Source organism: Brachycentrus maculatus, unplaced genomic scaffold (assembly GCF_059751285.1).
Source record: "Brachycentrus maculatus isolate JH-2025_06_01 unplaced genomic scaffold, ASM5975128v1 h1tg000504l, whole genome shotgun sequence".
NCBI classification, from domain to species: Eukaryota; Metazoa; Arthropoda; class Insecta; order Trichoptera; family Brachycentridae; genus Brachycentrus; species Brachycentrus maculatus.
The window spans coordinates 187,052-259,140 of record NW_028281250.1 but is presented as its reverse complement, the minus strand read 5'-3'; the positions used below and the strand labels follow the sequence as shown (position 1 = coordinate 259,140).

At 34.2% G+C, this 72,089-nt stretch overlaps 3 protein-coding genes and 1 long non-coding RNA gene across 6 annotated transcripts in view; 1 reads left to right on the top strand and 3 right to left on the bottom strand.

Annotated features, from left to right (window-relative positions):
• LOC148301903 (WD repeat, SAM and U-box domain-containing protein 1-like) overlaps positions 1-11,461 on the top strand; it is a gene marked incomplete at its 5' end in the record, with an annotated part of 23,987 nt that extends 12,526 nt beyond the window's left edge. Inside the window, 7 exons of the mRNA XM_088272534.1 lie at positions 2,183-2,316; positions 2,983-3,119; positions 4,222-4,369; positions 5,478-5,582; positions 8,883-9,003; positions 9,741-9,947; positions 11,361-11,461. Coding sequence (XP_088128660.1) covers positions 2,183-2,316; positions 2,983-3,119; positions 4,222-4,369; positions 5,478-5,582; positions 8,883-9,003; positions 9,741-9,947; positions 11,361-11,461 — 953 coding nt within the window. The remainder of the gene's footprint in view (positions 1-2,182; positions 2,317-2,982; positions 3,120-4,221; positions 4,370-5,477; positions 5,583-8,882; positions 9,004-9,740; positions 9,948-11,360) is intronic.
• A 3,628-nt stretch (positions 11,462-15,089) lies between these two features.
• Positions 15,090-22,380, bottom strand: LOC148301902 (uncharacterized). 2 transcript variants are annotated; one of them, XR_015838731.1, is made up of 5 exons: positions 22,181-22,347; positions 20,785-21,302; positions 19,918-20,098; positions 19,049-19,832; positions 15,090-16,740 (listed from the first exon to the last, which is right to left on the bottom strand). It is a non-coding gene; the product is annotated as an uncharacterized LOC148301902 (long non-coding RNA). The 2 variants fall into 2 exon arrangements; XR_015838730.1 differs by lacking the exon at positions 19,918-20,098 and having other exon boundaries at positions 22,181-22,380.
• A 453-nt stretch (positions 22,381-22,833) lies between these two features.
• LOC148301901 (presequence protease, mitochondrial) lies at positions 22,834-27,821 on the bottom strand. Of its 2 annotated transcripts, none has more exons than XM_088272536.1 (2): positions 27,666-27,821; positions 22,834-26,045 (listed from the first exon to the last, which is right to left on the bottom strand). In XM_088272536.1, exon 2 carries the CDS (start codon positions 26,012-26,014, stop codon positions 22,913-22,915), a length of 3,102 nt encoding a protein of 1,033 aa, XP_088128662.1. In that variant the 5' UTR covers positions 26,015-26,045; positions 27,666-27,821; the 3' UTR covers positions 22,834-22,912. The 2 variants fall into 2 exon arrangements, with proteins under 2 accessions (XP_088128662.1, XP_088128663.1); XM_088272537.1 differs by having other exon boundaries at positions 27,724-27,789.
• A 10,075-nt stretch (positions 27,822-37,896) lies between these two features.
• On the bottom strand, positions 37,897-71,539 carry RYa (RYamide). Its single transcript, XM_088272538.1, has 5 exons — positions 71,488-71,539; positions 47,028-47,215; positions 45,277-45,361; positions 43,864-44,055; positions 37,897-39,613 (listed from the first exon to the last, which is right to left on the bottom strand). Exons 2-5 carry the CDS (start codon positions 47,206-47,208, stop codon positions 39,589-39,591), a joined length of 483 nt encoding a protein of 160 aa, XP_088128664.1. The 5' UTR covers positions 47,209-47,215; positions 71,488-71,539; the 3' UTR covers positions 37,897-39,588.
• Between the last annotated feature and the right edge of the window lie 550 nt (positions 71,540-72,089).

The window sequence follows — 72,089 nt, the reverse complement described above, 5'->3', positions numbered from 1 at the left end:
GATACAGGAGCATCTAGGCTTCCTGACAGACTTTCTCTTGTAAAGCAAAAGTTAACACAACATTGAAAGCTGTCCCATCGCATTCCCAGATCTGATACAGGAGCATCTAGGCTTCCTGACAGACTTTCTCTTGTAAAGCAAAAGTTAACACAACATTGAAAGCTGTCCCATCGCATTCCCAGATCTGATACAGGAGCATCTAGGCTTCCTGACAGACTTTCTCTTGTAAAGCAAAAGTTAACACAACATTGAAAGCTGTCCCATCGCATTCCCAGATCTGATACAGGAGCATCTAGGCTTCCTGACAGACTTTCTCTTGTAAAGCAAAAGTTAACACAACATTGAAAGCTGTCCCATCGCATTCCCAGATCTGATACAGGAGCATCTAGGCTTCCTGACAGACTTTCTCTTGTAAAGCAAAAGTTAACACAACATTGAAAGCTGTCCCATCGCATTCCCAGATCTGATACAGGAGCATCTAGGCTTCCTGACAGACTTTCTCTTGTAAAGCAAAAGTTAACACAACATTGAAAGCTGTCCCATCGCATTCCCAGATCTGATACAGGAGCATCTAGGCTTCCTGACAGACTTTCTCTTGTAAAGCAAAAGTTAACACAACATTGAAAGCTGTCCCATCGCATTCCCAGATCTGATACAGGAGCATCTAGGCTTCCTGACAGACTTTCTCTTGTAAAGCAAAAGTTAACACAACATTGAAAGCTGTCCCATCGCATTCCCAGATCTGATACAGGAGCATCTAGGCTTCCTGACAGACTTTCTCTTGTAAAGCAAAAGTTAACACAACATTGAAAGCTGTCCCATCGCATTCCCAGATCTGATACAGGAGCATCTAGGCTTCCTGACAGACTTTCTCTTGTAAAGCAAAAGTTAACACAACATTGAAAGCTGTCCCATCGCATTCCCAGATCTGATACAGGAGCATCTAGGCTTCCTGACAGACTTTCTCTTGTAAAGCAAAAGTTAACACAACATTGAAAGCTGTCCCATCGCATTCCCAGATCTGATACAGGAGCATCTAGGCTTCCTGACAGACTTTCTCTTGTAAAGCAAAAGTTAACACAACATTGAAAGCTGTCCCATCGCATTCCCAGATCTGATACAGGAGCATCTAGGCTTCCTGACAGACTTTCTCTTGTAAAGCAAAAGTTAACACAACATTGAAAGCTGTCCCATCGCATTCCCAGATCTGATACAGGAGCATCTAGGCTTCCTGACAGACTTTCTCTTGTAAAGCAAAAGTTAACACAACATTGAAAGCTGTCCCATCGCATTCCCAGATCTGATACAGGAGCATCTAGGCTTCCTGACAGACTTTCTCTTGTAAAGCAAAAGTTGATACAACATTGAAAGCTGTCCCACCGCATTCCCAGATCTGATACAGGAGCATCTAGGCTTCCTGACAGACTTTCTCTTGTAAAGCAAAAGTTGACACAACATTGAAAGCTGTCCCACCGCATTCCCAGATCTGATACAGGAGCATCTAGGCTTCCTGACAGACTTTCTCTTGTAAAGCAAAAGTTGACACAACATTGAAAGCTGTCCCACCGCATTCCCAGATCTGATACAGGAGCATCTAGGCTTCCTGACAGACCTTCTCTTGCAATGCAATCTTATTTTATGAACTAAGTTGCGAAAATTATCAGAGGATATGAAACAAAATTGTACCCCGATTTTACTGTGAATTTAAATTCAATAGCTTTCAACGATAAAACCAATTTATGAAGCAAATGTAGTTGGAAAAGGAGCGGAGGAAGACTGAGAAAAACTTGGCATGAACAGGTGTGTCAAATACTTACAAGTGGTCAGATCAGAAGTCGAAATAATTGGCGAGTTTGTATGAGAAGAAGCATTAATGTGACGTCACGCCGTTTCTCCGCAGGGGTAGGCAGATAGAATAGAACGCCACAGCACTCTGTCTGCTCATACATAACACAAACAGCCAGCCAACCCCTAGTGTTCTAGATTCGCCCTTAAAACTTAAGAACTGAGAAGGAACGCCAGGCGAACTCTAGCTAATTAGTCAAAGATCTGAGCTCCCGAAAATGTTGCGAATTTATGATTTATTACACTTTTTTTACAATAATTACTGCCGACTGGTTTCGGAATAACCGTACCATCCTGAAGGCACTTATTAACTTTGTGATTTGTCATTTTTCTCCAGGTGTTCAAGGAATGGATTTCGCTCCGTCGGTTGAAGAAATGCCGGTCCAGGTGTCTGAAGACGCTTCCTGCCATCTGTTGGCCACTTGCGGAAACGACTGTCTTGCTAAGATATGGAAAATCACCATTCCCAAGGTTTTAAATAAGTACCTACTTATTGTGTGTGTCCGTAGTGTAATGATCAGCACGCTTAGCTACTATTCTGGAGGTCCGGGGTTCGATTCCTAAGGGGTGGAGTCAAATAAATTTAAGTGATTTATTCGCTCTAATTTTTTATTCAATATTACCTAGCAAACTACATCGCCTTTTCTTGACGACAGTTGTGACCAAGATTTGCTGCGTCCTACGCCTTATCTCTTCATTCCTCACAAAGTCAAACCACCGCACGCCTAAAATTCTCCGCAAACACCTATTCTCAAAGCTTAGTACACGGCTGCTCTGGGCCCTTGTAAGGTGCCATGTTTCACAGCCGTATAAGAGAACAGGAGCAATGCAGGCATTGTATAGGCGGCATTTGGTCTTCACCGAGTATAAATCCGATCTCCAGACAGCCTTCGTACTGTTAAATGCGGACCCTGCGAGTCCTAATCGCACTCCCAGTTCCTTTTGAAGGCTGCCATTTTCAGTTATGTACACTCCCGAGTACTTGAAACTCTCGACCCTTTCGATGAGCTGCTGACTCAACATCAAGGGTTGTTGGGCATCTAGGCATGAGCTGTTGCACAACACATGGGTTTTTGCTACATTTATTGTACGCAAAATATTAAAGCCATATACAAGTATATTTGTTTTCTTACACAGACTGGAAGCATTGCAAACAGGGCAAGTTGCACAGAATGGAGGATATTTGCGGGTCATGGGAGCAGCGTTACCTGCGTGAGGTTTCCCACCAACCGAGCCGATCTTATCTGCACCACTTCAACGGATAACCAAGCCAGGTAACATCTTCCAATCAACTGATCTTATTTGCACTATTTCTACTGATAACCAAGCCAGGTAACACCTTTCAATCAACCGATATAATTTGCACCACTTCTACTGATAACCAAGCCAGGTAACACCTTTCAATCAACCGATATAATTTGCACCACTTCTACTGATAACCAAGCCAGGTAACACCTTTCAATCAACCGATCTTATTTGCACCACTTCTATCGATAACCAAGCCAGGTAACACCTTCTAATCTATGATCTTATTTGCACTACTTCTACCGATAACCAAGCCAGGTAACACCTTCCAATCAACCGATCTTATTTGCCCCATTTCTACTGATAACCAAGCCAGGTAACACCTTTCAATCAACCGATCTTATTTGCACCACTTCTACCTGTAACCAAGCCAGGTAACACCTTCTAATCGATGATCTTATTTGCATTACTTCTACCGATAACCAAGCCAGGTAACACCTTCCAATCAACCGATCTTATTTGCACCACTTCTACTGATAACCAAGCCAGGTTACACCTTCTAATCGACCGATATTATTGCTGGAGGTCCCCAGTTCGATTCCCAAGAGGGTCAAAATAAATATTAGTGATTTTTCAGTCTAATATTTATTTAATATGACCCTGGACTGGTACCTGAATCAGAAGGCTGATCACCTTTCCTTCATGTATTTAACAATCAAGATAACACTGCTTCTATACGATGCAGTGCCCTATGCACCATTGGGGTGCGGATAAGGGTTAGAAGAAGAAGATATATATATGTAGTTGGAAATAGATAAAAACAGAGCGTTATGTTATGTTATGTATTTCGTAGTGGGAAGATGATGGGTAGTAAGTTGGTCAGTTCAACCCCTCATGTCTCTTCTTCCAACCCCGAGGATTCCAGCGCCCCGGAAGGCCGCTGACGACCATACACCGACTATACTCAGCGGAACTTGGAGACGCCGGACTGACCTGGGAGGAAGCCAAGGAGATGGCGCGTGACAGAGTGAGTGACTTGGAGACGTCTCGTGTTGGCCATATGGTCCACCTAGGGAGGGAACATAGAAAGAAGAAGTTAGCCAGTTGGTTGATTTGCATTTTGTTTGCCAGGATTTGGTCGGTGTACGCGGGGCAGTGCCTGCACGTGCTGGAGCACTCCTCGCTGGTGGCGGCGTGCTCCTTCGGCCCCCGGGGGGCCCTCCTGGCTACCGGCTGCCTCTCCGGCCAACTGTGCCTCTGGAGACTGCCAAGGCATCTGGTGAGACCAACACTTCAAATCTATAACACAGAAGTTTTACGTGATCTTCTCCCAGCAATGATGAGCAAATGCTGATAAGTTCCCGATTGACCCACACTAGATTATCCTTCTTATTCTCAATACAGAATAAAAAGTGAATTATAAAAAAAATGAAAGAAGGCTGAATGTGATCATTCAGACTAATGTGCGGCAAAACGATGTATGATAGATGTTCGAATGGTGAAATAAGGAAATAATTAAAGGATGAGATAAGGAATTCATGTGGAATTTTTTTAGAAATTGTTAAAATAGTGTAAATTTTTCTGTTGTTATTTTATTATAAGATAAGCATCATCCATCAAACTAGGGAAGGTGTTTTGAGACGGTTTGGACAGTGGAATGAATGAGTGAGGAAAAAACAGGAAGACAAATATATGAGGAGAATGTAGTAGAAAATCGGAACAGAAGTCTGAGGAAATTTGGCATTATCACATATTTTGAATATTTGGACGTGGTCAGGTCAGGAGTCGGAATTATAGGCAGATAAATACGAGGAGACGCACGAAAGTGGAAGAGGTCAATAATGTTTACAACGACATGTTGCTATAGCGTTCTATCCTCTTTCCCTACCCATGTGATAAGCAACGTGATGGTTGGTTAGTTAGTTAAAATATTTTATATGTGTTTAAATCATTGTATGAGTTTAATCAACATTTTAAATAAAATAATTTATATTTCAAGCACTAACTTTGTGATTTTCCATTTTAAAACTCAAATGTAACTTTGTTTTAAAATCACTAAAAATATTTTATTATAACTTAATTATAATGTCTACCGGATTCTAAGCTAACCGGTTCTTTTTCAAGACTGATAAATACTAATCAGTATTAATCAGTCTTGATAAAGAAGCGGTTAGCTTGGAAACCGGTAGACATTATAATTAAGTTATAACAAAATATTTATGGTGATTTTAAAACAAAGTTACATTTTGAATAATACCTCAGAGATGGATATAGAGAAATTCTTCAGATGGAAAGATGGAAATCTGGGTATTTACAGACCTGTCGGCTGCTGCTTTCAGTGACCACTTTGTACACTGCATAGCATTCACCATTCTACCCTTTTATAGGTTTTGGAGTCGGACCCGGGACAGCTGGTGATGTCGGCTACCAAGAATCCTCTGGAATGGTCCGGAGAGGAGTTGGTTGAGTGGATGAAAGAACTATATCCCACAGTAAGTTACCTGTTATTATGCAAGTGAAACTTTAGGCGCAGTGGGGCAAACTAGCCTGGATCAGACGAAAAACTGGAACGCTTGTAGTACTCTGGTTGAAAACTCGGATAAGTTATATTACATTGCAATTTTTACTGTAAATCTCAACAGATGTCAGTAATTTAATATATTTCCACCTTTACTCCATAATTATCAAAACGTTTTAAATCCCTTAGACTAAAGCATGTCTAGATACCAACCACTATTAATGTGGAGACTGACCGGAGCATTTCGTCGTAACGTAACATATTATTTTTGACATCTCATAGTGTGTCTCAGTAGTGTGGTTGTCAATAATGGGTAGAATTGGTGAATGTTGCACGTGTGTAAAGTGATCACTTAAACCAGCCGATGACGGTCGTCAGCCCCGTAAATGCCCAGACTTCCATATTCTTCTTCATCTTTGATGAGATGTAAAAAATAATATGAAAATAACTCCTGTAATTGGAGATAATCCAGATTTTGAGAACAAGTATTTGGACACACTTAAAATGTTGTAAGTTATATTGTATTGCAAATTTTACTGTAAATCTCAACAGATGTCAGTAATTTAATATATTTCGACTTTTACTCCATAATTATCAAAATATTTTAAATCCTTTAGACTAAAGCATGTCTAGATACCAACCACTATTGATGTGGATACTGACCGGAGCATTTGGTCGTAACTGTAACGTAACATGTTACGATGCGAGCATTCAGGCAGTCAGTACACCGAGCCGAGCACTCCATCCATAGTTTCGGATGCTTGCTGATGCTCGCCGCGAGCGATGTTACGACGTTATGTTACAACGAAATGCTCCGGTCAGTCTCCACCTTTACAGTTTCAACGTATGGGTTCGATACAAACAATAATATGACTGTAACATCAAAACTTGACGTGATACAAGCTTGTCACCATATAGACTTTGAATAAGAACGATTAACTTAGTCCAAATCAGTCATCCAAATTTCAGTTACAAAATCGTTGTAGCCCTGTTTTATGTATTATTATAATACACTATTTAAATTCATGATATAAAAATTACATAAAAATTGTGATTTTCTACCCCTGTCTTGATGTATCATACATATCGCTCACTCCTTTCAACAACGTCATAAATCAAAAATCGTCAATTTTCAGTTGAGCATGTTTTCGAATTGCCCAGGAAATGCACTATATCCCAGCAAAAGCGGCATATTTTTAACTTAATATTTACCCGCTACAGGGCAGAAAGTGTTGTTTTTGCATTTTGAAGAAAAGGTATTGTTTAATTATTTTTTTAAATATAATAATAATAATACAACCCTTATCCGCACCCCAATGGTGCATAGGGCACTGCGTTATATAAATGCAGTGTTATCTTGATCGTTTACACATGAAGGAAAGGTGATCAGCCCTCCGCTTCAGTCCAGGGTAATATTGAATAAATATGACAGTAAAAAAATCACTTATATTTATACCCCCCTTGGGAATCGAACCCAGAACCTCAAGAACGGTAGCCGAGCGTGCTGACCATTACACTACGGAGGCGGACAAATAAAATATATACTAGATATACTAAATAAACTAAATATACTAAATATTTTTCAAATGGAGAAAAAACCTTCAGGTTTTACCTAAAAAGATCTGTTGCACAGTAAAAACTTCAATAAGTGGCTTGATATTTATTTTTAATACATTTCATTATATTCTTAAACTTTAAAAACGTTGAAAAATCAAGCTTTTTGATTTATGACGTTCTTGAAAGGAGTGAGCGATATGTGTAACATGCAATTTTTCTAGCATCCCACCAGTTCAGACTAAAACAACTCATAAACCAATTGTGTCGCCTACTTTCAAAATCCGCCAGATCCAATTTTATAAGATTTTAAAATAAATACCCTATCAAAATGCTAATTGTAGTTTTTATTGTTTGAAATATTTAAAAAATTGAAAACCCTGCTAAAAAAAATAGTTAAAAACAGTGTTGTATTTCAAATTACATTGTCCGCCTCCGTAGCGTAACGGTCAGCACGCTCGGCTACCGTACTGGAGGTCCCGGGTTCGATTCCCAGGGGGGGTCAAATAAATATAAGTGATTTTTCCCCACTTATATTTATTCCATATTACCTTGGACTGGTACCGGAAGCGGAGGGCTGATCACCTTTCCTTCATGTGTTAACGATCGAGATAACACTGCGTTTATATGATGCAGTGCCCTATGCACCATTGGGGTGCCGATAAGGGTTTGAATGAAAATTTCGAAATCCCGCTGTGTTTATGGAGCTTGCCTTCTGACCCATATCGGCCAATCAGAGAGTCATTATCGGTATGTGTCTTGTGTATTTTTTAAAATACTGAAAATAAATCTTAAAAACGTTTAATTATATTTTGAATATTGAAAGCATTAACTTTGTGGATCATATTGATATATTATTTTGAGAAATAAAAAGACTTTGTTTTTTGATCCACTCACATTTTTATTAACCACCTAGTTTCGGCAACAACCTGTTGCCCTCTTCAGGGTTTTATTTATGACTGATTAATAAATTAAACCCTGAAGAGGGCAACAGGTTGTTGCCGAAACTAGTTGGTTAATAAAAATGTGAGTGGATCAAAAAACAAAGTCTTTTTATTTGTCAAAATAATACAATGTCAAAATTCTTTATTTCGTAATATTTTATCTAAAGATAGGCAAATCTTTTAAACATAAATGTTACCCGGTGAATTTTGCATTTTTTGGAAAATCGACTTACATGGATCTGGCGGATTTTGAAAGTAGGCGGCACAATTCGCTCACTCCTTTCAAGAATGTCATAAATCAAAAAACTCGATTTTTCAGGAGAACGTTTTTAAAGTTCAAAAATATAATACAATGTATTAAAAATAAATATCAAGCCACTTACTGAACTTTTTACTGTGCAACAGATCTTTTAAAGTAAAACATGAAGGTTTTATCTCCATTTAAAAAATATTTAGTTTATTTTAAAAAATAATTAAACAATACCTTTTCTTCAAAATGCAAAAACAACACTTTCTGCCCTGTGGCGGGTAAATATTAAGTTAAAAATATGCCGTTTCTGCTGGGATATAGTAATTTTTCTGGACATTCCGAAAACATGCCCAACTGAAAATTGACGAATTTTGATTTATGACGTTCTTGAAAGGAGTGAGCGAATTGTCAGAATGCCATTAAATTTTGACGCCTTCCGTTTGAAGGTTGGTACTGTTCAGAAGTTCTGTTCAGGGTTCAACTGATAGTAATTTGTAGGTTATGAGTTGACTTGTTTCTTTCACAGGACCAAGAGGAAGAAGACGGACTCCTGAGGTATATAAGTGTTCAAATCCTAGCCACCGGAATAAACGGGAGAGAGCTCATTCCCGCGGCTGAAGACATCCTTCAGCAAATTGTCCAAGCAGGCAAGAACCTTTGATTCCAATGGATACATATTTCTTGTTCTTCTTCGTGGGTTATGCAGTCTTTGTGAAGATTTGTTTGCTTCTTTCATGGTCAGTCTACACACGTCTCTTCAAGTCAGTGTACCTGCTACAGCACATGTCAGACATGTATGTTCCCGATAGTTAGCTAAGACAGCGTCGGCATAGATTGTTTCCCATTCCTATACAGGAGCAACCTGCCGATAGTTATGCCTGTCAGAAGATATGCTGAACAATACCTGTTCCATGTGCCTGAGGGGGTATTCCCATAAGAGATTCAAGTTAATGTATATACACTTTAAATTTTAGTTTGTAATATATATGTTCTTCTTCTTCTTCTTCTTTTTACAAGATGCAAAATGCATGGAAACACGTGTCACAGTGGATTTTAAGAAATAGTGGTATTTACTAAGTAAAACTAATGTTGTAAAACTAATGTGGTAAAATCTACACATTTTTTAATTAATATTAAAAATGTATAGATTTTACCACAAAGTGACTGCCGAATCAATTAAAGAAAAAATATATAAAATCACGGTTAACCCTTGCCTTGTTGTGTAACATTAATTACATATACAAAAAGACAGTTTTGTTTTGTCTAGCCTCAAGCCAGTTTGATGATGTCGGTTACGTCGAAACGCGGTTGCTGGTCAAACACAATTCATGTGGAAAAAACTAAATAGTTGTCATTTTATTTTTCAAAATGGTTGTTATTCCAGACCCTTCTAACGTGTCGGCGACGAGCGTGGCGCAGGAGCTGCGGTGGTTGCGGCTGAGCTGCTCCGTCGGCGCGGAGCGGCCGAGGCACGCGCCCCCGCACCACATGCTGTGCCCCATCACGCACGGCCTGATGCTGCAGCCCGTCAAGTGCGCGGACGGCTTCACCTACGAGAAGAAGGCCATCCACGAGTGGTTCCTCAGCGGAGGTAGGACATGCCGGAGTCGCTGCGCTTGGGAGCCATTTACATTAACATCTTCTTCTTTCTGTGCCACTTGTAACGAAGATCGGCGATCATCATGGCTATCTTGACTTTAAATGCTGCAGCTCGGAACAGAGATTTGGTGCTTCTGCCAAACCATTGTGGTAGGTTTTTCAGCCATGATGTCCTTCGGCGTCCTTGAGTTCTTCGCCCCTCAATCTTTCCTTGTATGATTAGGTGGAGAAGACGATATTTTTAATTTCTCATGACGTGTCCCAAGTACATCAGCTTTCTCCGCTCGACGGTTGGTAGGAGTTCCTTATTGTTATTCATCCGTCGGAGGACCTCTAGGTTGGTGACCCCATCACGCCATGAAACTCGCAGGATCTTGCCATAGAGGCCCATGCCTGTGTAAGTGTCCATCCCTCCATTCCATAGAGATACGTTGACAGATTGACAGTGCTGGCTCGGTAATCGGATTTAAAATAAAAGTAAACTGAATTTTCCGTAGTCCGAACGCCCAGTAAACTAAGTTTTGTAATCCGAACGAATAGTATCTTAACAGTTTGTAATCCGAATGCTCCATAATCTGAAAGTTCCTAATCCGAATTCTCCATAATATGAATGTTCCGTTATCCGAACGCGCTGAGATATGAACGTTAAGTAATCCGAACTTTGCGTAATACGAACGTTACGTAATCCGAACGTTACGTAATCTGAACGTTACGTAATAGGAACTTTACGCAATCCGAACGTTAAGTAATCCGAAAGTTACTTAATTCGAACGTTACGTAATCGTTCTTTGCGCAATGAGAACATAACGCAATCCGAACTTTACGTAATCCGAACCTAACGCAATCAGAACTTTACGTAATCCGAACATAACGCAATCCGAACGTTACGTAATCTGAACGTTACGTAATCCGAACGTTACACAATGCGAATGTTCGGTAATTCGAACGCTCCATAATCTTACGTAATCCGAACGCTCCGTAGTCTTAATGTTCTTAGTCTGAAATCTCCATAATCTTAACGGTCTGTAATCCGAACTCTCCATAATCTGAACGTTCTGTCAGCCGAACTCTCCGTAATCCGACTCTCCATAATCCGACCGTCCGTAATCCGAACTCTCCATCACCTGAACGCTCGGAAATCCGAACTCTCCATAATCTGAATGTTCCATAACCCGAACGCTCCATAACCTGAACGTTAAGGTACTAACCTCCACATTTCATTGTAAGGTAACATTCGCGGCGAGCATCCGACTTCGGACGGAGCACTCGGAACGCTGTACTGACTATACTAATGCGTTACGACCAAATGACTCCCGGAAGTCCCCACCTTTAAGAAACTGAATGAAAGGACTTACAGGTTTTGGAAAAGAGGTACCTATTTTAATGTAATTCTGTATGTTTTCAGGCAAATTCGTTTCACCGATGACCAACCAGCCCTTACTCAATAACGTGGTAACACTCAACAGAGAACTGCGGAGGGAAATCATGAAGTATTTATTTGACTAAGAATTGCATAAATTATTATTTTTGACATTTCATCAAAGATGAAGAAGAATATGGAAGTCTGGGCATTTACGGGGCTGACGACCGTCATAGGCTGGTTTAAGTGATCACTTTACACACGTGTAACATTCACCAATTCTACCCATTATTGACAACCACACTACTCAAATTCTTGGAAGTTCTATATATATGAACCAATTTAGAAACCTTGTTCTTTGATGAAATGTCAAAAATAATATGAAAATAACTTCTGTAATTGGAGATAATCCAGATTTTGTGAACAAGTATTTGGACACACTCAAAATGTTGTAAATAAATTGTCTGGTCAAATAATAAGCTAAATAATAAAAATGAAAATGGTATTTTCTGGCGTTTCTCATGTGTGTGATTATAATCCAGGATTCGGAACTCACATACTAATATAAGAGTTTCTGCTTGATAAAAAAGCTTCTTTACATCTCACCAATAGATGTCTCTAGTGATGTTCTAGTGATTCAAGAACAAGGTTTCTAAATTGTTTCATATATATAGAACTTCCAAGAATTTGAGTAGTGTGGTTGTCAATAATGGGTAGAATTGGTGAATGTTACACGTGTGTAAAGTGATCACTTAAACCAGCCGATGACGGTCGTCAGCCCCGTAAATGCCCAGACTTCCATATTCTTCTTCATCTTTGATGAAATGTCAAAAATAATATGAAAATAACTCCTGTAATTGGAGATAATCCAGATTTTGTGAACAAGTATTTGGACACACTCAAAATGTTGTAAATTGCATAAATTGTCTAAATTATAATTATAAGGCAACATCTTAGAGTATCAATTGAACTATCAAATCTATATCTGGATACTTGTCCGACTGCATAGTCTAGCGGTTGAGGCGTTTGGCTACCATGTCCCGGGTTCGATTCCCAGTGACTTTGAAATAAATTCATTTGATTTTTCACTCTAATATTCATTTAATATTACCCTTGACTGGTTACTGAAGCGCAGGGCTGATCACCTTTCCTTCATACATTTAACAATCAAGATAATACTGCTTATATAGGGTCCGCCATCTAAAGTTTTTTTTTTCAACTAGTGCTTATTTCGTGAATGGTAACACTTAGCTCATGTCTGATTTGACAGATAATTAGTTTTATCCTTCCGCTGAGCGAATATGGTTGTGTATACGCTTGAACAACGCTGGGAAATATTGCGACATTACTTTGAAAATCATGGTAATGTTGCAGAATGTGTGCGAAAATTGCGTACGGTTTTTGGAAGAAGAGAAGCACCGTCAGCTCCGTATGTTCGTTATCTTGTGAAAAAAGTGAAAGAAACTGGCATCCTCATCGATAAACCAAAGCGTGAAAAGCCAAAAACAGTGCGTACACCCGAGAATATCGATGTTGTGGCAGAAAGTGTGCGTGAAGCGCCATCAACATCAATTCACCGTCGTTCTCAACAATTGAACATTTCGGAGACATCATTGAGACGAATTTTGCATAAAGACCTTGGTATGACGCCATACAAAGTCCAATTGGTTCAGGAGTTGAAGCCAACTGACCATCCAATGCGTTTTCGCTTCGCTGAGTGGGCCTGCGATCGACTTACAGAAGATGCCGATTTTGCCAAAAAAATCATCTTTTCGGATGAAGCTCATTTTGATCTTGGCGGGTATGTAAACAAGCAAAATTGTCGTATTTGGGGCACAGAAAACCCGCACGCATACATTGAAAAGCCGGTACACCCAAAACGAGTCACTGTTTGGTGCGGATTTTGGTCCAGAGGCATAATTGGGCCATTTTTCTTTGAAAATGAGCAAGGAGTGGCCGTTACAGTCAATGGCGATCGTTATCGGGCCATGTTGAACGGATTTTTGTTCACAAAAATTGAAGAGGAGGATATTGGCAACATTTGGTTTCAACAGGACGGCGCTACGTGCCACACAGCCGAAGCTACACTCGATGTTTTGCGCCCTGTTTTCAAAAAAAAAAAGTTATTTGGCGGACCCTTTATATATGACGCAGTGCCCTATGCACCATCGGGTGCGAATAAGGGTTACTTAAAAAAAATCATTGATGCAAATTTGATTTCTTTTAGTATGTATATTGAGTTTATATGATGAGAGTAAACACATGTGTGAAAATCACTTGAATTTATTTTGACTCCCCTGGAAATTGAACCCGGGTTCTCTACCATGGTAGTCAAATACACTTACCACAACGCTACAGAAGCGGACGATATATATATACACACACACATATATATATATATATATATATATATATATATATATATATATATATATATATATATATATATATATATATATATATAAATAAAAAAAAATCTTTAGAGATAAAATAAAGAGTTCACACATTCGTGGAAGCCTGGCTGTAACAGGCATCAATAGTAAGGTAGGGGAAAGGCGATTGGAGGTGGTACGGGCACATAGGACGCAGAGAACCTGATCATATCGTGAACCAGGCAATCGCCATGGATCTTCCTGGAAAGGCATCTAGAGGAAGACCAAAGTATTCATGGATGCTGCAGAGAGATAACATGATACGAAGGCATGGCCTAGGTGACGTTGTCCATGACAGAAGGACCTACAGCCTGAGGACGAGGAGAGTTGATCCTAGAAGTTTACAAAGATGATAAGTTAGGATGAATAGAGTATGGATTGTGTTAGTTTAAAATTTTAATCACATTTAAAAAACACCATTTTTTATAAAAGTGTCAAATTTATGCAATAATTTTGATACATCATACACTGAACTTCTCTTTTACAAGGTAGATACAATATCTTACAAGATACCGTATAAAAAAAGTACAGGAAGGGCGTTTGTCCACTACACGGACTTTTACTGTCCGGCATGTCAGTTAGCGTTTTAAAACGACGATTGGCTTGGATTGGCTTGTGCTTTTGTCCATCTTTCTTCGGAGCGGAGCTCTTGATCGGTGCGTGAACACGATACGCGTAAATTCCGGGTAGTGGACAAGCGTCCTAAGTCCTCTTCTTACATGATTTCGACTTACGTGAATTTGTACTCACACAATATTTTTTCAATGTTTTTTTTAACCCCTAATATTTCAAAAAAATATTTTATTTTTATACAAATTGCTCACTCCTTTCAACAACATCATAATCGTCAATTTTCCGTTGTGTATGTTTTCGGAATGCCCAGAAAATGTACTATATCCCAGCAAAAGCGGTATATTTTTAACTTAATATTACCCGCTACAGGGCAGAAAGTGTTTTTGCATTTTGAAGAAAAGGTTTAATTATTTTTTTAAATAAACTAAATATTTTTCAAATGGAGAAAAAACCTTCAGGTTTTACCTAAAAAGATCTGTTGCACAGTAAAAAGTTCAATAAGTGGCTTGATATTTATTTTAAATACATTTTAAAAACGATCTCCTGAAAAATCAAGTTTTTTGATATATGACGTTGTTGAAAGGAGTGAGCGATATGTCAGGCAGCTGGTTAATTTGGGTATAGGCAATACCTTACTCCAAACTTAGTTGAGTTTATCAGCCACACATGTATTTGATTATGTCCTCGTGTATTATAATGATGAATTTCTATATTGTAAATTGGATTGGTGTGGCTGTTTGTTCGAAATGATGTAAAAAAGGAAGTTCTGTTGAATGCAATACAGTTTTAATAATTTATTTATTTGTTGATAATAAATTTTAACACAATTAATTGATGTTTATTTAGTAGAATACCTCTTCTTCTTCTCCATCCTCATTACTGAGAGTTGTGACCCTTGTGGAAGCAATGACTCTTCTCCAGTTGACTTGCCTGCGCTGCACGTAGCGCTCCAACCACCGAGGTGCCTGCTGCTGCCTTAACTCCATCGGTCCATCGTGTGGGGATCTTCCTCTCCCTCTCTTCCCCTCCAGGCTACCCATCACAACCAGTCGTTCCAGGCTATCCTCATTGCCTCACGCAACGTGTCCAAAGGACTAAGAGAATCCGTCATGTACAGACACTGGACAGAGTCAAGCCTTCCAAGAACAACTCCTGACGAATGGACTCGTTGGTGCGTCTAGCTGTCCATGGAATTCGGAGCATGCGCCTCCAACAACACATTCCAAAAGCGTAAATTTTTCTCCTTTCTGCTGCTTTTATGGGTCGTATTTCAGCAGCATGGAGAAAAATGGAGTGGACCAAGCTCCTGACAAGCTTCATCTTGGTGTTGTTATTCACACCCCGGTCTTTCTAGATTTTGTCTAGCTTAGACATGGCACTTTTGGCAATGGCGATACGACGTCTGATCTCTCCTTTGAAGTTCTTTTATTGCTTATTTGAGATCCAAGGAACTGAAACTCATGTACTATCTCAAATCTAAGGTATATGTTGCTAAATTTTAGTAGAAACTAACGCAAAACATCTGGGAGATATCTTTTCATCAGTTACTTTGATTAATTTAAAATCATTGACAACCGTCGTGTGCTGACTAAGAAAAGCTAGTTTATCTAGTAAGATTACATTTTCGCACAGTTCTTGCATTAGATCCTGCATAACTGTGAACAAAAGAGCGGCTTTAAAATCCTCGACAGTCAAGCTACTCCAAATTTCCATTAATTTACGCCTGTCAAACATTTTAAACTTTTCCGGAAATTGTAACCTATTTTGACAATTATCAGATTTCGATAAAACGCATGTTTCTGTGGATATTGACATGGTTTTAACTGCAGCTTTGCTTGATTCATCAAATGTTAATTTCTTTGCGTTATTCAAAGATAAATCCATCACGCAAAAAGTCAAATTCTCAGCATTAGATGTTAAATTCTGTACAACATTAGATGTAAAATTCTCAGAATTAGATGTTGAATAGTGTACAACATTAAATGTAACATTCTCAGGATTAGGTGTTACATTTTGTACAACATTAGATGTAAAATTCTCAACATTAGACGTCAAATTGTATACAACATTAGATGTCAAATTCGATACAACATTAGATGTAAAATTCTCAGCATAAGATGTCGAATTCTCAGCATTAGATGTCGAATTCTGTACAGCATTAGATGTTAAAATCTCAGCATCAGACGTTAAATTCCCTACGACATTAGATGTCAAATTTTTAACATCAGGTATAAAATTCCGCATATCAATAGATGTCGAATTCACTGCATCATTCGGTGTTAAATTCTCAACATTATATGTTAAATTCTCCAAGACATATCCATGTCTTATTGCGTCATCGAGAAATGAAGGGAAATCACATTTTACGGATTCAGTTTTCCGAACTCCTCTTTGTTTGATTTTTACAAGTTTTGAATTTTCTGTCAAAAAAAAGAAATAATTTTTAAATATGTAAATGTACCAATAAATTCCCTAAAGAAATAAATAAAATTAGAAGATATTAATTTTATCGATAATGCTTATCTCAGCTTTGCATTCCTTCCTTATTTCACTATTCGCACATCTATCATACATCGATTATCATTATCGATAAAATTAAGAAAGGTGTGTTGAGATGGTTTGGACATGTAGAACGAATGAGTGAGGAAAGAACGGTAAAACAAATTTATGAGGCGAATGTTAGTGGGAAAAGAAGCAGAGGAAGACCGAGAAAAACATGGCACGATCAGGTATGCCAAATACTTGAAAGTGGTCAGGTTAGGAGTCGTAACAATCGGCGGGTATGTATGAGGAGATGCATGAACGCGGAAGAGGCGAAGAGTGTTTGCAAGGACAGAGTGGTGTGGCGCTCTATTCTCTCTGCCTACCCCTGCGGGAAGCGGCGTGATGGTTAGTTAGTTAGTTAGAAGATATTAAAATACTCAAGAAAAAATTTATGCCCGTTACATGTAAATCTTAAAAAATTTATAAAAAGAAAATAAAAAGACCAATAAATCATTCATTAAATAAAATAATGAACCTTGAGTGCAAGTCCCTCTCCAAGCACAAGAGCTCAGTTTCATTTTTGGAGAGGCAAAGCGAAACTAAAATTATAAGTTTGCCATATTGCTCACCCCTTTCGACAATGTCATATATCAAAATCATCAATTTTCAGCTGTGCACATTTTCGGAATGCCCAGAAAATGTACTATATCCCAGCAAAAGCGGCATATTTTTCACTTAATATTTACCCGCTACAGGGCACAGAGAAGTGTTGCTTTTGCGTTTTTAAGAAAAGGTATTGTTTAAATTTTTTTTAAATATACTAAATATTTTTCGAATGGAGAAAAAAACATTCAGGTTTTACCTAAAAAGATCTGTTGCATGGTAAAAAGTTCAATAAGTGGCTTGATATTTATTTTTAATACAATTGTCTATATTTTTAAACATTAAAAACAATCTCCTAATAAGGATAAGGTTGATAGGATAAAATTATGGAGCGTGCTGGAAAAATATGGAGTAGACAATAAACTTATACAAGCAGTTGCTTCCCTCTACGAGGGCAGCACAGCTAGTATAAGAGTGAATGGGGACATTACATCATGGTTTGCAATATCCAAAGGCGTAAAGCAGGGATGTGTAATGTCACCATGGTTGTTTAATCTCTATATGGACCATTGTATGAAAGAGATTGAAAGTATGGAAGTCGGAGCGAAAATGATGAATATAACTGTTAGTTGCTTGCTGTATACGGATGACGCCGTACTGCTAGCGAGCAGCGCGGAGGACTTGCAACTAATAGTGTCAAGAATGTATGATGTATGTATGGAAAATGATCTGGCAAAGAATGAAGGTAAGTCAAAGGTCATGGTGTTTGAAAGAGAGAAAGATTTGACAGAATGCAAGATTATCGTGCACAATGAATCCCTAGAACAGGTGCAAGAATTTTTATATCTAGGAAGCATGTTCACAAGGGATGGAAAAGTGGATAAGGATATTGAGAGAAGAGTGAATGCAGGGAATAGAATAAATGGTGCTTTTAACAGAGTGATTGGGAATAAGAATATGTCCATGGAAGCCAAGCTAGCGGTTCACAACGGCGTGCTAGTACCGACACTAATGTATGGAAGCGAAACATGGAACTGGCAAAGGAAGGATGAAAGCAGAGTGAATGCTGTTGAAATGCGCTCCCTCAGACGAATGTGTGGAAAATCATTGTATGACAGAATTAAAAACGAAGATATAAGAAAGGAATGTAAGGCTGAACGAGGAATAATTGAAAAGATTAGAAAGAGCTCTTTGCGGTGGTATGGACATGTGGAGCGAATGGATAGCGAGAGAATGACTAAGAAAATATATGTGGCGAATGTGAGAGGGAAAACAGAACATGGACGACCGAAAAAGACTTGGCACGATCAGATCAATCAGAACCTAAAATGTGGCGGTGTCAAAAGTCTGCGTAATCGGAGGGCATGTATGACTAGATGTATGGATGTGAAGGAGGCGAGGAGTGTATGTCAGGACAGAAGAGTGTGGCGTTCCATCCTCTCTGCCTACCCCTGCGGGGAAACGGCGTGATGGTAGTAGTAGTAGTAGTAAAAACAATCTCCTGAAATCAAGTTTTTTGATATATGACGTTGTTGAAAGGAGTGAGCGATATGTATAGAAATTGTATGAAAAAATTTAACTATATGAAATAAATATTGTCAATTTTTTAAAATATATATTGTTATTTGAATGGACATTTACCTTTAATTGCATAGAGTTCTAAAACGCCTCTACTTAAAAGATGAAAAATTCTTTTGTCATAGTATGATGTATCATTCCTCCATCCATTTTGAGTTTTTTGGCAACCGAGTCTTAAAAATGGTCTCTGTAAAAATTTTCTACCCTCGAAATGGCGAAAACATTTCTTTAAAGCATCGCTGAGGGGAAAATTCTCAAATTCAACCGAAGGACTCTCAAATTCTCTTAAAAATACCGTTGAATTTATGTATAATGGCATTTTGGTATTTTCAACTGTTGATTCTGGATGATTTTGCATTTTTGATGCGGTACTAATTTGATTATCACTGATGCATTTAGTTTCTTCGTTATTAGAATTTAAATGTATAGACTCCTGCGGCATATGAATATTAGATTTGAAATTGTTTTTGTGTGAAGCGTTGGTGTGTTTAGAATCATCTATCGTGCCTTTTATCGCCATTTTATGATAACAGCAAGGCATTATCGCAATCCCAGCGCATAATTCCATGTGTAGGAATAGTTTAAGTGCTGTTATCGTAAGATCCGCACACGCATGAAGACCAACGATAACAAAATTTTGAGCATTCGGGAAGAATTCCCGGATGAAATGGTCAATGGCTGCTTCGGAGTTAGTTGTGACATAGTGGTTAACGAATTTGACGAATTTATTTGACTTTTTGAAATATTTTTCTTGTCGCTTTTTAGCGTTTTCAACATTTTTAAGGCTTCCTTCAATTCCAAGTACTTGATAACCAAATTTGTCATGTAAGTGTTGACTGAGGTAACCCTATAAAAAATGAATAAATAAATATATTTATATATATATGAATATATATATTATTATTTTTTTTATTAATTTTTTTCTTTTTAACTTTTTTTAACTGTGTGGCCTTCCAACCTCTCTGACTTCCCCTGCGGAGTAACGGCGTGGTGCAGTAGTAGCAGGTAGGAAGTCGAGAGGTTTTTTTGTATGTTGGGTATAAATTGGGGACTGCATCTATCCTGTTGTGGCTCGTGTGGTCTCATTCATTGAATGGTCAGCACTTGCAGCACCTGAAAGGCATGTTCTTCAAACCCTTATCAGCACCCCAATGGTGCATAGGGCACTGCATAATATAAACGCAGTATTATTTTGATCGTTCACACATCGCTCACTCCTTTCAAGAACGTCATAAATCAAAAATCGACAATTTTGAGTTGTGCATGTTTTCGTAATGCCCAGAAAATGTACTATATCCCAGCCAAAGAGGCATATTTTTAACTTAATATTTACCCGCTACAGGGCAAAAAGTGTTATTTTTGCATTTTGAAGAAATGGTATTATTTAATTATTTTTTTAAACATACTAAATAGTTTTCAAATGGAGAAAAAATATTCAGGTTTTACCTAAAAAGATCTGTTGCACAGTAAAAAGTTAAATAAGTGGCTTGATATTTATTTTTAAAACATTGTATTTTATGTTTGAACTTTAAAAACGTTCTCCTGAAATATCAAGTTTTTTGATTTATGACGTTCTTGAAAGGAGTGAGCGACATGTAGGAAAGGTGATCAGCCCTCCACTTCAGGTACCAGTCCAAGGTAATATTGAATAAATATTAGAGTGAAAAAATCACTTATATTTATTTGACCCCCCTCTCCTGGGAATCGAACCCGGAAGCTCTCGGCAGCTGAGCGTGCTGACCACTATACTACGGAGGCGGACAAAAGGTGTGTAATAATTCAAATACCAAAGTAATTACCAAACCACAGCCGAGGTCAACTACTAAAGAGACATCCTTCAAAATACATAATTCACGAATCTTCCGGGAGAGTTCCGTGATCTCGTGTTGCTTTTTGGGACTCAATCCGGGAATCGGCTTCCAATTCCCGTTCGATTCCCATCCGACGCCATCTTTGCGATCCGTCGGCTGCGCAAAACGGCGGAGTTTGTCGAAAAATCCATCAAAACATCTTTCTGACGTCAAAAAGGTCATATCTATAATTTCTTCATGTGTCCAATTCGTTAGCTGTTCAAGCCAAGAATTTGGGAATTTTTTTAACACATTTTTGGACAGTATTGCCGTATTGGAATGCTTGAATAGGAAATCGTATTTGGATAAAAATTTGATGGTATTGTAAAAGTACGAATCAAAGGTTTCGTACGCTCTTGGAAGGGCCATTTTTGATATTTTTACATAGTTGATCAATTGATCAATGGTGATCAATTCCTCTTCTTACTGAACACGTTGACTGCCACGGCAATTTTCGGAATTCCGGCCTAAAAAGCCAATTCAATTTTATCATATTATATGTATTATTAATAATAAAACCCTTATCCGCAAACCAATGGTGCATAGGGCACTGCGTCATATAAACGCAGTGTTATCTTGATGGTATACACATGAAGGAAAGGTGATCAGCCCTCCGCTTCAGGTACCAGTCCAGGGTAATATTGAATAACTATGACAGTGAAAAAATCACTTATATTTATTTTACCCCCCTTGGGAATCGAACCCGGGACCTCCAGAACGGTAGGCGAGCGTGCTGACCATTACACTACGGAGGCGGACAGAATCTAATTATAGTACATAACTATATTTCCTTATTATTTTTTGACATCTCATCAAAGATGAAGAAGAATATGGAAGTCTGGGCATTTACGGGGCTGACGACCGTCATAGGCTGGTTTAAGTGATCACTTTACACACGTGTAACATTCACCAATTCTACCCATTTTTGACAACCACACTACTCAAATTCTTGGAAGTTCTATATGTATGAACCAATTCAGAAACCTTGTTCTTGAATCACTAGAACTTCACTAGAGACATCTATTGGTGAGATGAAAAGAAGCTTTTTATTGAGCAGAACTATATTTTCTGTTCGTTTATTAATAAATTTTCTACAACATTTTGAGTGTGTCCAAATACTCATTCACAAATCTGGTTTATCTCCAATCATATTGATCTATCAAAAAACTTGATTTTTCAGGAGATCGTTTTTAAAGTTTAAAAATATAATGAAATGTATTAAAAATAAATATCAAGCCACTTATTGAACTTTTTACTGTGCAACAGATCTTTTGAGGTAAAACCTGAAGGTTTTTTCTCCATTTGAAAAATATTTGGTATATTTAAAAAAATAATTAAACAATACCTTTTCTTCAAAATGCAAAAACACCACTTTCTGCCCTGTAGCGGGTAAATATTAAGCTAAAAATATGCCGCTTTTGCTGGGATGTAGTAAATTTTCTGGGCATTCCGAAAACATGCACAATTGAAAATTGATAATTTTGATATATGACGCTGAAAGGAGTGAGCGAGTTGTCAAAACATAACCTCTTTGAATCAAATGTCAAATGAGAAACGTCAAACAGCATTGTTGCCAGTATATATATTTTTTATTTGGTTGATAAAAGTACCTACCCACTCATGAAATTTTTTTTTTAAATAAATTTTACTCTCACGAGCTCTGGTCTAACCTGGTAAAATGGGAAAGAAAGAAAAGAGGAAGCACACATTTCTGAAATGTTTAATTCAACAATGCTTGTGAGCATACAGTATTTAAGTTGCTGTCAAGAAGCATGCTGCTGCCATGGGAAACGTTTAGTACTGCGTGAATTGTTGTTATGTTCAACCGATGGCGCTGCCATTGCGATTAAAAAAGCTCCTAAACAAAACATGTTTTTACCTGCGAAAAATTAGCTTTATCAAAGTTCCAATGCAATAAAATAAAACACCAATTTTTTTTAACATATTTTAAAATACATGAAAATATTTGAACTTAACTAATAAATAAAAATAATACAATTTTGAACACAGATAATTTTAAGTAATATAATATCTACAATATTACGCTAGTTAAAAAAAAATAATAACTCATATTTGTTCACATGTCATCCGACACCGGTGTGACAACCTCCCAGTTCTCACCATCCTTTTCCAAAGGCAATTCGCACGATGAATTCTTCCCCATACCGATCACGCACTTGCCTACGGCCAACCCGACACCTTCGCTTAGATATTTCTCACACACGGTGGCAAGATCTTTTGCGGTGACGTTCAATATCTCGCTTCTATGTTTTTGCAGCATCTCTCTGCTCAGTCCGTGCAAGAACTCATCGACGCCTTTGTAAAATTCGGCCACGGGCGCGTCCAGCTGTTGCAGCACTCCGAGTTTGGCTTCAAACAATGACTGGTCGTTTAAAACGGCGTTTGAACTGCTTTTGAACCATTCCGCTGTGGCATCGAACACGTTCAAGGTGACCCGGCTGTTAGGGTCTCTGTACGAATAAAAACTGAAGATGCCATCGTTACCTAGCTTTGCTCCACCGCCGTAGGCGCCATTTTGTTCCCGTACAACAGGGTGCAAGTACTTCGAACTTAAAAACTTGGCTAGCACGCGCAATTTAGCGAAATCGGGACTTGTAAACGGCACGGTCATGATGGATTTCGCGCAGAAATTCACGGGGATGTTGAGAACGTGATGCAAGCTTTTGGTGGATGAATATCGAAGAGGCATGTGCGTGTACGATCTATCGTTTGAGCTCTTTGTTTGTTCTTTAGGTAAGGTTTTGAACATGTCTTGTACCTTAGATACGATCGAATCTCTGTTTGAATTGGTCAAATTGATAGCGGCGCGTAGCCTATTTCTATCGAGAACCGTCGTGGCTATTTTAGATACCTTTTTCATGATTGCTTCCGGAGTTTCAGTTCTGATCAAGTTCTTCATATGCTCGATGTGCCTCAAACCGCCGAGGTTTTCTTTGAGCGAAGCGCTTGGGGTGATAAGACTATTTGCGCATTGCATGGCGTACGCGTGCCCGCTGTCTGCAATCCCGGTTGTCAAATTAGACAGGTAATTCTCAAGTAGCATTTTGAAGCGTTCGACGTCTTCATACTTCGGTTTATCGAAGAGTTCCGACCACAAATCAAACATACCCTCGACGTTTTGGTCGAGGCAGTGGCTAGAGATAACGATTCCTTCCTCGAATTTAGACGGTTCGTCCGGCTTCTCCGAGACGTGAGCTCCGAGGTACAGACCGCCTGTTTTTAGATGCACCATCTGATCAAACTCCCTGAAAGAATGCTTGTTCGTGTCCAATTTTGTTGCGGTCGCATTGAACAGCGGAATCAGCATTTTGAGATCGTTTGGAAGGTCCGCGGTGTTCAGAACGCCTTTGAAATATGTGACGTTGTTTGTATTTGCCTCGCAAATTTGCAGGGGAACTTTTCCTACCGATATTTGATCAAAATGTACAGGGTCCAGTGTCTTTGGTATATCCTGCAGAGAGAGGCAAGGTAGTATGTCCAAATTCTGCTGCGCTTTTTGAGAATCGGCAAGTTTTAAGCCTTCGTTATAAATATTTTTCTTGTCGTCTTCGGTCAGTTGCGCGATCTTCTCGTTCAACAGATCGGCCTCCATTCTGTGGACATTATCTTCGTATTTTTCATCTGGCACCATTGTGAGAGTGAGTTTGTGACTGTTTCTTTTGAAATAGTGTTCGACTCTATCGGAGAGGTAGCGTGGATTTTTCAAGTTCTGTTTGAATTTTTCTAAGAATGTGCTCACTCGCAAAGCTTCCAAGATGGGTCCTTCGTGATTCCAGAGCGGCACTAGGTTGAACAGGGTGTTGAGGCCGAACCTCGTATGTTGGTGCTTGATAGACAATTCAATGCCGTGTAAAACGGAAGCGATATGATTCTTATCAAATCCTTCCTCTATGATCCTGTTTAGAGTCTCGTCAATTATCTTTTTGACCTTGTCAAACTTGTCGACTTCCAAGTCCTGCAGTCCTATCAAAAACATGGTGTCCTTCATATGAGGATCGTACCCGGTGACTGAGCTGTAACCTCCAGAGATATTGGGTTCGATCAGGCTTTTATAGAACGGAGAATTGGGACCAGTGACCATCAACTCACTTAAAAATTGCAGGACAAAAGTTTCGTATACGTCCGTGATATCGTTCATCAAATAACCGACGGCGATTTGGTTTTGCTTTTCGAACGGAGCACCCATCTTGTCGAAACGGCTCGTGATTTGTTGCTCCATGGGTTTTTTCCACCTAGGCTGAGACGGGACGCGACTGTAGGATGAGTGTATGCCATCGTATTCGCCCAAGTATAATCGGTCGCATATTTCCAGGTTACGTTCGAGGGGGAAGTTGCCGTATGAATATATGCGAGCGTTGCTCGGAGAGTAGTATTTCTGATGGAACTCTTTCAACTCTTCGATTGTCAAGTTCGGAATGAGCAGGGGATCGCCCCCGGAGACATATCCGTAAGTGTGATCGGGTAGAATCGTATTCAGGAACTTCTGGCCGAAGATAGACGCATTTTCCGAAAAAGCGCCCTTCATTTCGTTGAAAACTACGCCTTTGAACGTGAGAGGTGACTTTGAATCATTCAGATCGGAATGTTCGAGCCTCCAGCCTTCTTGAAGGAAATCTTGCCGGTTCAAGTGTGGTTGAAACACGGCGTCCAAGTAGATGCTTTGCAAGTTGCGGTAGTCGACTTCGTTTTGAGAAGAAAACGGGTAAAACGTATAGTCTGGTCCCGTCATAGCGTTCATGAATGTGGCGAGCGAACGATTCAACATTTTGAAGAACGGATCACGCACGGGATATTTTTTAGAGCCGCATAAAACAGTGTGTTCCAGGATGTGCGGCAACCCCGTGGAATTGAATGGAGTCGTTCTAAAATTGATTGAAAACACATTGTTTGAATCGTCTCTTTGCAGATGAAGGTATTCAGTTTTTGACTTTTCGTGTTTCAGTAATATAGCCGTCAGGTTGAAATCTTTGACAAATTGGATATCGGTGCACAGGAATCCGTTGTAGACATTTCCGACGCTGAATTGACCCGCCTGGCCGTTGCTGTTTTTTTCCTTCAAGGCGGGTTGGGCACTCAAGTGTCTAGGATACACCAGCTTCAAATTTTGTCTGGTGATCTTCCGCGCCACGAAAGAACAAGCTCCAAAGCAGCGCAACATTTTTTAATATCTCGTTTTGTGGCTGAGTAATCTGAAAAAAAATATATATTTATTTAAACATATCGTAGTCGTACAGGAGAAAGTGACCAACTAACAAAACGCAAAAAAACCAATATACGATAAAATCACCAATATACTGAAGTACCCTATGCACTATTTTGTGCGAATGAGGGTCAGAAGAATCACCAACTCGTGCCACTCAAATATAGAAAGTTATGTGCCTTTTATGGCGATTTCTAAGAATATCATGGCAAAAGCTGAGATATTATTTTACGAAAATGGCGCTATATAAGTTATCCAAATTTATTATTATTATTAAAAGCACTGCATTGTCCGCCTCCGTAGTGTAATGGTCGGCATGCTCGGCTACCGTTCTGGAGGTACCGGGTTCGATTCCCAGGGGGGTTTAATAAATATAAGTGATTTTTTCACTCTAATATTTATTCAATATTACACTGGACTGGTACCTGAAGTGGAGGGCTGATCTTTCCTTCATGTGTAAACGATCGAGATAACACTGCGTTTCTATGAAGCAGTGCCCTATGCACCATTGAGGTGCGGTAAGGGTTTTATTATTTTATTATTAAAAGCACAAGAAATATTAACAGATCTTTATTTGTCCCCCCAACAGGTCATAGTCCTGTCATCTTCCATGTAAAATAACACATTTAAATGCCTGTTTAGCCTTAGAAGGTTAAACAGGCATTAAGCCAATAGATTGGCTTACACAACGTTAAAAACACAGTGAAAATACGAGAAAATTATAACAATTCGTGTATAAAATCATTTCAAAACACAAAATTTGTTTTTTATATATTCTCATTTGTTATATTTTCACAATTTTTATATTTTCTCATATGTTTATTTTAAATATACTTCTCACCTTATGTTTTTCTCATTTATTTCTTTTAAATATGTTTCTTATGCCTATTTATTATACCTGTTTATTGTTTTTATATTTTGCCATGTATTAGTTTTGGTTATTTAAAAAAATCTTTTTTGTAACTTTATTATTTGTGTTCCAGTCTTGTTACCCTTAATCCCATGTCCCAAGACTAGACTGGCAGTACACAACGGAGTCCTGGTTTCGACCCTAATGTATGGAAGTGAAACATGGGTTGGCAAAAGAAGGATGAAAGTAGACTGAATGCAGTCAAAATGCGATCTCTCAGAAGAATGTGCGACAAAACGATGTAAGATAGATGTTCGAATAGTGAAATAAGGAAGGAATGCAAAGCTGAGATAAGCATTATCGGTAAAATTAAGAAAGGTGTGTTGAGATGGTTTGGACATGTAGAACGAATGAGTGAGGAAAGAACGGTAAAACAAATTTATGAGGCGAATGTAGTTGGAAAAAGGAGCAGAAGAATACCGAGAAAAACTTGGCAAGATCAGGTATGCCAAATACTTGAAAGTGGCCAGGTTAGGAGTCGTAATAATCGTCGGGTATGTATGAGGAAATGCATGAACGTGGAAGAGGCGAAGAATGTTTGCAAAGAGAGATTGGTTTGGCTTTCTATTCTCTCTACCTACCCCTGTGGGGAAGCGGCGTGATGGTTAGTTAGTTAGAAAACACAATGAAAATACGATAAAATTATAAGAATTCATGTATAAAATCATTTAAAAATACAGTATATAGTGCCTTTCTCACCACTCTAAATAACAATTTATAAATATATCTTATTTGTTATTATTTTCCCACTGCTTACTTATTGCTTCATTTCTTTAATTAATTGCACTATCCAAAAATGTTATTCACATAACCTAACTTCGAAATTGAAGTCCGAAACGTCAAAACTATATTTTCACGATCGCTAGTGTTGTCATATGAAGGAATGAAGAATAAATAAACATCAGAATAAGTACCTACGTGACGGACAACTAAAAAAATCTCAAAGGAATTTGAAATAAGCCCGTTAGTTATTTTTTATATGGTAAAAGCATTGATAAATGTATGCTATTGTAATAAAATAAAATACTGTAATAAGTACTGACAAGTAACTACTTATTTCACTTGGCACGATCAAGTATGCCAAATATTTGAAAGGTGTCAGGTTAGGAGTCAAAACAATTGGCGGGTATGTATGAGGAGATGCATGAACGTGGATGAGGCGAAGAATGTTTGCAAGGACAGAGTGGTGTGGCGTTCTATTCTATCTGCCTACCCCTGCGGGGAAGTGGCGTGATGATTAGGTACTTTTTATTTTTAAGTACCTACATATTGTACTAATGTGCAAAGGCAAATAGCCGCAAGTTAAAAACATTAGTTTTGAGATAAACGATTTTAAAGTTAACTTAAAATGATGCTTTTTGCCAACACACATGTAGCAAATTAAAACAATTTTGCGGCCATTTGGATAATGAATATCTCGGTAGAGGAAAGAGATACAACAAAATCTGTAATTGTATATCGCTCACTCCTTTCAAGAACGTCATAAATCAAAAAACTTGATTTTCAGGAGAACGTTTTTAAAGTTTAAAAATATAATGAAATGTATTTAAACTAAATATAAAGCCACTTATTGAACTTTTTACTGTGCAACAGGTCTTTTTAGGTAAAACCCGAAGGTTTTTTCTCCATTTGAAAAATATTTAGTACATTTAAAAAATAATTGAAAAACTTTCTGCCCTATAGCGGGTAAATATTAAGTTTAAAATATGCCTGTTTTGCAAGGATATAGTACATTTTTTGGGCATTCCGAAAATATGCACAGCTGAAAATTGAAGATTTTTGATTTATTACGTTCTTGAAAGGAGTGAGCGATATGATAGAGACCAGTAACAACAATGCTTTGAGCCGTGTTACGCCAAACAGCAATTATCTACGGCTACTTGACTTTACACATTACTGTAAGTCATAGATGCTAAAATCGAAGTGGAAATATAGATATAAAGACGTTTTAAAACCTTTTCACCGGGGTGGTTTTACTCTCAAAGGTCCCAAAGGTGACGGATTAGAGAAGTTCTACTGTATTATTACTATTATTATTATTAACGATCAGTAGAACACTTTACGGCAGACTGGAGTGCTGTCTTAATCTTATTAATGTCGTCTGCAAAGCATTTGGAAATGTCTGGAAAGCACTTAATAGCTAATAATCGTAAGTGCTCTCGTGAATGCAGAAAAATAGTGTTTTATGACGTTAATGCAGGGGTGACTGAATCTTCTTCTTCTTCCCTGTCAATTTAACGATAAATTACCCAAATATTTTAACACCTAAAGCCCGATGCCCTCAAACAAAACGCGCCCAGCGGTGGTGGGTCTGATCTGACCCAGTACAGAAATCGCCTTTTAGGCGTTTTTTGTAGGGTTTTTATATTTTATATATTAATCAAAATAAGCTACATAGCAATAGGATAATGTGTCATAAGTTTTTTATGAGAATTTTCAAGTTTTTGATAGTTTTGAATTTAAATTATCCAAGCGCATCATTTTACACGCGAACTCGACCGAGCGCAGCTGCTAACTACCACCGCGTAGCATGTCGCATCCGCGTGAGGCATGATCGGCATGAAACAGTGGTTGTAAACATGTTTATTTTTACTGAATTCAAATAATTTGTGTTTTTAATTTTTTAACTATATTTTAATTCAACATCATGAAAGATAGAATTTTTAACTTTTATTTGTTATCTTCAAATATAAAACGTGGCGGTTAGCTCCAAAAACCACAAAATGATTCTAGGATTTTGACTTGAGTCAATTCAAGATAAATTTTTGTCCATAATGCAATTAAAATTTATTTTAAATACAGTGAAAATGGTAAAATATTCATTGAAAAATATAAACAGAATTGCCCGAAATGGTGTAAATATTCATTTAATGTTCGCCATTTCTTACATAGATTTGCGGGTCTTAGAAATTATGAATATAATTTTGTACGGTACTAAATAAAATTAATTTTTGGGTATAAATTATTTTTATATACAAGTTCGTTAGACATAATAGGTAACAAAATTAATTTTAATATTGACAAGTAAATTATTATCAAAAAATCAGAAGACAATCGCTACTTTTCTTGTTAAAATCGATGTCTTCATCACTTACTGACATTTCTTACAAAACCACGTTTTCTGTTTCACTTTCAAATTCTGTATCTAAGGTTCTTGAATTCTAAATCACTGTCATCTACACTACTTTCTCACTTTTCTTTCAATTTTAGAACTGTCCAAAAGTCGTCCAATCTCGTTATGAAATATTTAATTTTTTCCTCCCATTCATTGTGGTAAAGTGTCGAAAAGATTTTTTTTTAAAAAAATAGAAATTGTTCAAACATAAAACAGTTTATTGTGAAGTTTTGAAGTTAGTAACTTTGTGTGTGTCGGTGTTGTATATATATACATAAATCTATTATATACTATATATTACCACTATTTGTGGTATTTTCTAAGTAAAACTTACATTAAAAATGGTTAGATTTTACCAAAAAGTAACTGTCGAATCAATTTATGAAAATATTAACAACTTATGTAATAATTACACTTTTTTTAAACGTGATCCTTAGTATTTTTCATACAAGTAAACAAATAAATCAGTTTCACAAATAAAACGAATGTAAAAAAAAAACAATATACAGAATCAATCGCCAAAGATTGACAATGTTTGCTTTTGTTTTGGGGAGTTCGAAGGCACGGCAGACGGCACACTAACACATTGATAGCGAACAACTGACCTATCTCAATATGATTTTTGATCTTTTATTTGTTCTTTTTTTTTAAATAACTCATTCGAATCTGGTCCGATAATTTTTGTTTTTATCTCAATTTGTAGGTAATTGTTTGAAGAACGATTACACTGAAGGAAAACGACGTAAAAAAATTACCTATTAAGTAATTAATAATTTTCCTCGATGGTGGGTCTGATCAGACCCACCATCGCGGAGGAGGTGTTAAGGATGAAATAGTTTTAAACAAAAATTTTCATGAACGTATTACTAGAAATAAGGATAAAATAAGACTGCCATTGTTGAAAAAAACCTAGTCGCAAAATTGTATAATGTATAGGTAAGGGTTTGAAAATGTATGATGTGATGCCTGAATGTATGAAGAATGAAAAGAGTCTGAAAGAATTTAAAAATAAATGTTTTGTTTACTGTAAGAAGATGTAAATGTATTAAAAATAAATATTAAGCTACTTTTTGAATGTATCAAACACTCTACATAATGTACGATAATGTCTTAATAAGACGAAACGCGTCATATATTATCATATATAATAATAATAAAACCCTTATCCGCACCCCAATGGTGCATAGGGCAGTGCATCATATAAACGCAGTGTTATCTTGATCGTTAACACATGAAGGAAAGGTGATCAGCCCTCCGCTTCGGGTACCAGTCCAGGGTGATATTGAATAAATATAACAGTGAAAAAATCACTTATATTTATTTGACCCCCCCTGGGAATCGAACCCGGGACCTCCAGAACGGTAGCCGAGCGTGCTGACCATTACACTACGGAGGCAGACATATAATAATAAATATATTAAAAATATATATCAAGCTACTTATTGAATTTATCAAACACTCTACAACATTACGACGTGCGTTTGATAATGTCGTAATACGACGAAACGCGTCACATATTATCATATATATGTAAATAAAAGTATAATTCAATCCATAACCGTGTTTAATTTTGGATATATTACCCAACAATTGTAATCGATTATCGGAAAAGAAACTGTTACCATCAGTCACATCTCTAACGAGGCGTAAACCTTTGCTCTATTTGAACTTTACCGGGTTGAAATTGATAGTAATCTCTGGATTACTCCGGTTCCTCCAGACGTTGCATTTGCGATGTTTGCGTTTAATAAATAACGCGAAATAATATAAGCTAAACAAAATGGCGGACGGTGTAATCTCGTCAAAACTGGGATCAAGATTAATGGACGTTATGACGCTAGATGGGCGATTAGTGACTCACGTTTAAATCCGTAATATGAAATGTATTTAAAAATGTGGATTTAATACTTTTCCGTTTTCAAATGACGCCGTGAAATGCGAAATACAGTGGAAAATTACAAATAATAAATATATTTTTTTAATCTCACCAATAGATGTCTCTAGTGAAGTTCTAGTGATTCAAGCAATATGTTTCGAAAATCAACCATATATAAAGAAGAACCAAGAATTTCAGTAGTGTGATTGCGAATGTTTTTGCCTAGAATTTTCACTCACGAATTACATGAAATTATAGTAACTTTAAAAATAAAGAGTAAATCCACTCACGAGTAGGCATAGGCTATGAAACTTATAAAGTTAAACTTTATAAGGGGGGTGGGAGGGTGGACCATAGACATCAACAAATAAAGCCGCCATTAATTTGGCAATGTAACCAATATTAAAACAGCTCCATCGTTTCTGTGACGTCATTCATTACCAACTTACAAAAATTACGTTTTTTCGAAGGTGAATTTTTCAAATGAAAATTTTGAACGAAAAAAATAATTATATCGGCTGTTATAAACACTTCACGAGTCTAATACAATCCTTTATAGGTTGAGTATGTTAAATTAGGTATTCCTCCCGTCTGATAATGATCCATTCCTGGTACAACGTTATTCTATTCCAATACATCGGTAGAGAAAAAAAAATCAAAGACACATATAAAATATCGTCTAGGGAAGCCGTGTTATATTTCTCTTACAAAATTGAAATATTCTCTGTATGCATTTTCAATGCATTTGCTTCAAACGCAAAGCAACCATTTCGAATGGAAAGAAAGCTTAGTAATGTCGTCAATTCATCTTTGAATACAATATTATTATGCTGATGAAAACTGCATTGTGTGTTATCCATATATAAAAAAAAATCGTCAATTTTCAGTTGTGCGTGTTTTCTGAATGCCCAGAAAATGTATTATATCCCAGAAAAAGCGGCATATTTTAAACATAATATTTACCCGCTACAGGGCAGAAGGTGTTGTTTTTGTGTTTTGAAGAAGAGGTATTGTTTAATTATTTTTTTAAATATACTAAATATTTTCCAAATGGGGAAAAAAACCTTCAGGTTTTACCTAAAAAGAACTGTTGCACAGTAAAAAGTTCAGTAAGTGGCTTGATATTAATTTTTAATATATTGTAATATATTTTTAAACTTTAAAAACGTTCTCCTGAAAAATCAAGTTTTTTGATTTATGACGTTCTTGAAAGGAGTGAGCGATATGTCAGTTGTGTATGTTTTCGGAATGCCCAGAAAATATACTATATCCCAGCAGAAGCGGCATATTTTTAACTCAATATTTACCCGCTACAGGGCAGAAAGTGTTGTTTTTGCGTTTTGAAGAAAAGGTATTGTTTAATTATTTTTTAAAAATACTAAATATTTTTCAAATGGAAAAAAAACCTTCAGGTTTTACCTAAAAAGATCTGTTGCACAGTAAAAAGTTCAATAAGTGGCTTGATATTTATTTGTGATACAATTTATTACATTTTTAAACTTTGAAAACGATCTCCTGAATTTTTTTTTTGATATTTGAAGTTGTTGAACGGAGTGAGCGATATGTGGAGGTCCTCACCAAAACGTTACATTTCCATTTTAAATGATTTTAAGTAATCAGGAATTCTAGCTTGTAAAATTGTTACGTTTTGGTGCGATTCAATGATTTCATATTGGTTTAACACAGGATTGGTCACGTTTTGTCGCAACTTTAATGAAGATTCCGATAGAATACAGTCAACAGAACAGATTTGCATTTAAATGATTTTTTCTGCAATATTGGAAATATAAGTTTTTGGTGACGACCTCCACATATAGAGCCTGTGAAACATGGCTCATATTCTCCTTCTTCAAACCCTTATCCGCACCCCAATGGTGCACAGGGCACTGCATCATATAAACGCAGTGTTTTCATGATCTGTTTTGAATATTGAAAGCATTAACTTTGTGGATCATCTTGATATATTATTTCGAGAAATAAAAATACTTTGTGTTTTGATCCACTCACATTTTTATTTAACCAACTAGTTTCGGCAACAACCTGTTGCCCTCTTCAGGGTTACATTTATTATTGTAATAAATGTAACCCTGAAGAGGGCAACAGGTTGTTGCCGAAACTAGTTGGTTAAATAAAAATGTGAGTGGATCAGAACACAAAGTATTTTTATATCTCGAAATAATATTTTCATGATCTCTTTGAATTTTTAGAAATTTATATCCGCTGAGCGATATTTAAAAAAAAAAACATCCATATTCCCAAAACGGTTCCCGCTAACGAAGAAATTCCCGACGTTCATCAAATTAACAGCGGGATGCCTTACAAATTAAAAACGGGATAAATTTTACACCCATTTTTTGTAGCAATAACACGTTGACACGTGTAACAAATTCGATGTAAAAACATACAAGGTTACATTACTCTCCTATTCATTCGTTTCATTCGAACCCTTATCCGCACCCCAATGGTGCATAGGGCACTGCTTCATATAAACGCAGTGTTATCTTGATCGTTAACACACGAAGGAAAGGTGATCAGCCCTCCGCTTCAGACACCAGGATAATAAAGAATAAATCTTAGAGGAAAATAAAAAAAATCATTTGTATTTATTTGATCCCCATCCTGGGAATCGAACAAGGGACATACAGAACGGTAGCCGAGCGTGCTGACCATTACACTACGGAGGCGGACACCTATTTTACACGTAACTGGACTGGTGCCTAAAGCGGAGGGCTGATCAACTTTCCTTCATGTGTAAACGATCAAGATAACACTGCGTTTATATGAAGCAGTGCCCTATGCACCAACGGGGTGCAGATAAAGGTTTTATTATTATTTATTATACGCACCACAGAGCAAAAAATGGGTCGATAGAAGAATTTTTATCGTGTTCAACCAACAAATTTCAAGATGGCGGATCAAGGCGATCTAATTTCCCGCGCTTTTAAGAATAAACCGTTGTTTTTCCCGGCAAGGAGAAAACAAGTATCCGCTTCCGCTCAGCTTCCGACAACTAGTACTTACCGGAAGGAGTGGTAGGTATACTACAAGTTACTATTTACCTTTCAGGCACACCTCAATACATTTAATTTAGTGGATAAATATCACGATGTGTGATTTTTAGCTAATAAATTGAAATGAAAAATCACAAGACTATCGGTAGCATTCTTATTGTAATCTGTAGGGAACTAAGGGAGATATGAAGGTTTAAACTTTACATATTTTAATAAAACGAAAAACGTGCGTTCGCATACGTCATCAAATTTCCGTCATCGAACGTTTTATGACGTCATATGGTTTATTGTCTATGGTTTATAGAGCTGTAATAGTAGTAGTGTGGATTGTTTTTTTACCACTGCACTACCATTTGTGTTATACAAATATGAGGGGAGGGGGGAAAATGTGGTAAACATTTTGTGCAATTTTAAGTGTGTAAAAAGTGCTATGGTGGTGACGGGTGGTATTGTTTGCATGCTGTGTAGTGATTGTCCTGACGAAGAGACGGGTACGCCTCGAATCCGGTAGACATAAAAATCTCGGTGAATGGTTTTATACTAATATTACTAGAATGGGTGAACGATCAAGAGTTAATTTTATAAAAATTGTAAAATGTTTTTATTCATAATTTTTCTCTCTTTTTTGTGTGTATATTAGGTTAAAAATTTTAAAAATAATGAAAAATATATTCAAAAAGAACTCCACCGACAAGACACACAAGGTGGCTTGGTGGGTCTCTGTAATTATTTTTTGAAAAAACTAACTAACTAACTAACCATCACGCATCTTCCCCGCAGGGGTAGGCAGAGAGAATAGAGCGCCACACCACTCTGTCCTTGCAAACATTCTTCGCCTCTTCCACGTTCATGCATCTCCTCATACATACCCGCCGATTGTTACGACTCCTAACCTGACCACTTTCAAGTATTTGGCATACCTGATCATACCATGTTTATCTCGGTCTTCCTCTGCTTCTTTTCCCACTAACATTCGCCTCATAAATTTGTTTTACCGTTCTTTCCTCACTCATTCGTTCTACATGTCCAAACTATCTCAATACACCTTTCTTAATTTTATCGATAATGCTTATGTCAGCTTTGCATTCCTTCCTTATTTCACTATTCGCACATCTATCATACGTCGTTTTGTCGCACATTCTTCTGAGAGATCGCATTTCGACTGCATTCAGTCTACTTTAATCCTTCTTGCAAAAGAAGGATGAAAATTGGCAACAACTCCATGTTTCACTTCCATACATTAGAGTTGGAACCAGGACTCCGTTGTGCACTGCCAGTTTAGCTTCCGCTGATAGGTTTTTATTTGCTATAACTGATTTCAGTGCACCATTTTTTGAATATGTTTAAAATTGTGATTTAAATAAATTTATACAATTTATGTTAGTAAAAAAACAAAAAAAAACTAGCATTTTTGTTAAAAAAATATAAAGTAAAAATGACTAACCACAAAGTAAATGCTTTAAATATTTATAATATTGGGAATACAAATTTATGTCGCTCAGACGAATGTGCGGCAAAACGTTGTATGATAGAGTAGATGTTCAAAATGGTGATATCAGGAAATAATGAAGAAGGCCAAGATAAGCATTATTAATCAAATTAAGGAAGGTGTGTTGAGATGGTTTGGGCATGTGGATCGAATGAGTGAAGAAAGGATAGTAAAACTAATGTATGAGGCGAATGTGGTTGGTATTAGAAGCAGGGAAACACCGGAGAAAACGTAGTCGTTGTTGTGCGTAGTCAAGTCTGGAATCGGAATAATCAGCGGATATGTATGAGGAGATGCATGAATATGGAAGAGGCGAAGATTGTTTACAAATACAGATTGGTGTGGCGGTTTATTCTCTCTGCCTACCCCTGCGGAGAGGCGGTGTGATGGTTAGTTAGCTACAACATCCAGATCAACCTAGTTTGATGGATGGATGTAAGGTACTGATGGGATGAAGCTACCAGGAGTACAGAAAGGCGCAGGAGGTATTTGGTACCCATGCTAGTTAGTTACATACAACCTTTCTATATAATTCAATAACACACATACATTCTGATATTCCACTCATCACTTCCATACAAACTCCATGAAGCTACCAGGAGTACAGAAGGATACAGGTGGTATGTATTTGGAAGAAGCCAGTGGAGTTGTCTCGCGGCTGCAATGAGAATGCTCTGGGAAAACTTGGCATGATCAAGTATTGCAAATACTTAGGCGCAGTCAGAATGTGGCGTTCAATTCTCTCTGCCTACTCCTGCGGAGAGGCGGTGTGATGGTTAGTTAGCTACAACATCCAGATCCACCTAGTTCTATGAATGGATGTAAGGTACTGATGCCATGAGGCTACCAGGAGTACAGAACGGCGCAGGAGGTATTTGGTACCCATGCTAGTTAGTTAGTTAATTATTATTTTTACTATAGTACTACGAAGGGATACATACAACCTTTCAATACAATTCAATAACACACATACGTTCTAATATTCCACACATCACTTCCATACAAACTTCATGAAGCTACCAGGAGCACAGAAGGATGCAGGAAGTATTTAGTACCCAGTACCCATACTAGTTAGTAAGTTTATAATTATTTTTTCCTAATAACGAAGATCAAGGGTTGGTGTTGAAATAAAAGACAATTGTGCTGTTCTGACCGCAATACTTTTTATTTATATATATACTATACCTTATTCAAAACATACTTAATAAACCTATATTAATGTAACATTTCCATACTTAAATATCTAAATTATATATTATACACATTTGATATTAATAACATAGGAAAGTACTTTCTTGAATTCTAAAAAAAACATATGAGGTGCTTAGATAACCGAAAATGAAGAAAAACCATTAAAATGTAAGTATTTCAATAATATTTTTAATATATATATATATATATATATATATATATATATATACATATACCAATAATTTAGATCAAGTTGTTATGTTATTGGGAAAAGAAGCAGAGGAAGACCGAGAAAAACATGGCACGATCAGGTATGCAAAATACTTGAAAGTGGTTAGGTTAGGAGTCCTAACAATCGGCGGGTATGTATGAGGAAATGCATGAACGTGGAAGTGGCGAAGAATGTTTGCAAGGACAGAGTGGTGTGGCGCTCTATTCTCTCTGCCTACCCCTGCGGGGAAGCGGCGTGATGGTTAGTTAGTTAGTTAGTTAGATCAATATTTCTTTGATAATTTTCTATTTTTCTTCTTTAGTGTAGAACATATCATAGTCGTACAGGAGAAAGTGACCAACTAACAAAACGTAAAATGTCCCAGGAGGACCATTTAAGTCACCTTTGCTTGGCAACAAAATAAACATCAATGCAGTTAGTCATTTTTACCAAGTCAATATATTATACTTCCAAGTTTAAAATCCTTTGGGATATTTTCAGGGCAATATTAAGCTAGTAAGATATCAAATAGTCAATGATCACGTTTTTGTAAGAAATTGGCCACTTTCTTCTGTATGACTACGATATGCTTGTAAAAGTATTTTTACTGAAGTATTTGAAATAGTGTTATTTTATTTTGAAAATATGATGTTTCTAGCTTTTCTTCAGTGTTTTAATTACTTTTTATAAATAAATTTAAAAATGAAATAACTTTATAACGTTCGTAAAAATTTTCCAGCCCAAAAAATTTACAAACATTATACGTTTTTTTAATTTTTTTAAATCAATAAAAACATAAATATATATTTTACTGCATAAAGAATTAAAATATATACCTAGTAATTGATGATATACATATAATAAGAATAAACATTTAAAAAATTAAACGAGGATTCACAAGAGCACTAAATTGATTAATTATTTTTTTAAATCTCAATTGACTTTTGTTCTCCTTTCCTACCTAACAGTCCTTCTCCATTTCCTTTTTCAAGCAGCATTTATATCCATTTTGAGCTTCTTCACCTACGACATCTGTATCTTATCAAAAATGTACCACCGATCGATAAAAAGTATGTATGTTAGATCACAAGATATATAATGCAGGATTAGGTTAACACAGTAACAGCAGTAATTAGGATCAAGTTAACACAGCATCCGTCCGCCTCCGTAGTGTAATGGTCAGCACGCTCGGCTACCGTTCTGGAGGTCCCGGGTTCGATTCCCAAGGGGGGTAAAATAAATATAAGTGATTTTTTCACTGTTGTATTTATTCAATATTACCATGGACTGGTACCTGAAGCGGAGGGCTGATCACCCTTCCTTCATGTGTAAACGATCAAGATAACACTGCGTTTATATGACAGTGCCCTATGCACCATTGGGGTGCGGATAAGGGTTTTATTATTATTATTTATTATATGTGTATACAGCTTACGAAAAGTCAAACCAGACTAAAAATGGAAATTTGGCTACATTTTGATCGGTCACATCACTTTGTTTCATCCTTTGCATATTTTTAATAATTATATATATGTAATTTAACACAATTTAGTGCTCTGTTTTAAATTTCAGTAAAGTACATAATGTCTACTGCATTCTAATAATACTCTTTTATTTAATTATTAATTACTAACAAAATGTATTGGCAACATACTGCATCAGTTAATTTTTATAATTTTACGGATAATATATGATCGTGGATAGCTGGTTTCGATGTCTGGTAATTTTCTTAAGAGGCTGGAATCGTGCTGTCCCTGAAATCAGAATGAAAAAAGCCAATTAATGCTTTACACTCGTCTTTGTAAACTTCTTCGTCTATGTTGAGATATAATGTATATATGTCAAAAAAACAAATTCGAACAAAAATATATTTCATATTATTTTTTGACATCTCATCAAAGATGAAGAAAAATATGGAAGTCTGGGCATTTACGGGGCTGACGACCGTCATAGGCTGGTTTAAGTGAACACTTTACACACGTGTAACATTCACCAATTCTACCCATTATTGACAACCACACTACTCAAACTCTTGGAAGTTCTATATATAAATATATATATGAACCAATTTTGAAACATTGTTCTTGAATCGCTAGAACTTCACTAGAGACATCTATTGGTGAGATGTCAATAAAAATATGAAAAATACTCTTATAACTGGAAATAATCCAGATTTGTGGACACACTCACACACATTTATGTATGTATATATATATATATAATATATATATATATATATATATATATATATATATATATATATATATATATATATATATATATATATATATATATATATACACATATATATATACATATATTTCTGAGGAAATTTCGTTACAGCGTCAAAATTTTATCACTGTTAAAGAGTTTATATGTCACTTCGCAAAATAAGGATCTAAGGAGCCATAAAAAATACGTTTATATATATATTTAGCTCCCAAAGAAAGACACAGGATCAAATGTAAATTTCCCAATCCGCCCATATCTGATGTCCCCACGCTGTATCCTGCAAGGATCTCTAAAACTGATTTAAATTCCTATAACAATGACAGATGGATCATTCCATGTATCCATACCCGAGAAGGAAACAAATAGAAACACATTTAAATTTAAATGGGTCCTTAAACTTTATTTTAAACGAAGCATGGATTATTTTTTAAATATATTTTTTCCTTTAGATATCTTGGCGTTTCGACGCGACGTTTATTACATACAATTTATATTTGAAGCACAAGCTTTGTGTTTTTCCATTTTTCAGTATAAATCAGTAAATATAATAGTATAAATAAAATAATATAATATTAATAATGAACTGGTTCAAAATTAGTGTTGTTTTCAATAATGGGTAGAATTGGTGAATGTTACACGTGTGTAAAGTGATCACTTAAAGCAGCCTATGTCGGTCGTCAGCCCCGTAAATGCCCAAACTTCTATAATCTTCTAATCTTCTATATGTATATATATAGAAGATTAGAAGATATATATATATATTTATATATATATATATATATATATATATATATATATATATATATATATATATATATATATATATATTTATATATATATATATATATATATAATTATGTATATATATATATATATATATATATATATACATATATATATATATATATATATATATATATATATATATATATATATATATATATATATATATATATATATATATATATATATAATTATATATATATATATATATATATATATATATATATATATATATATATATATATATATATATATATATATATATATATATATATATATATATATATATATTTATATATTTATATATTTACTGTCCGTCTCCATGATGTTATGCTTTGCGTGTTTAGCTACTATGCTGGAGGTCCCGGGTGTGATTCCCAGGGGGGGTCAAATAAATACAAGTGATATTTTATTTACAACATTTTGAGTGTGTCCAAATACTTGTTCACAAATCTGGATTATCTCCAATTATAGGAGTTATTTTTCGTATTATTTTTGACATATTAACATATATAGAAGCTTCTTTCATCTCACCAATAGATATTTCTATTGAAATTCTAGTTATATATTTAGAAATTACATATATAGAAGTTCCAAGAATTTGAGTAGTGTGGTTGTCAATCATGGGTAGAATTGGTGAATGTTATACGTGTGTAAAGTGATCACTTAAAACAGCCAATGACTGTCGTAAGCACTGTAAATGCCCAAACTTCCATATTCTTCTTTATCCATGTTGAGATGTTAAAAAAAGTATTTTATTATGTGAAAAGGATTTCTGTATGTAAATTTAAATAATTGTTGATTTTTTCACAACAATATTTATTCAATATTACCCTGGACTGGTACCTGAAGCGGAGGGCTGATCACCTTTCCTTCATGTGTAAACGACCAAGATAACACAGCGTTTATATGACGCAGTGCCCTATGCACCATTGGGGTGGGGATAACGGTTTTATTATTATTTTTTATAAATTTAAATAATAAATGGGTGAATCTGGAACCGTCGGTTGACGACCCCTTCTACTGCACTCATAAGTAGTTCAATTTCGAAGTGAAAGCCTTAATAACCGTTTTTAATACAACCTTTCAGGGTAATAATTGGACGATGTTGTGAAATAGGGGTGAAAGCCATAATTACATCACTAATTGTACCCGAGTACTTGGGAGTAATGGATAAAAAACATAAAACTAATTACCTGTTATGGTACAGTGTATAAAGTAATTAATAGAACGAAGAAAAAAATAATTTGCAACTGGAAAGAATGTATTTTTTCTGAAACCAGCATCATCAAGCTATGTTTTTTTTAATCCAGCGAAATGATGAGTACTTTATCATACTTTTCCAGTTAGGTAAAGATCCATTTGTATATACGCATGTATATATATATATATATATATATATATATATATATATATATATATATATATATATATTTATATAAACATTTTGTACGCCTACTTAGTGTAAAGGTCAGCACGCTCGGCTGTCGTTCTAGAGGTCCCGGGTTCGATTCCCAGGGGGGGTCGAATAAATATAAGTGATTTTTTCACTGTAGTATTTATTTATTCAATATTACCCTGGACTGGTACCTGAAGTGGAGGGCTGATCACCTTTCCTTCATGTGCAAACGATCAAGATAACACTGCGTTTATATGACACAGTGCCCTATGCACCATTGGGGTGCGGATAAGGGTTTTTATTTTATTTTTTATTATTATTATTATTATATATATATGTATATATATATATATATATATATATATATATATATATATATATATATATATATATATATATATATATATATATATATATATATATATATATATATATATATGTATATAAACATTTTGTACGCCTCCTTAGTGTAAAGGTCAGCACGCTCGGCTGTCGTTCTAGAGGTCCCGGGTTCGATTCCCAGGGGGGGTCGAATAAATATAAGTGATTTTTTCACTATAGTATTTATTCAATATTACCCTGGACTGGTACCTGAAGTGGAGGGCTGATCACCTTTCCTTCATGTGTAAACGATCAAGATAACACTGCGTTTATATGACACAGTGTCCTATGCACCATTGGGGTGGGGATAAGGGTTTTATTATATATAAAAAAATATATATGTATATATATATATATATATATGCTGGTCTTCATATATAAATTTTTAAACGATTGATTACCCTAATATAAGGATTAAATAGTGTGAAAATAAATTTTTAATGAAGATATTACTAGAAATAAGGATAAAATAAGACTGCCATTGTTGAAAAAAACCGAGTCACAAAATTGTTTAATGTATAAGGGTTTGAAAATGTATTCTGAGGGTTATTTCGGATTCTGCTTCGAAAAATTAACTAGGACTAGTTAAAAAATCGCGGGCACCAAAATGTGTGTTGGCCTGTGTAATTGACTTTATTTTATTCATTTATTTTGTTACTGACTTTATGTTATTTATTTATTTATTCACACCAACACCCAGAGGGCTTTTACAAGTAAAAATTCAAGTTACAAAAAATAAAGAATTGTTATAAGTATAAGTTACAAAAAATATAGAGTTGTTTTAAGTATAACTTACAAAAAGTATGGAGTAGTTTTAATTAAAAGTTACAGAAAAAGAGTTATTGTAAGCATTAGTTACAAAAGAATATAGAGTTGTTATAAGTATAAGTTACAAAAAAATATAGAGATGTTATAATTAAATGTTACAAAAAATATAGAGTTGTTATAATTATAAGTTATAAAAAAATATAGAGTTACAAAAACGTTAAAAATAAGTTTTAAGTTACAAAAAAATATAGAGATGTTACAATTAAAAGTTACAAAAAATATAGAGTTGTTATAATTATAAGTTACAAAAAAATATAGAGTTGTTATAATTATAAGTTACAAAAAAATATAGAGTTGTTATAAGTATAAGTTAGATAGTTTATATGTTGCTGTTGTTAACTCAAATAAATAAATAAAAATAAATAAAACTGAAAAACTGACCTGTGGAAGCACCTGTACAGGTTTCCGATGCCCAGGTACGCGCATTTGAGGGCCCCCTTGTCCGCCGGCCCCCCGTCGGGCCTCTCCTCGGCTCTAGGGGGCTGGTCGTCCAGCGGCAGCTCGTTGGGGTTCACCTCCTCGCTGTCAGACAGGAACCCAGCTCGCTTGCCGTATCGGCTGCCCATGAAGAACCTTCATAAGGGATGATCGAGTCAATTTTACCTTAATTGAGGGAAAATTGTGAGTGCCCCTGAGTGGAAGGTTAATCTAACACTCAAATACGACCAAAATGTAATCATTTAAAATAATTTGTCAATTTTACCTTAATTTGGGGGGAATTTGTGAGTGACCTTGAGTGGAAGGTTACTCTCACTCTCAAATACAAACAAAATTTTAAGATTTAACATAATTGGTCAATTTTACCTTAATTTGAGGGGAATTTGTGAGTGACCTTGAGTAGAAGGTTACCCTTACTCTCATATACGACTAAAGTTTGATCATTTAAGATAATGTAAGTAAAAAAAATAGAAATTCCAGCATCTGTATACATATCGTTCACTCATTTCAAGAACGTCAAAAATCGAAAAACTAGATTTTTCAGGAGAACCTTATTAAAGTTTAAAAATATAATAAATGTATCTTTTTAAAAATCAAGCCACTTATTGAACTTTATACTATGCAACAGATCTTTTTAGGTAAAACTCGAAGGTTTTTTCTCCATTTGAAAAATATTTAGTATATTTAAAAAAATAATTAAATAATACCTTTTCTTCACAATGCAAATACAACACATTCTGCCCTGTGGCGGGTAAATATTAAGTTTAAAATATGCCTCTTTTGCTGGGACATGGTACATTTCCTGGGCATTCCGAAAACATGCACAACTGAAAATTGACGATTTTTGATTTATGACGTTCTTGAAAGGAGTGAGCGATATATTCACATATTTAATAGATTTATATTATCCACTGACACTTCGTGATGGAATTGCATTTTTAATTTATTATTAGATTAAAACCAATATTTTTAGCTTTTCCACTTTTTTATTTGACCAGCGACCGGGTTTCGTCGTTACCGACATCATCAGACTGGTGAGAGGCTATACAAATAGTTATGTTATATATAAAAGAAGGCAGGAGTTGATAACCATGATTTGATATAATTTTATGAGAAATTAATTTAATTTGAGTGAATTTCTGAGAAATTAATTTAATTTGAGTGAATCTCATAAAATTATATCAAATCATGGTTATCAACTCCTGCCTTCTTTTATATATAACATAACAATTTGTATAGCCTCTCACCAGTCTGATGATGTCGGTAACGACGAAACCCGGTCGCTGGTCAAATAAAAAAGTGGAAAAGCTAAAAATATTGGTTTTAATCTAATAATAAATTCACATATTTATTTACCTGTCCGTTCTGGGAGCTACCAGGACCTTCGTCTGTTGTCCTGATCGTCCATATCTCGAACCCATGTAGAATGGACGGTTGTTAGCTAAAAGAAAAAATCCGTATTACAAAACTATCTGACCAAATACCTCCTGCATCATTCTGTACTCCTGGTAGCTTTATGTCAATCCATAGATGGCAGTTGTGAACTCAATTCCGGAATGTGTTCAATAGTTTAGAGACTAGAAGGAATGTGTACTTGATGAGGCATTTTTATCCATTGTTGCGCGGTATGATCGATAATCCTGAAATTATCCGGAACATTGTTCTGTATGTTCCCGATAGTTACCTAAGACAGCGTCGACATAGATTGTTTCCCATTCCTATACACAGGACCAACCTGCCGATGGTTATGCCTGTAAGAAGAGCTACCGCTATGCTGAACAATATCACGCTGGATATTGATCTGTTCTATGTGTCTGAAGGGGTATTTCGAAGCGGGATTTTTCTACATCTTTAACAAGAGCCTTCTTGCTTACTAAAAACAAAACAATCTAGTTTCCCATTCCTATATGCAGGACGCTGCTGACGGTTTATGCCTGTAGGAAGAACTAAAAGGGACATCCTTTTTTTGCTAGGATCATGGCTACTTTATAACTAGCTTTTACATAGCATTTTTACTTTGTGTCACTCTAGCAGTCAGTTATGGCAGCTTGTTTTATTATCAATGTGTAGTTGAAAGTCGATCACAAAATGTTGTCAACACGAAAATACACATAAGAAATTGTCACGATGATGAGATACTTCCATATATCGCTCACTCCTTTCAAGAACGTCATAAATCATTTTTCAGGAGTACGTTTTTAAAGTTCAAACATAAAATACAATGTATTAAAAATAAATATCAAGCCACTTATTTTACTTTTTACTGTGCAACAGATCTTTTTAGGTAAAACCTGAATATTTTTTCTCCATTTGAAAAATATTTAGTATATTTAAAAAAATAATTAAATAATACATTTTCTTCAAAATGCAAAAATAACACTTTCTGCCCTGTAGCGGGTAAATATTAAGTTAAAAATATGCCTTTTTTGCTGGGATATAGTACACTTTCTGGGCATTACGAAAACATGCACAACTAAAAATTGACGATTTTTGATTTATGACGTTCTTGAAAGGAGTGAGCGATATGGGATATGATTTCAAGTCCCAAATAAAGAATCCATTTTTTAAAAAAATCGCAATTTTTCAAATACTCGAGGGTGATATTATGTAAACTTAACAAAAAAAATTATCATCGAGATTCTCTAACGATTTTTCTACTCCAAATGCAACACCAAGCAATTCCAGCAAAACTTCAAATATTTGGCAATCAAACATTTCAATAAACTCCCTAAAGAAATAAAAAAATAGATGATATAAAAATACTTAAGAAAAAAATTAAAGCTCTATACATTTAAATCTTGAAAAAATATACAAAAAAATACTATTATATCTTATATTATATAACATTAAACCACGAGTGTAAGTCCCTCTCCAAGCACAAGAGCACAGTCTCTTTTATGGAGAGGCACAGCGAATCGAAATATAAAAGTTCTCCATATGTATAAATGATTCAAATGTATTATGTTTTAAATAAAAATGTAAATATATTAAATGAACAAAAAAATGTGTGAAATGCTCCGCGGGCCGCAAATTGACACCCGGCGGTTGGCCACCGGGTGTCAATTGGCGGTCGCGGGTCACACTTGGTCTATAGGAAGACGTCTTACGGTCGTTTTTCTTATCTTCGTAGAAGGCCTGGGCAGAAACGGCTATGAGCAGACTCGACACGGCTAGGTACAGCACCAATGCCCTCATGACGGAGCTGCCACCTTGCCCAGACACGCTGTGCACAGCGGCAGCTGAGGCTGCTTGGTGACCCCCCTCAGCAGACGACGATGACTTCATCATCTTGGAACTGAGAAAGAAAAAAAAGATCTTATGAAGTCACATCACATAATATTATCGATTAACAACATTTTGAGTGTGTCCAAATACTTGTTCACATAATCTGGATTATCTCCAATTACAGGAGTCATTTTCATATTATTTTTTGACATCTCATCAAAGATAAAGAAGAATATGGAAGTCTGGGCATTCACGGGGCTGGCGACCGTCATAGGCTGGTTTAAGTTTTTTTTTTTTTTTTTTTTTTTTTTATAAATCACAATTTTTAACATATATTGAAAATAAAAATAAAAAGTTATTTTGCAGAGACCCACCAAGCCACCTTGTGTGTCTTGTCGGTGGAGTTCTTTTTGCATACATTTTTTTATTGTTTTTTAACCATTTTAACCTAATATATACACACAAAAAAGGAGAAAAATTAACAATATAATCTTTTTTACAATGTTCATAAAATTAATTCTTGATCATTTACCCATTCCTTTGATCCATTCAAGTGATCACTTTACACACGTGTAACATTCACCTGTGTAAAGTGATCACTTATCACTTTACACAGGTCACATTCTTGGAAGTTCTATTTATATGAACCAATTTAGAAACCTTGTTCTTGAATCACTAGAACTTCACTAGAGACATCTAATATAAGAGTTTCTGCTTGATAAAAAGCTTCTTTACATCTCACCAATAGATGTCTCTAGTGAAGTTCTAGTGATTCAAGAACAAGGTTTCTAATCTGGTTCATATATATAGAACTTCCAAGAATTTGAGTAGTGTGGTTGTCAATAATGGGTAAGATTGGTGAATGTTACACGTGTGATCACGTGTGTATATTTGTAATTTCAAAACAATATGAACTATTTATTTTCAAAAATATAAAACATGTATTGTAAAAAATAAAAAAATAAATTTATTCCTTCTTCACTTACATCATCTGCATCCTAAATAAAAATTAAAAAGTTTTTATTCTTCTTTTATTTTTAAGGTCCTTTGTGTTTTGTCGCAGCGTGTACTTGCACTGAGTTCTCTGTTACAAAGAACGGGTGTCACAAAATAATTAACACTGCCAATACGCGCCTTTGTAAGTGGTCAAAGGATTTCACAAAGAAATTGGTGGACGTATGTGATGCATGTATATATCGCTCACTCCTTTCAGTAACGTCATAAATCAAAAATCGTAAATTTTCAGTTGTGCATGTTTTTAGAATGCTCAGAAAATGTACTTTATCCCAGCAAAAGAGGCATATTTTAAACTTAATATTTGCCCGCTACAGGGCAGAAAATATTGTTTTTGCATTTTGAAGAAAATGTATTATTTAATTATTTTTGAAATATACTAAATATTTTTCAAATGGAAAAAAAACCTCAGGTTTTACCTAAAAAGACCTGTTGCACAGTTAAAAGTTCAATAAGTGGCTTGATATTCATTTTTAATACATTGTGTTATGTTTTTAAACTTTAAAAACGTTCTTCTGAAAAACAAGTTTTTTGATTTATGACGTTCTTGAAAGGAGTGAGCGATATGTGTCGCCTACTTTCAAAATCCACCAGATCCAATTATATGAGATTTTAAATAAATACTCTATCGGAATGCCAATTGCGGGTTTTTTTTTAAAAATATTTATATACTTCAAAACTCTGCTAAAAAATACTTAAAAACAGCGTGATTTATCAGGAACTTGATTTTTCAGGAGAACGTTTTTAAAGTTTAAAAATGTGATGCAATGTATTAAAAATGAATACCAAGCCACTTATTGAACTTTTTACTGTGCCACAGATCTTTTTAGGTAAAACCTGAAGGTTTTTTTCCCATTTGAAAAATATTTCGTTTATTTAAAAAAATAATTAAACAATACCTTTTCTTCAAAATGCAAAAAAAAACACTTTCTGCCCTGTAGCGGGTAAATATAAAGTTAAAAATATGCCTCTTTTGCTGGGATATAGTACATTTTCTGGGCATTCCGAAAACATGCACAACTGAAAATTGACGATTTTTGATTTATGACGTTCTTGAAAGGAGTGAGCGAAATGTTGCCCGGAAAATTTAGAACTTTTTGGAAAATCGACTTATAAATATAAATATTTTAAGGACCTTACTCTAAATTTAGTAGTGTTTATCGGCTCCACATGTATTTTGTCATGTCCTCGTGTATTATGATTCTGAATTTCTTTATTATTTTTGACATCTCATCAAAGATGAAGAAGAATATGGAAGTCTGGGCATTTACGGGGGTGACGATCGTCATAGGCTGGTTTAAGTGATTCACCAATTCTACCCATTATTGACAACCACACTACTCAAATTCTTGGAAGTTCTTTATATATGAACCAATTTAGAAACCTTGTTCTTGAATAACTAGAACTTCACTAGAGACATCTATTGGTGAGATGTAAAGAAGCTTTTTACTAAGCAGAAACTCTTATATTAGTATGTGAGATCCGAATTCTGGATTATAATCACACACATAATATGAAAATAACTCCTGCAATTGGAGATAATCCAGATTTTGTGAACAAGTATTTGGACACACTCAAAACGTTGTAAATGAATTTCTTTGTTAAAAATCGTTATGGGATGCTGTGAGTCGTTTTAAACATTATTTAAAGCATTGTATTTGTAATCTCATAAGTTGAATTAAAACATATTCATCTCAACAAAGACAAAAATGACTCCCACTTATTCCAAAAATACATAAAATTCAAATAGTTATAAAACCCTTCACTAAGCGTCTCGTATATTTGAATATTTTTACATGGCAAATATAGCCTTAGCCATTTCCCCAAGTTTTCGACATTAAAAGTCCTAATAAAGGATTTAAGAACTGCGCAAACACTCGAATAATTATAACCATCCCCCGTGTTTAACATACCCTTAGCCTTACCCAGACACTCTTAGCACGTGTTTCGATACTGAATACACAATAAAATGTCGTAAAATTTATGTATTTTATTTTATTACCGTTGTCTAATTGGAAAAGATATTAAATGGAATATTTTCGGCCCTAAAATAGAACTAATTAACTGACCATCGCGCCTCTTTCCGCAGGGGTAAGCAGAGAGAGAGAGAGAAACGCCACACCATTTTTTTGCAAGCACTTTTTGCCCCTTCCACATTCATGGGTCTCCTCCTATATCGCTCACTCCTTTCAACAACGTCATATATCAAAAATCGTCAATTTTCAAAACTTGATTCATTTACGCATTCATTACACCTCAATTAATTTATATGTTATTTGTTTACCAAAAAATACATGTAACATTTTGAGTGTGTCCAAATACTTGTTCACAAAATCTGGATTATCTCCAATTACAGGAGTTAATAATCCAGGATTTGGACCTCACATACTAATATAAGAGTTTCTGCTTGGTAAAAAGCTTCTTTACATCTCACCAATAGATGTCTCTAGTGAAGTTCTAGTGGTTCAAGAACAATGTTACAAAATTGGTTCATATAAATAAACTTCCAAAAATTTGAGTAGTGTGGTTGTCATTAATGGGAAGAATTGGTGAATGTTACACGTGTGTAAAGTGATTACTTAAACCAGCCTATGAAGGTCATCAGCCCCGTAAATACGCAGACATCCATATTCTTCTTCATCTTCGATGAGATATCAATCAATCAAACCCTTATCCGCACCCCAACGGTGCATAGGGCACTGCATCATATAAACGCAGTGTTATCTTAATCATTAACACATAAAGGAAAGGTGATCAGCCCTCCGCTTCAGGCACCAGTCCAGGGTAATATTGAATAAATATTACAGTGAAAAAATATTTATTTGACCCTCCCTGGGAATCGAACCCGGGACCTCCAGTACTGCTGATGCGATATCAAAAAAATAAATATGAAAAATCCCTTTCTTAATTCTGCCTCAGCATTTTCCATACTGTACGTAGTCTGCACTGAGCGAACGCATCTTTTATTCGAATGCAGCAGTGTGCGAAAACGGAACAAGCAGTCATTATTTTAAATTAGGAACCCCATTTTGACGTTTGCTCTCGACAAAATGGCGGACGATTTTCCAACGTATGCTCTCCGCGTTCAGTTTTTCCCCCCTTTTTAATCAGCGAGAATTAAAAATATACAAACCGCATTGGAAAATGTTCGCTCGCTAGCTGCCATACATTCTACAATGTTATTTTTTAATCTTCGTTAGGAATAATAATGGAGAGAAATACAAAGAAAAACTTTGCCAATATGATTTGTAAAGCTATTAAAAGTACTGTAAAACCTCGATACCTCTGTTAAGCGCACGTCGAAAATAACGGACAAAAAAACCGCTTCATAAATATTTTATGCATTTTTGTAACTTCAGGGAGTTAATTACATATTTTTTTTTAAACCAAAAGTTCAAATTTGCTTTGCAATATATATATATATATATATATATATATATATATATATATATATATATATATATATATATATATATATATATATATATATATATATATATATATATATATATATATATATATATATATATATATATATATATATATATATATATATATATATATATATATATATATATATATATATATATATATATATATATATATATATATATATATATATATATATATATATATATATATATATATATATATATATATATATATATATATATATATATATATATATATATATATATATATATATATATATATATATATATATATATATATATATATTTATATATATGATGTAATTAAAGTGTAACTAATAGTTTGTTTTAAATGTAATATAAGCTAACTAAATAATTAAAATTATTTTTAAATTATAAAAAGTCCTGTAAATGCCCAGACTTCCATATTCTACGTCATCTACGTCGAGATGTCTAAAATATATTATATATATTAAAATCAACATGTCAGAAAAATATTTTTTAAATATCGAAGATTTGGGTAAAAATATCGTTATTTAATATGGCGAATCGACGCCCCATGAAATTATCCAGAAATTGAATTTTCAGCATTTTCAGATCCAGGTGTAGCGCGAGTGCTAGCGAATCCACTGCATATGTCCTTAATGCGACATTAAGTCAGAAAACCCCACATATCCATGAGATACCTTAAGGGTGTAGTCTCAAATGTATAATTTAGTACGCGACAGGCTGCTCGAGGAGTCACATGTCGCTCACTCCTTTCAAGAACGTCATAAATCAAAATACTTGATTTTTCAGGAGAACGATTTTAAAGTTTAAAAATATAACACAATGTATTAAAAATAAATATCAAGCCACTTATTGAACTTTTTACTGTGCAACAGATCTTTTTAGGTTAAACCTGAAGGTTTTTTCTACATTTGAAAAATATTTAATTTATTTATAAAAATAATTAAACAATACATTTTCTTCAAAATGCAAAAACAACATTTTTTGCCCTGTAGAGGGTAAATATTAAGTTAAAAATATGCCTCTTTTGCTGGGATATAGTACATTTTCAGGGCATTCTGAAAACATGCACAACTGAAAATTGACGATTTTTGATTTATGACGTTCTTGAAAGGAGTGAGCGATGTGTGTCCGGCCGGTCCAAAAGGATATTACCGTTTTTTGGAAATGTTGAAATATTTGAATGTTTTAAAACATTAAAATCCGACCGGGCACTTGGACCGTTGCCGCCGGGATTGGATTGCATTTATGACTCTAAGTACTAAATTGGTGTTTTCACCGACAGTTAAAAATTTCGAGGTTTCACTTATTTTGGTATAAATTGCATGTTGCAAATTGCAAGCTTTGTCATGTCGCTCACTCCTTTCAACAACGTCATATATATAAAAAAAACTTGATTTTTCAGGAGAACGTTTTTAGAATATAATACAATGTATTAAAAATAAATATCAAGCCACTTTTTACTGTGCAACAGATCTTTTTAGGTAAAACTTGAAGGTTTTTTTCTCCATTTGAAAAATATTTTGTATTTAAAAAAAAATAATTAAACAGTACCTTAAGGCCTGGAGCCAAGGATATTAGCCGATAAAATTAAGGATTAAATTATATAGGTACATAGCAGTAACAATTATCAAAAACGAACAAAACCAGTAACCTTTAATTGTTCCTACTTTTTTTATTCCTGCTTCGATCCGTTTTGGCGTGGATTTTACCAATTTTACCAATTTTGTGTGTAGTCTTGGGACAAATTTTCAAACGGCACCTTTTCGATGCTGTTTTCAAGGTTTACAGAAAATGAATTCTTCTTCTTCTTCTTCTTTTTGTAGATCCTAGGGATCTGTTTGTGCCTCCGCATGTCGCTCTTGGGACGTCGACTCCCAGCTGTCTTTCCATCTTTTCAGAGGTCTGCCTGGGGGTCTGCGTCCTTCAGGGTTGGCTTGAAGAGCGATACGTGTAAGTCTGTCTTCTGACATTCTGTTAACATGATCATTCCAGTCCCCACCTCACGATATCTTCCGTCTTACACATGCTCCGGATGTATTTCTAACTCGGTCTCGCAATGTGTTTCCGTTTATGGATCGGAGAGTCTTCATCTCGGAGGTTCGAAGTCGAGATTCAATTTAAAATAAATTCGGGCTATAAATTATCCTGCCTTAATGATTTATTATATGCCTAATATCATCGCATTAGATTCATACTGATGTAAGTCCACCAAAATTCATCCCCTTTGATATTTAACGTCTTGACCTCCGTTTGCACTCCGCCGAAAGGGTGGCTTGCCACCGACCGATCTCACAACAGCGTACGTAAATAAGCACAAGGGGTGAATTGAAAAATACACATCAAAGGACCTCTTTGACTCCTCCATTGTTTATTGCACATAAAAGCCGAACGATCGGGGCTTCGCGCCGAGTCGCACGCACTTGACTTTCTAGTGAAAATTGAAAAAGTACTTCGAAAAAAAAGTCCGTCCCTGTAGTGTAAATGTTAACGAACTGGAGTTCCCGGGTTCAATTCCCAAAGGGAGTCAAAAAAAATTAAGTGTTTTTTTCACTCTTATATTTATACAATATTACCCTAGACTGGTACTCGAATCGAAGGGCTGATCATCTTTCCTTTATGTGTTAACGATCAAGATAACACTGCGTTTGTATGATGTAGTGCCCTATGCACCATTGGGTGCCGATAAGGGTTTGAATGAATGCGTACTTTGAATTTTCCTTTATTGTTTACTAAATTACTTGATTAGTTGAGCCAGGAAGAAAAATAAGTTAATAAGTTATAATCTTTTTAGACTGTTGAGGTAAGCTTTCCTCATCCCCAGGCTGTAGGTTCTTCTGTCATGGACAACGTCACCCAGGCCATGCCTTCGTATCATGTTATCTCTCTGCAGCATCCATGTATTATTTGTTCTTCCTCTAGATGTCTATCGAGGAAGATCCATGGCGATAGCCTGGTCACAATATGATCAGGTAGAGTGGGTTCGAACCGAGAAACTCTGACTTAAGAGTCCGCGATGCTAACCACGGGACCACAATCCGACACAAATATCTTCTTACTAAGTGGAGCAAAATGGAGAATTTTTAGCATTAATTCCACATATAGATTTACTGTTCAATAATATTATTTTTGGCAAATGAAGGAAATTGAAATAATTTGAAAATTATACAAAATAAAGCGATGAGAATGGTGCTCAAGAAAAATAGGTTTAATATTATAGAAAAATGAGAGAAGAACTCAACCGGTTATCTATAAAAAAGAGACTAAAATTAAATATGTAGATCTTTTTATATTAATTTTTAACAATAATTTACCCAAATATTTTACGGATAAAATATTGTTAAACATAAATTTTCATGAACATATTACTAGAAATAAGGATAAAATAAGACTACCATTGTTGAAAAAAAACCGAGTCACAAAATTGTTTAATGTATAAGGGTTTGAAATGTATGATGAGATGTCTGAATGTATGAAGAATGAAAAGAGTCTGAAAGAATTTAAAAATAAATGTTTTGTTTAATGTAAAAAGATATAAATAATGTATGGCGTAAATTAATAATAGTTAATATTGATTAATTAATTAATAATCCCTTACCGCACCCCAATGGTGCATAGGGCACTGCTTCATATAAACGCAGTGTTATCTCGATCGATTACACATGAAGGAAAGGTGATCAGCCCTCTACTTCAGGTACCAGTCCAGTGTAATATTGAATTAATATTAGAGTGAAAAAATCACTTTTATTTATTAAACCACCCTGGGAATCGAACCCGGGACCTCCAGAACGGTAGGCGAGCATGCTGACCATTACACTACGGAGGCGGACAAGATTAATATTAATGTTAGTGTAATATAAGCTAGTTAAAGATTTTTTTTTTAAATTTGGACTTCTCAAAATATTATGAAAAATACTTTCTGTTTATTTGAAGGTTGAGACAGTTTTTCTGAAGTAACAGTCGATCTTGTACACCATACATAAATAATCGGCCACTGAAATTTGTATTTAGTGGCGTAACGACTTGTTGACTTTTGATTCGGTCAAAAATAACCTTGAATAATTCGAAATGACTTAAGAAATAACAACATTGGAAAATAAAACATCTGTAGTTTTCGAAACTAGTCGTGAGTAATTAAATAAAATTCACTAAGTGGTACATACAAGTGTTTTTTTTTTAAATGTATAATACCTACAACATTTTGAGTGTGTCCAAATACTTGTTCACAAAATCTGGATTATCTCCAATTACAGGAATTATTTTCATATTATTTTTCGACATCTCATCAAAGATGAAGAAGAATATGGAAGTCTGGGCATTTACGGGGCTAACGACCGTCATAGGCTGGTTTAAGTGATCACTTTACACACGTGTAACATTCACCAATTCTACCCATTATTGACAACCACACTACTCAAATTCTTGGAAGTTCTATATATATGAACCAATTTAGAAACCTTGTTCATGAATCACTAGAACTTCACTAGAGACATCTATAGATGTCTCTACATACACATATATACACATAGAAGTGAAGTTCTAGTGATTCATGAACAAGGTTTCTAAATTGGTTCATATATATAGAACTTCCAAGAATTTGAGTAGTGTGGTTGTCAATAATAGGTAGAATTGGTGAATGTTACACGTGTGTAAAGTGATCACTTAAACCAGCCTATGACGGTCGTTAGCCCCGTAAATGCCCAGACTTCCATATTCTTCTTCATCTTTGATGAGATGTCAAAAAATAACCATTTTTTCTTATTATTTTTTGACATCTCATCAAAGTTGAAGAAGAATATGAAAGTCTGGGCATTTACGGGTCTGACGACCGTCATAGGCTGGTTTAAGTGATCACTTTACACACGTGTAACATTCACCAATTCTACCCATTATTGAAATTTACTAGAGACATCTATTGGTGAGGTGAAAAGAAGCTTTTCATTGAGCAGAAACGATATTTATTTTTAATACATTGTATTGGATTTTTAAACTCTAAAAACGTTCTCCTGAAAATCAAGTTCTTTTTTATAGACAACCAGTTGAGTTCTTCTCTAATTTTTTCTATATTATTATATCTTTTTTCTTGAGTACTATTTTCATTGTTTTATTTTGTAAAATTTCCAATTTATTTGAATTTCCTTCATTTGCCAAAAATAATATTGTTGAACATATCGCTCACTCCTTTCAAGAACGTCATAAATAAAAAATCGTCGATTTTCAGTTGCGTATGTTTTCCGAATGCCCAGAAAATGTACTGTATCCCAGCAAAAGCCTCATATTTTTAACTTAATATTTACCCGCTACAGGGCAGAAAGTGTTATTTTGGCATTTCGAAGAAAAGGTATTGTTTAATTATTTTTTTTAATTTACGTAATATTTTTCAAATGGAGAAAGAACCTTCAGGTTTTACCTAAAAATATCTGTTGCACAGTAAAAGTTCAATAAGCGGCTTTATATTTATTTTTGCTATATTGTATTATATTTTTAAACTTTGAAAATGTTCTCCTGAAAAATAAAGTTTTTTGATTTATGACGTTCTTGAAAGGAGTGAGCTATATGATCACGATAATGATAAAAAATATTTTTAAAAAAATCAAAAATTAAACGTTGAGTGTTACTTGAGTGGGTGGAATTATAGTATGAATAAATAGTACTATAAAAAATAAATAAATAAAATTATTAAATTTGAGATGTGCGTCAGCTTATTTAGATATTCCAAACGCACGACAATACTGGCACATGTCACATTTCAACCCTCATTCGATTTGTCTTATCTTCTCAAATTCAAATATAATATCGGCTATTTTGAAAGCTAGACAGGTAGCACGAGTATAGTGTATTCAGAAATTATCACACTTACAGGAATATCAAAAAGTACCTTAACTTTTTTTTTTTAAACATATTAATTGTTAAAATCAAACACAGAGTATACTAAGTTGTATTTTACTGTTAAAAACACATCAAAATTATAATTAAAATGTAACTTAAAATGTTTTAAAATCACTCAAAATATTTTATTATATCTTAATTATAATGAATAAACTGTACCTGTAAGGTACCTGAAGCGGAGGGGTGATCACCTTTCCTTCATAAGTAAAACGATCATGATAACACTGCGTTTATAAGACACAGTGCCCTATGCACCATTGGGGTGCGGATAAGGGTTTTATTATTATTTATTATTAATTATAATGTCTACCGGTTTCAAAGCTAACCGCTTCTTTATCAATACTGATTAATACTAAAAATATATTCATCAGTCTTGATAAAGAAGCAGTTAGCGTCGAATCCGGTAGACATTATAATTAAGTTATAATAAATTTATATTATCCACTGACACTTCGTGACGGAATTGCATTTTTATATATTATTGGATTAAAACCAATATTTTTAGCTTTTCCACTTTATTTTTATTTGACCAGCGACCGGGTTCCACAGCGACCAGTCTGATGATGTCGGTAACGACGAAACCCGGTCGCTGGTCAAATAAAAATAAAGTGGAAAGGCTAAAAATATTTGTTTTAATCTAATAATATAAGTTATAATAAAATATTTATAGTGATTTTCAAACAAAGTTACATTTTAATTATAAAATGAAAAATCACAAAGTGCTTCAAATATAAATTAAACATAAAAATTAATATTGTGACAATTATTTCGCCTAGTTATGGAATTTTCAAATATTTGAATTTTCAAGTATTTTGTACAACACTTTCTGCCCTGTAGCGGGTAAATATTAAGTTAAAAATATGCCGCTTTTGCTGGGATTTAGTACATTTTCTAAGCATTTCGAAAACATGCACAACTGAAAATGGTCGATTTTTGATAAATGACGTTGTTGAAAAAGTGAGCGGTATGTAAGGACTTGTTTAAAATAATAATAAGGATAATTTTATCAGTAAGGGTTTTCCGAAATAAGGGGCACAGATTGAGGGCTTTTTTGTTGAAGTGGCGCTCAGGAAAAACTGATTGAGAACCACTGATGTACCTATATCATGTGATTATAGGGGGTGGTAGCCAAACGACCTAAATGCAATTATGAAAATAAGTTTAAAATGTTCAATAATGGGAAATTAATTGACAACTTCACCGATATTTGAGGACCAATTAAACAATTTTTAGAGTCGAACTTTGATTTTGTGTACAGAATCAAATGCTCCAAACTCCAATTTAAGTTCGAAAGTTTTCACTCGAAATAAGCTGTAGATTTAAATTAGATCTAAATTTACATTTTTGAAATTCCATCAGAATTAATTCAATTTTATTCTAATTATTTTTTGGCATCTCAACATAGATGAAGAAGAATATTGTAGAATTGGGGTGCGGATAAGGGTTTTTATTTTCATTATTTTAAGAAAAAAATTAAAGCTCTATACATTTAAATGTTGAAAAAATATACAAAAAAAAACTATTTTATTATATAACATTAAACCACGAGTGTAAGTCCCTCTCCAAGCACAAGAGCACAGTCTCTTTTATGGAGAGGCACAGCGAATCGATATATGAAAGTTTTCCATATGTATAAATGATTCAAATGAATTAAAACTAACTAACTAACCATCACGCCGCTTCCCCGCAGGGGTAGGCAGAGAGAATCGAACGCCACACCACTCTGTCTTTGCAAACATTCTTTGCCTCTTCTACATTCATGCATCTCCTCATACATACCCGACGATTATTACGACTCCTGACCCGGCCGCTTTCAAGTATTTGACATACCTGATTGTGCCAAGTTTTCCTCGGTCGTCCTCTGCTTCTTTTTCCAACTATATTCGCCCCATAAATTTGTTTCACCGTTCTTTCTTCACTCATACGCTCCACATGTCCAAACCATCTCAACACACCTTTCTTCATTTTATCGATAATGCTTATCTCAGCCTTACATTCTTTCCTTATTTCATCATTCGAACATCTATCAAACATCGTTTTGCCACACATTCGTCTGAGGGATCGCATTTCGACTGCGTTCAGTCTGCTTTCATCCTTCTTTTGCCAACTCCATGCTTCGCTTCCATACATAAGGGTTGGAACCAGAACTCCATTGTGTACTGCCAGTTTAGCTTCCGCTGATAGATTTTTATTTTCTAAAACTGATTTTAGTGCACCATTCACTCTGTTCCCATGTATTATGTTATGTAAAAATGTAAATATATTAAATGAATAATAAAAAAAATCATCCCGATATTTTAAGGAAATATTTAATCTTCAAACGCCTACAATTTGATATTTTTATTATCTTAAGGTCAAAAATTTTGATCGCAAAAACAGAATCTCATTATAACTGCGGTTTTGGGCAGAATTTTTAATTTCGACTATCCGTAAAAAAGGTATCGAAAATTCTGGAAAATTGATAATCTAAATGGTCTGTTCAATTTCCAATTATTTTCGTTAAAAAATGCGCTTTTGTGCTGTAATATGATTCTGAACGGGTAGAAAAACTGGGCTGTTTGAACTATGTAAAAAAAATTAAGTATTTTAAGTGAAAAATAGAAAAAAATATAAAATAAAAAATAATTGGGAATAGTCTGGATAAAGAATGTGAAGGCGGTTTCTCAATTTAAGCAATTATTTAAAAAATAATTAAGGTATAAAATAGTAAGAAATCGATATATATTTTTTTTTACATTTAAAATGTATGGAAGTCTGGGTAACATATTAAATATAGAAGTCTGGATATTCACAGAGCTTACGACCTGTCGTAGGCTGGTTAAATGATCACTTTACACACGTGCAACATTCACCAATTCCACCCATGATTGACAATCACGCTACATAAAATATTTAAATTTTCGTCCGCACCCCAATGGTGCATAGGGCACTGCGTCATATAAACGCAGTGTTATCTTGATCGTTTACACATGAAGGAAAGTTGATCAGCCCTCCGCTTCAGGTACCAGTCCAGGGTAATATTGAATAAATATTACAGTGAAAAAATCACTTTTATTTATTTTACCCCCCTGGGAATCGAACCCGGGACCTCCAGAACGGTAGCCGAGCGTGCTGAACATTACACTACGGAGGCGGTACACTGGAAGTACCACCACTAATAAAATAGTTTCTGCTAGTTAAAAAGCTTCTTTTCATCTCACCAATAGATGTCTCTAGTAAAGTTCTAGTGATTCAAGAACAGTGTTTTGAAAATGGTTCATATATATAGAACTGAACTCCAAGAATTTGAGTTGTGTGGTTGTCAATAATGGGTAGAATTGGTGAATGTTACAAGTGTGTAAAGTGATCACTTAAACCAGCCTATGACGGTCGTCAGCCCCGTAAATGCCCAGATTTCCATATTCTTCTTCATCTTTGATGAGACGTCAAAAAATAATAGTAAAATACAACTTAGTTGTCGCAAAAAAACAGTGTTTTATTTAACATTAAAAACATAATCAACTTTTATTTTATTTTGAACTACACGCATTCACTATCATTTTTAAGACAGGAACTAAATATGCTTCAAATTCTTGTACATAAAAGGCGAGGAAAATTTTCTAAGACAACTAATAAATATATATATATATATATATATATATATATATATATATATATATATATATATATATATATATATATATATATATATATATATATATATATATATATATATATATATATAGTGAAATAAGGAAGGAATGCAAAGCTGAGATAAGCATTATCGATAAAATTAAGAAAGGTGTGTTGAGATGGTTTGGACATGTAGAACGAATGACTGAGGAAAGAACGGTAAAACAAATTTATGAGGCGAATGTTAGTGGAAAAAGAAGCAGAGGAAGACCGAGAAAACATGGCACGATCAGGTATGCCAAATACTAGAAGTGGTCAGGTTTGGAGTTTATAGGTTTATATTTTCTCTAGAGTATTAATGCCCCATTGATTCGATCTCTTCCGACGTTGGTGGCGAAAAGGTACCGTAATTAAGGGTAGATATGTTTGCATAGAAATCGCCCGTGGCTTTTATTTTTCTTCACTAGATGTCGATGTTTTTCTAGGCAGTCTGTCCTGAAATAAAATCACTAATAAACTACACTACCTTCGGAAGACTTCGAGAGATGATTAGTTTGAAGAAAAAATCCAGAAATAAATCAGCCTTATGTAAATAAATGACACTTTCTCTCACTCCTTTCAACAACGTCATATATCAAATTACTTGATTTTTCAAAAGATCGTTTTTAATGTTTAAAAATATGATAAAATGTATTAAAAATAAATATCAAGCCTCTTATTGAGCTTTTTACTGTGCAACAGATCTTTTTAGGTAAAACCTGAAGGTTTTTTCTCCATATAAAAAATATTTAGTATTTTTAAAAAAATAATTAAACAATACATTTTCTTCAAAATGCAAAAACAACACTTTCTGCCCTGTAGCGGGTAAATATTTAGTTAAAAATATGCCGTAAGGTATATGTATTTACATTTCTTTACAGTAAACAAAACATTTATTTTTAAATTCTTTCAGACTCTTTTCATTCTTCATTCATTCAGGCATCTCATCATACATGTTCAAACCCTTATACTTTAAACAATTTTGTGACTCTGTTTTTTTCACAAATGGCAGTCTTATTTCATCATTTTTTCTAGTAATATGTTCATGATAATTTTTGTTTAAAAGTATTTTATCCTTATAATATTTTGGGAATTTATCTAGTTAATAGATTTATATTATCCACTGACACTTCGTGATGGAATTGCATTTTTAATTTATTATTAGATTAAAACCAATATTTTTAGCTTTTCCACTTTTTTATTTGACCAGCGACCGGGTTTCGTCGTTACCGACATCATCAGACTGGTGAGAGGCTATACAAATTGTTATGTTATATATAAAAGAAGGCAGGAGTTGATAACCATTATTTGATATAATTTTATGAGAAATTAATTTAATTTGAGTGAATTTAAGTATTGTATGATATTTAAAATATTTTTTATAAAGGTTTTTTTTGTATTGAAAGCACGATTTTATAATATTATAATAGATTTGCATTATTATAACTTTATATAAAATCGTGCTTTCAATATAAAAAAAAACCTTTATAAAAAATATTTTAAATATCATACAATACTTAAATTCACTCAAATTAAATTAATTTCTCATAAAATTATATCAAATCATGGTTATCAACTCCTGCCTTCTTTTATATATAACATAACAATTTGTATAGCCTCTACCAGTCTGATGATGTCGGTAACGACGAAACCCGGTCGCTGGTCAAATAAAAAAATGGAAAAGCTAAAAATATTGGTTTTAATCTAATAATAAATTATCTAGCTAAGACAGCGTCAGCATAGATTGTTTCCCATTCCTATACACAGGACCAACCTGCCGATGGTTATGCCTGTAGAAAGAGCTACCGTTATGCTGAAAATATCACGCCGGATATGGATCTGTTCCATGTGTCTGAGAGGCTAATCCAAAACGGGATTCTTCTAAATCTTCAACAAAAAAATTCTTGTTTACTTTCGAATTGTTCCATTGTTGATACATATTTGAGCCCGTTTCGTCAACCTGTTAATATACTGCAGCTGTTTAATTTACTAATGTCAAATATAATTGACGTACGACTCCATAAGCAAAAATTATAACATTTTTCAATAAGGTGATTCATTTTGCGCCATCCTGTATAGTAAAAACAATCCTTATTTTTATTTCGTAAGGACAATGTCACGTTTACCCTTTAGGAATGAAGAGGCGCATTTTTTTTAACCCACCCGTTTCCAAAAAAAGCAAAGTCGCCCGCTTGTTTATTCTTGGACACCGTATACGTGTGTAATACACACGTATATACGTGTAACGTAAACGGTATGGAATCAAAATTAACAAACTCCGCTTGATATAAAAAAAAATGATATAAAATGTATTGATAATATTATTTTTTTGACATCTCAACATGGATGTAGAAGAATATGGAAGTCTGGGCATTTACGGGGCTGACGACCGTCATAGGCTGGTTTTAAGTGATCACTTGCCACACGTGTATGTGTGGAATGTATGGAATGAATTTTCGTGAATCGTGTAATGTATTGAAGTGAAACATGGAGTTGGCAAAAGAAGGATGAAAGTAGACTGAATGCAGTCAAAACGCGATCTCTGAGAAGAATGTGTGACAAAACGATGTATGATAGATGTTCGAATAGCGAAATAAGGAAAGAATGCAAAGCTGAGACAAGCATTATCGATAAAATTAAGAAAGGTGTGTTTAGATGGATTGGACATGTAGAACGAATGAGTGAAGAATGAACGGTAAAATGAGGCGAATGTAATTGGAAAAAGGAGCAGAGGTAGACCGAGAAGAACTTGGCACGATCAGGTATGCCAAATACTTGAAAGCGGTCAGGTTAGGAGTCGAAACAATCGGCGGGTATGTATGAGGAGTTTGCAGCGACAGAGTGGTGTGGCGTTCTATTCTCTCTGCCTACCCTAACGGGGAAGCGACGTGATGGTTAGTTAAATAGTTACTTGCCACACGTGTAACATTCGCCAATTCTACCCATGATTGACAACCACACTACTCAAGTTCTTGGAACTTCTGGATATATGGATTAATCTTGATACACAGTTCTTGGAATCGATAGACTTCTTTAGAGACATCTATGGTGGGACGAGGCAAGATTTTTACTAAGCAGAATCTCTTTAATTTGTACGTGAGGTCCGAATCTTGGATTTTATCACATACTTGAGAAACGCTAGAAAATGACGTTTTAATTTTAGTTAAAGCTTATAATTTGACCAGTTAATTTATTTATAACGTTTTGAGTGTGTCCAAATACTTGCTCACAAATCTGAATTATCTCCAATTGTAGGAATTATTTTTTGACATGTCAACATAGATGAAGAAGAATAAGTCTGGGAATTTACGGGGCTAATGGCTGGGAAAAAGTAATATGAAAGATTTATATGCATTGATGGAATTGCATTTTTAATTCATTATTAGATTAAAACCAATATTTTTAGCTTTTCCACTTTTTTATTTGACCAGCGACCGGGTTTCGTCGTTACCGACATCATCAGACTGGTCTGATGATGAAACCAGCGACCGGGTTTCGTCGTTACCGACATCATCAGACTGGTCAGACCAGTCTGATGATGTCGGTAACGACGAAACCCGGTCGCTGGTCAAATAAAAAAGTGGAAAAGCTAAAAAAATTGGTTTTAATCTAATAATAAATTAATATGAAAGATAACTGATAAAGATACTGGAGATAATCCAGATTTTTTTAATTATGTATATATCATTGGATATTGATCTGTTCCATGTGTCTGAAGGAGTTTTTAGAAGCGGGATTCTTCTACACGTTTAGCAATAGTTCTTGCATATATGTTTTTTAATGTATACGCTTTAATTTTTTGTTTGTAAAGTATATGTTAATTGTAAATAAATAAATTTAAATTTATTTACGGCATTACTGCCTTTTACAAAACATTATTAAAAAAATGTGTTTTGACGTAACATGTGGTGAACATAGTATGTGGACATCGATAAAATCAGTTTTTTTTCTTCGATTATTCGGTATTTATTTTTGGTGGAGTTTGCGAGTTTTGATTTTACACCCCGCATATATGATATAAATATGATTTTCATAACACATTGCTGATTGACGCGTATTAAGAAAACGCCTTCTTTTCCAATTAATTCACGCGAGCTCGAAGGAATCGCACTGTGGTCGTAATATGAATGGACAAAAATAGAATTTTTAATATTAAAAAATAATATTTTTAAATACAAAACTCGATCCAGAAATACCTTTGTGAACGTTTTGATGAAAATACACTCTAAAATTGACTTAACATGAATTTACAGGTCAAAATGAAGATGTGCCTTAGCATGACCTTTTTATATGAGAATTTTAAAAAATATCTTGTATTATCATTGATTGATTCGGCAGTCACTTTATGGTAATATCTTTCCATTTTAATTTCATTTTTACTTGGTAAATACCACTATTTCTTAAAATATCGTGTCGGGTTGTGGTCCCGTGGTTAGTGTCGCGGACTCTTGAGTCAGAGTTTATATATATTTAAATATAATATATATATATATATATATATATATATATATATATATATATATATATATATATATATATATATATATATATATATATATATATATATATATATATATATATATATATATATATATATATATATATATATATATATATATATATATATATATATATATATATATATATGCAAATTGATGTGTACGTGTAGTATGGATTTGGAAAAGAAGGATAAAAGTAGACTAAATGCAGTCGGATTGCATTTTCTCAGAGCGGCAAAGCCAAGGAAAGAAGTGCATTTTCATTGACTATTTGATATCTTACTAGGTTAATATTACCCTGAAAAGATCCCAAAGGATTCTAAACTTGGAACTTAAATGCCCAGACTTCTATATTCTTCTTCATCTTTGATGAGATATCAAAATTTAATATGAAAATAACTCCTGTAATTGGAGATAATCCAGATTTTGTGAACAATTATTTGGACACACTCAAAATGTTTTAAAAATATTGACACGTTAAAATTGACAAACTGCATTGATATTTATTTTGTTGCCAAAGTGCCAAAGTGACTTAAATGGCCCTCCTGAACATTTACGTTTTGTTAGTTGGTCACTTTCTCCTGTACGTCTACGATATATTTATTCACTGATAGTTTTGCTTACCTTTTTGATTTTAATTTGAAACACCGATTTTTTATTTATTTAAACTTTTTGAAGTTTGATCGAATTTTCCACCACTGTGCAAGGGATGTCTTAAAAGCAATCGGAGAAAAAACAAATACAAAAGGTGGATTTTGCTGACCACTTAATGATATTGGGTAAAATGATACACCCTTAATTGATTACTTTACCCGGGCGTATATACCGTATACACTTAGTGTAAAATGTGCTTGAGTTACGAGAAGAAAATACGAGAAAACCCCACTAGCTCCTGCGTCGTTCTGTACTCCTGGTAGCTTCATGAAATTTATATGGAAATGATGAGTGGAATATCAGAACGTATGTGTGTTATTGAATTGTATTGGAAGGTTGTATGTATCCCTTCGTAGTACTACAGTAAAAATAATAATTAACAAACTAACTAATCAAATATCTCCTGCGTCATTCTGTACTCCTGGTAGCTTCATGGAGTTTGTATGGAATTGATGAGTGCAATATCAGAACGTATGTGTGTTATTGAATTGTATTGAAAGATTGCATGGATACCTTCGTAGTACTATAGTCAAAATAATAACTTACTAACCAGCATGGGTACCAAATACCTCCTGCGCCGTTCTGTACTCCTGGTAGCTTCATGCCATCAGTACCTTACATCCGTTCATCAAACTAGGTTGATTTTTTGTGTTGTAGCTAACTAATTATCACGACACTTCTCAGCAGGGGTAGGCAGAGATAATAGAACGCCACACCGCACGCATCACGAGGCGTTCGTGATGTCAGAGGGCCGGTCCGTTGTATGCTGCCGTATAATATCGGCGCCTTCCTTACTGGATTATCTAACTAACCAACACGCCGCTTCCCTGCATGGGTACCAAATACCCCCTGCGCCGTTCTGTACTCCTGGTACCTTCATGGATATTTGTATGGAAATGATGAGTGGATTATCAGAACGTATGTGTGTCATTGAATTGTATTGAAAGGTTGTATGTATCCCTTCGTAGTACTATAGTCAAAATAAAAATTAACTAACTAACTAGCATGGGTACCAAATACCTCCTCCGCCGTTCTGTACTCCTGATAGCTTTTCAACCATCTTACCACCCAACCATCACCCAGTTTCTCCGTAGGGGTAGGCAGAGAGAATATTTTTTTAACGTTAAAAGATAATGTTTTTAGTTGAAAATCCTCTACCAAATTTTTGAGCGCCGCAAAGTAGTCCGAAACGTCTACTAGGAACGTTGACGCGAGGCATAGTAGCCCAGAAAAATGGCATTTGAAAATAAAATATTAGTTGAAAATTACGTAGATACTCTAGGAGAAAATATTGTCTAAAATATATTTAAACGATAGGTAAGGAACGAAAAATATAAAAATAAAATAATTGGGACGAAATCTATTTTTAAAATTTCATATATAATATGTTCTAACACTTATGGAAGTGAATCGAAGTGAAGAGTTGGCAAAAGAAGGATGAAAGCAGACTGGATGCAGTCGAAATACGATTCGTCAGACGAATGTGCGGCAAAACGGTGTATGATAGATGTTCGAATGGTGAAATAAGAAAGAATGCAAGGCTGAGCACAAGCATTTTTTATTAAACTTAAGAAAGGTGTGTTGAGATGGTTTGGACATGTGTAACATACGAGCGAGAAAAGAAAGCGATTCTTATATTTGTCCGCCTCCGTAGTGTAATGGTCAGCACGCTCGGCTACCGTTCTGGAGGTGCCGGGCTCGATTCTCAGGGGGGGGTCAAATAAATTTGAGTGACTTTTTCACTGTAATATTTATTCAATATTACCCTGGATTAGTACCTGAACCGGAGGGCTGATCTCCTTTCCGTCATGTGTTAACGATCAATACACATAGGGCACTGCATCATAACACTGCTTTTATATGATGCAGTGCTCTATGCACCATTGGGGTGCGGATAAGGGTTTGAAATACATATATATATATATATATATATATATATATATATATATATATATATATATATATATATATATATATATATATATATATATATATATATATATATATATATATATATATATATATATATATATATATATATATATATACATATATATATATATATATATACATATATATATATATATATATATATATATATATATATATATATATATATATATATATATATATATATATATATATATATACGAGTGTACATATAAATTAATAAAAACGTAAGTGCACATGTAAGATACCCCTAATCTCGGTAACTACACGCTCAATTGACTCCAGATTTTAGATATACGACGAGTATGTTCGTCCTGGCAAAATATTTTTTCCAGTTTTTTTTTACACATAGTTATTACATAGTTTTTTTGTAAAACAATCAGTTTATATTACTTGAAAATCTTTTTTATCGATAATTGATCATTTTAGTTTAGCTTTGAAATTGGCTGCAATTATCATATGATTTGTATTACTATTTTCCTGAATGTCTCATTTGAATTTCATGGTGTTTTTAATAATTAGTTTTTCGATAAAAAAGCCAGAAAAAATATTATTTCAAATAAATATGTCACTTTATAATTTTAGTTTCAATTTGACACTGTATTTTTTGTATCATTAATAATAATAATAGTAAAACCCTTATCCGCACCCCAATGGTGCATAGGGCACTGCGTCATATAAACGCAGTATTATCTTGATGTTTACGCATGAAGAAAAGGTGATCAGCCCTCCGCTTCAGGCACCAGTCCAGGGTATTATTGAATAAATATTACAGTAAAAAAATCACTTATATTTATTTTACCCCCCTTGGGAATCGAACCCGGGACCTCCAGAACGGTAGCCGAGCGAGCTATGCACCATTGGGGTGCAGACAAGGGTTTTATATATATATATATATATATATATATATATATATATATATATATATATATATATATATATATATATATATATATATATATATATATATATATATATATATATATATATATATATATATATATATATATATATATATATATATATATATATATATATATATAAATATATATAATAATATTTTTTTTAAATTTTATATTATGATTTTTTTATTATTTCTTCATTATTGCGAAATAATAAATTAAAAGTAATTTTTTAACAATTTTTAAATGATTTTTTATTATGGTGTTCTTAATATTTAAAACTATAGTCTGTAAATGTGATTCTGTTTAAAAAACATTAATTTTAAATTGTTATATTTTTTATATATATTTTTTTACATTTCTTCATCATTCTTCTTTATTGCAAAAAAAAAATAAATAAAAAGTAATTTTACCCATACCCATTTTTAGATTATTTTTAATTTAATTTTGCCTTATAATATTTAAAATTACTGTCTCAAAAGCTTAAATAACACTGATTTTAAATTTTCTTTCGAAATGTGTTTTTTTTACGATTTTCTCATTTACTCTTCGTTGCAAAATAAAAATTCACATGAGTTTTCAAGCATTTTTTACTAACCTATAATTGTAGTTCGTAAATTTAATTTTGTTTAAATGGTATTAATTTTATAATCTTCTAAAATATATATTTTTTTACATACTTATTATTTATTTTTTATTGCAAAACATTAAATTTATTATTAACTACTTTATAATTTAAATAAAGTTTTCTTTGTAATATGTATAATTAAAGTCTGCCAATCAAATTTTTTTATATTATCCACTGACACTTCGTGATGGAATTGCATTTTTTATTTATTATTAGATTAAAACCAATATTTTTAGCTTTTCCACTTTTTTTTTATTTGACCAGTGACCGGGTTTCGTCGTTACCGACATCATCAGACTGGTGAGAGGCTATACAAATTGTTATGTTATATATAAAATCCAATCATGGTTATCAACTCCTGCCTTCTTTTATATATAACATAACAATTTGTATAGCCTCTCACCAGTCTGATGATGTCGGTAACGACGAAACCCGGTCGCTGGTCAAATAAAAAAAGTGGAAAAGCTAAAAATATTGGTTTTAATCTAATAATAAATAAAATCAAATTTTGTTTAAATAATACTAATTTTAAATTTACTGAAATAAATAATTTTTTAAAATTTTTATGAATTCTTTTTTATTGCTAAATAATAAATTTATATGACTTTTCAACAATTTTTACTTTAATTAAAATGTAACTTTGTTTTAAAATCACTTTATTTTTTTAAATGGTTTTTTAGTGATTTTAAAACAAAGTTATATTTTAATTATAAATTGGAAAATCACGAAGTTATTGCTTCAAATATAAATTATAATTTTATACTAATTTATAATTTATGTTTTCTTTTTAATATGTATAATTAAAGTCTGTATATTTAATTTCGTTTAAATAATATTAATTTTAATTTCCCTTCAAATAGTTTTTTTCATGTTCTTTCAAATTCTTCTTTATTGCAAAAAAATGATAATTTTCCTAAAATTTAATTTTTTTATCATATTTAAATAAATGTCACTTTCCGTTCAGCAATAAGTTTATTTTAAATTCTCTTAAAATAATTTTTACATGTCACCTCTTTTCAACCATTTATTTAATAATTTTTAAAATTTTTATTTTTTTCATATTTAAATAAATGTCACTTTCCGTTCTGCATTAAGTAAATTTTAAATTCCCTTAAAATATATTTTTCATTACAGTATGATTTTTTTTAAATTGTAAAATAATACATATAAATGACTTTTCAACCATTTATTAAGTAATTTTCCTAAAATTTTTATTATTTATCATATTTAAATAAATATCACTTACGATAAGTTAGTTGTGAATTCCCTTGAAATATATTTATTGTAGCATTATATTTTTTTTAAATTGCAAATTAATACATTTTAATGACTTCTCAACCATTTATTAAGTAATTTTCCTAAAAATTATATTTTTTATCATATTTAAATAAATGTCACATACAATAAGTTTATTGTAAATTCCCTTGAAATATATTTTTTTTAGCATTATAATTTTTTTAAATTGCAAAATAATACATATAATTGACTTTTCAACCATTTATTAAGTAATTTTCCTAAAAATTTAATTTTTTTATCATATTTAAATAAATATCACTTACGATAAGTTAGTTGTAAATTCCCTTGAAATATATTTTTCGTAACATTATAATTTTTTTAAATTGCAAAATAATACATTGGATTGACTTTTCAACCATTTTTTTGTAATTTTCCTATTTTTTTTTATTTTTCACTTTATTTAAATAAATGCCACTTACCGTATCTTGCGGTTGTGGAAGGTAGACGGTGTTCTCTCTGCTGCTAGCTCCACTCGCCTCGAGTGATGTAGTACTACTGGAAAAGCGAAGCCTTCGCGATCCTTTTTATACCACGCGAACTCCCACGACCGCGACACGGAAAAAACCCAAATGCTCCATTTTCAAATTTGAATTTTCCCGACCACAAGGAAAAACGGGCAAATCTTTCAATTAAAAATTTTTCTTTTTTGGAAAACTTTATCTGCTTCCGTAGTGTAATTGATGGTCAGCAAGCTCGGCTACCGTTCTGGAGGTCCAATGAATACAAGTGATTTTTTCAGTCTAATATTTATTCAATATTACCCTGGACTGGTACCTGAAGCAAGGGGCTGATCACCTTTTATTATTTTGTTTACGATCAAAATAACACTGCGTTTATATGATGCAGTGCCCTATGCACCATTGGGGTGCGAATAACGGTTTGATGAATGATAACTTATTAAAAGAATTTTGGATAATTTACATTGGTCCATTTTTGAGTATGAAATTTAGCGACCACAATGAAAAATGGGCAAATCTTTAAAAAATGTGTATTTTGGAAAAAATGTATTGTAGCGTGTAAT

Coding starts and splice junctions, on each gene's coding strand:
- RYa (XM_088272538.1), bottom strand. CDS start 47,208: ATGATGAAGTCATCGTCGTCTGCTGAGGGGGGTCACCAAGCAGCCTCA. Junction 44,056..45,276: donor GTAGCTCCCAGAACGGACAG/GTAAATAAATAT, acceptor TCCCTTATGAAG/GTTCTTCATGGGCAGCCGAT. Junction 39,614..43,863: donor CTGTACAGGTGCTTCCACAG/GTCAGTTTTTCA, acceptor TTCTGATTTCAG/GGACAGCACGATTCCAGCCT.
- LOC148301901 (XM_088272536.1), bottom strand. CDS start 26,014: ATGTTGCGCTGCTTTGGAGCTTGTTCTTTCGTGGCGCGGAAGATCACC.